Here is a 72,089-nt window from a genome sequence, read left to right as displayed (position 1 = left end):
CAGTCCCTACAATTTTGCCAAGTTTGGTGGAAATCCATTCAGCCGTTCGGGCTAACGGTGAGGTCGACCACCCTATGGAAATTAACATGGGGAAAACACGTTTTGGGACCCCCCTTTTTTCTCGGCCCCCGCTTGAAGAATCCCCCCAAACTTTCAGGGAAGGACCGGAGCTCCGCCGGGCAAATTTGAGGTAATTTTCAGGCAGATTCCTCAGCCGGCGCCAAAGTTATTCACAATAGAATGTTGCGATTTCCCTATTCAAAATAATCCTAACTATAACTGCCTACTGGCGACCGCCAGTTGGTAATATATATATATATATATATATATATATATATATATATATATATATATATATATATATATATATATATATATATATATATTCACAGAAAAAAACATAGGTTTTAGGCCATATATAGTTAGGGATTTGCATTTACAAAACCTTATTTTACTCGCATAAAACCATTGAAATTCGCATATATAGTTAGATGCGCTAACTATATATCGCGCACCCGCAATCCACTGCTGATGATGTCACATATTACATCATTCATGACATGGTCAGTGACATCACTGATGACATCATCCAGTGGCTGGCTGTTTCTGTAAAGTTAAAATATGTCTTACATATTGAAGAATGAGTGGATGTATAAGTGTCTGGATGAAGGATTTAGTAGGTGCATGACTGACTGTATGAGAGAGTGATTAAATGTGTCTCACTGAGTGCATGGGTTAGTGACTAAACTATCTTAATTTGTGCATTATTATATCTGTTGTTCTATGAACTGCTGCATGTGTTGATCAGTAGCTATATGAGTAACTGTATGGGTTATTGATTGGTTGTCCAAGTATTTGTATGGGAGAGTGAGTGTGTGTGTGGGGGTGGCTGGGAGGTGTGTGACTCTGTGCATACATGTGTGAACAGTTTATTCACTAGATCTATGGGTTCAAAACTGCATGTGGAAACAGCTGTATGGGTGGTTGACTGTGTACGAGTGTATTGGTGAGTGAATGGATATCTCAGTGCTACATGTCAAAGTAAGTACATATGTAAAACACAGTACATGTGAGAGTTCACATATATAAATTACTGTGCATAAGAGCCAGTGAATGTGTGAGTGGCTGTATGGATCATTGTGAACTTGTATCAGGGATTGTATAAAAGAGTAAATATGTGTTAGTATATGTTTGAATAAGTAAGGTGTGTATAACTGTATAGTTGAGGATATGGAGGTGTGATTGATTCAGTGCATGACTGACTAGGTGTGTGAGTAACTCCATGGATGAGTGACAGTCTGTGAGTGTCTGTTTACCCTGAGTGTATCTAAGGTTATATTAGAGTCTGAAGAGGTTCATCGTATTATCACATGAATGATGTCATCAGTGATGTCACTGACCATGTCATGAATGATGTAATATGTGACATCATCAGCAGTGGATTGCGGGTGCGCGATATATAGTTAGCACATCTAACTATATATGCGAATTTCAATGGTTTTATGCGAGTAAAATAAGGTTTTGTAAATGCAAATCCCTAACTATATATGGCCTAAAACCTATGGTTTTTTCTGTGAATTTCAATGGTTTTTTAATACCAAATACCAAATGCTGTCAAATGTCAAGTACATGATAGGTAAAAACATTTTCGTGTTTATGCACGCTGATGTGCTTTGAACGCTGCCCCCCCCACTCCCCCCCCTCTTTTCTCTTACCAGTACTCTCTCTTTGCAGATAGTGAAGGGTAGTTAACGCAGGCCTTTGCCCCCGTTGTAATCCGTCGTGCCTGCTTCTCTCTCTATTTGATTGATTGCTATCCAAGCATTTACTGTTTTAGAATTGGTTCTCTTTGGTTCATTCTGTATTTACAAACAAGCACAGAGTCGCAATACTCTGTTTAGTCTTTGCAGATAGTGAAAAATAGTTTAAAAAAACAAAAGGAATCGAGCAAAATCAGTAGGCCACTAATGGGATCTGTTTTTGACCTCGCTAAAATAGAAACATTAAGAACAACCCCTCATGAGAAATACGAAACTAGTAAGATGAAATTAGCTCCACACCATGATGGCTGCAAGAAAGCTCGACTCCGCTGCCCACCACACCCCACCCAAAATAACGACAAACCATATGCAAATATTATAAATATATACAACACAACAAGCAAAGTAACAGGGTAAAACGTTTTATTAAATAACTATATACATGACAGCCTGCTGCAACATCGATCCAAATGCCTTTTAGTGACTCTTCCATTGTCAACATTGTCCCACAATCCGTTTGACCTGAAACGATTACACAAATAAAACATTTGTGAGTTTTAAATTTCCGGAGAAGTATAATTCACCAATAGTTTTCTCGGTAGATCTTTTTCCATTAACAATCCCAGTTCCATCACCCGCCCAGGATATCACTACTGTTAGTTGTCATTGTTGCTTCTCTTTTAATAAAAAATGATTTAAGGTGTTTACTGTTTTTGTTGCGATGTATATATTTATAAGTTATTAAAGTGTTATAATCCTACTATTTTTTTTATCGATTATTGCTGTTTGAGATATTCCCTGTCTACAAACAGAGAAGAATAGAAATATACTGTCTCCTTTTGCAGATAGTGAAGGATAGGTAATGCAGACTTTTGTCCCCCGTTGTAATCCGTCATGCCTGATTGATTGATTGGCTGGAAATTTATTGTTCAAGGAATAGTTCTTTCGAGGAACTCTCTGTTTGCAAATAACGTGGGATAGAAATATTCTGTCTAGTCTTTGCAAGTAGTGAAGGGTGGGTAATGCGGACCTTTGTCCCCCGTTGTAATCTGTCACTCCCCACTGATTGAGAAACTACTTCCACCCGGACCATTTATTAGAGGTACATCATCTGACTCAACCGGAGAGAACCCCTAATAAAGAAGACATATGTAAAATACGAAGTAATCCCTGTATCCTGTTAAACAGAAACTTTAGCATGAAATACACTTGAAAAGGAAAGGAAAGAAATCGAACAAAATCAGTAGGCCTCTGATGAGTTTTTGACTTCGCTAGAAATAAGAAACATGAAAATGGTGAAAGAAGCCAAGCTTGACGTTACGGCAGCCACGAGGTAGCTAGGCTCCGCCACCCCCCCCACTGCTCCAAGCATGTCTGTCCCACCACCCGCCACACCCAATAACGGTAACATGAAATAAATACAAATCAGCAGATACCTACCCCCATTCCGGAAACTCCCGAAGTGCAACAGGTTCGCGGCTACGCCCATCCGGAAGACGAGGCCTTCGGCACGTGTAGGGTGAGTCCTGCTGGCAGCCGTTGGCCGGGGAGGTCATCCCGTAAGGTGGGCCAGGAGAGGAGCCGAAGCCGACGGGATTCTTCTTCTTTCTAAGATAATCACTGCGACAACGGGGGGGATGTCTTGCATATGCCACCGACCCCCCCCTCATATCTCCTGGTCTGGCCCCGGCTTGATATGAACTCCCCGTTCGGGCCTGAAGCGGCACCCTGCAGGCCACAGGGGGGGATGTCTTGCCTCTGCCTCCGACCCCCCCCCCTCTTATCGCCTGGTCCGGACATCACGGATATCAACGCCAGGTGTCGGCGTGGGGTGCGCTGGGAGGGAGAGGCGGCGCGAACGAGCCTCTCCCACCCCCCCAGGTGGGGGCCCCTCAGCTGCACCCCCAACGCTCCACTCACCCAACAAAAGGGTTCGTCCACTCTTGCGATACAGCGACGCTCCACTCGCCCAACAAAAGGGTTCGTCCACTCTTGCGATGCAGCGACGCTGCACTCACCCAACAAAAGGCTTCCTCCACTCTTGCGATGCAGCGACGCTGCACTCACCCAACAGTCTCGGTTACTTTTGCGGTACAACAACGCTTTTCAGTTCAGCCTGAAAATGAGTCCTGCATCCAGAAACGTTCTCCTCAACTTTGAAGATTCTATAAGAACCACGGGGGCCCCCGACCCCGATGGGGAATGACTGCCATGATCACCCACGGAACGACCACGACGTAGCCGCGGGACGTCGGCGCGCTCATGCCGGCGCCGGCCTCAGTCTTGAAATCACCAAAATCTTGCAAGACTACCAACTTGATCAGTTCCGGTGGGACACCAGTATGACCCGGTAGGAGAGATTTTTGCCTCCCACCCCTCTTTGACTGATGGTTCATGTCGCCAGTCCCCTCTACTACCCTTCAACGTAAACTTTTGGACTGCCGAAACAGGTCCCGGTCCAACCACGAGTTGGTGGAGACATTTTTACTATACTTGGACCTTCCAGACCTCACCCAAAATGGCGCCGGTACAAATGAAACTATTGTGCCCCGATTGCTTAGCCTTGATATCATGAGATATGTATGCAGTTTTTAGCACATGAATTGATATGGGATAATACTGATTATATGTTCGGACAATGAATTGATCCGGGATGGGTATTGATTATACGTTCGAACAATAAATTGACATGGGACTTGTACTGATTACACATTCGGACAATGAATTCATATTAAGTTCTAATACATCGTTGATTACTGTATTTATTGAAGGTTAGAATTGTCGACACTTTTGGTACTTGCTCACAATGAATTATCGATATGATTTTGTCGCACTTGTCGCACTTTTTACTGATTATATGTTCGGACAATGAATTGATCCGGGATGGGTATTGATTATACGTTCGAACAATGAATTGACATGGGACAGGTACTGATTACACGTTCGGAAAATGAATTGATATTAAGTTCTAATGCATCATTGATTACTGTATTTATTGAAGTAATACTGATCTCTCCGCATGAAATTAATTTTCCACATGCTACACAAGTCAATCTCATCTGCCCAAAGTTCTTTTGCAGATTTGGGACCGTTTCCCATGCCTCTGACTCACTTATTGCTAAGTCATTGGTGGATGTTTTTGCCGGTCGGGGGTTATCCCCCGAATCTTGAAGTTGTGCTTTAGAATAATTAAGAGGGTGCCACCTCTCCATGTGCCGATGCATGGTATGATTACCATAGCGCTATTTTTTTTCGGTCCCTCTCGAGAGTTTTTTTTTTGCAGATGAGGCAGGTAACGAACCTGGCTTTAACTTTCTTTTCATGAGAAGGAAAAGAAAAAAATTGCCAGATAAGATTCACTTTCACATGGGACGTTCTTGGCATTTCTTTTAATTTTTTAATGTACATGTTCATAAAACGATTACACAAATGAAACATTTGTGAGTTTAAAATTTCCGGAGAAGTATAATTTACCAATAGTTTTTTCTGTAGATGTTTTTCCATTAACGAACCCAGGGGCATATTATCAAGGGGGTTTATCTCCGCTTTTTTGGCTTTAAAAGCCAAGAAAGCGGAGATAAAATTATCTCCCTATTACCAAGCTGTCGCTAACACCAGTTAGAGACAGCTAATAGGAGATAGCGACCATCTTGGGCCCCGCTTTGCATGTCAGTGATATTTATCACTAATGACATGCAAAGTGGGCGTGCCAAGATGTTAGCGACTGGAAACAGTCCCTAACATCGCTATCTCCTATTACCAACTTTTGGAAATATTCGCGCTAAGCACGAATATCTCCAAAAGCTAACACTTGCCCTGAGCAGTTCTTAGCCATGTTATCCAGTGGGAGGTGGATAACATGGCTAAGAGCATTTGCTCGATAATGCATGAATATCGCTGACTTTTCAGCGATATTCATGCATTGCGGCCGTTTTTTATCGCATTTGCGATAAACCTTGCTAATAGCAAGGTTTATCTGCGATAAAAATCGCCGATGTGCGGCGATAATTTTTGTCTCTAAACAAGTTAGAGACAAAAATTATCGCTAGTTGTTGGTAATATGCCCCCCAGTTCCATCACCCGCCCAGGATATCACTACTGTTCCCCATGTCATAAACCATTGTTGCTTCTGTTTTAATAAAAAAAATGTTAAGGTGTTTACTGTTTTTTTTGCGATGTATATATTTATAAGTTATTAAAGTGTTATTTTCCTTCTACTTTGTTGGAGTGCTATATATGTTTAATGTGACACATAATTGTAAAGACTTTGATGTACAAAAAGGCATCCCTGGAATCTTCAGCTTCAGGCTCAGTCCCACACACCCTCACAGTGAGAATCCCCTCTCCAATCACAATACAGGATGGTTATCAGATTGCAGGAACGCGTGTAGTGTGACGGATCTCATCGGGTGGGGGCCTTGATCTACTGTAACTTCTTTGAAGAGGGGTGATTCTTTACAGTTGAGGCCATAAACTACATCTGCAGGGCTAGGTGATAGCCTGGGACGGGCCTGGACAATCGGACACAGAGGAAGAGGAGTGTCAGAGGGTGCAGTAGTGAATAGGGTGAAAGGCAGGTGTCGGGCGGGAACAGGGTGTGATTCTCAGAGAAGAACAGCGCAGATGGGAGGAGGTTTCTGGCCCATGCATGAGAGAGCGGGAGTGACCAGTGCGTGGGGGAGATGCTTGCGTGGGTGCAGACAGTGGGTCTGGTCAAGGCATCTAAAATAGCTGCTGTGCTCGACAAAAGTGTGGCATTGCAAAAAAGGCAAGATGGCACATACTATGTTTATCAATAATGATTTATTTATAACAAATAAAATATTTACTCGCAGTGACAAAATGGCGGTCAACACTTCCTGATTTCCATCGAATCGAACGTTAACAGACGTCACGCAGCAAAAAAAATAAAACCCTCACGCACAGCCGCTGGAAGACATGTATCAACATATATGAGCCTCCTCAGCCACCCTCAGAAAACATAAGGGGTCAGGGTACGTCTCCCGTCCCCCCTTATACCCTGTAATTTAATTAAACCGAAACACAAAATGGCGAATTCCCGTTTCACTACCAGTTTGCGGCCCGGTTCGCGGCCCGGGAAGCGCTTCTACCGTGAAAAATATATTTTCTTTTTTTTCCCCACGGGACCCTTTAATAACCCCAACATCATTCCTAGGGGTCAAGAGAGGTCTACCTTGCCCCCTTTCATTAAATTCCCCCTTCGTTTTTCACCTCTTCTTGTCTCTCGATCCTACCGAGAGACAAGATGGCGGCCGCACCGGACTGTTTAGAATGTTGACAGACACCAAAGAGCCAATCAGCATCGCTTCGCAAAGCTCCGTGACGCGAAAAGTACGCGATCTGGAGCGCTATCTGGGACGCTGTCACAGATATATAAATTTTTTAAAACGTTAATTTCTCAAAATCCACTGGAGCACATATATTGAGACCCAGCAAAGGCACATCGGGCTACCAGCCCCTACAATTTTGCCAAGTTTCGTGTAAATCCATTCAGCCGTTCGAGCTAAAAGTGAGGCCAAACGCCCTATGGAAATTAACATGGGAAAAACGCGTTTTGGGACCCCCCTTTTTTCTCGGCCCCCTGAACGAAACCCCCCCAAATTTACAGGGCTGCTCAGAAACAAAATGTGCCATTTTCCTGAAAATTTCAGCCGATTCCGTCCACAAACGCCAAAGTTATTAGACATAGAATTTATAGAGAAAAAATCCTAACTATATATACCTACTGGCGATAGCCAGTAGGTAATATATATATATATATATATATATATATATATATATATATAGATATATATATAGATATATATATATATACATATATATTACCTACTGGCGGTCGCCAGTAGGTATATATAGTTAGGATTTTTTCTCTATGGGATTTTTGAAAATTCTATGTCTCTAAATCCTTTGCGCAATATTACCCCAGTGTGTGCAGTGTGTACAGTCTCCAATAAATGTATGCAGAAGATTTCACCCATGTGGGCTCCATCTGTGAGGCGACTCTTTTGGTTGGATGTTAGCGGCCTGCCTGGCCGCGATGAGAGCCCCGCTGCTCCTGTGGACCCGAGCGATGCAAATGTTGTGATCGTTGAAAGGGACGAGGTGCTGCTTTTGGTGACTGGAAATATTTGCACAGTGAGCTGCATCGTGCAGTAAGCTACCCACTGGGGGATTCATTTATGCAATGTTATGAACTTTGTTTATGCCACCTCACTTGTTTATTTATTTATTTATTTTACTTATTTAAAAGGTTTTATATAGCGCTGCTGGACCCTAGAGTATCAGAGCGCTTTACATAAACAGGTACATATTTAGTACAATATAAAGTTTTCAAGTGTACATGAACATTAAAATAAAATAAAGTGGAAAAAGAAAGAAAGAAAATAAACGAGTTAGGTAAGTAGAGGGGTCATAAGAGAGGAATAGAGGAGATATTGGGAGAGTTGAGCATAGAGATGGGGGTGTTAGGCAGGATTTAGGCTAGATACAAATTAGGATCCCCAGTATTTATTGAGGAGAAGTAATTTGAGTCTTTTTTTGAAGAGAGGGTAGGAGGGGTTGCATCAAAGGTCTTTGGGAAGAGAGTTCCAGATCGTAGGAGCAATGCCTCAGAATGCACGAGATTGGGTCTTTTTACATTTGATTTTAGGAGGGATAAGGACAACGGAGTTGGTACTTCTCAGGGATGCTTTCTGTAGTTTGTTTGAAAGGTAAGAGGGGGTGTCTTGGTGAAGAACTTTGTGTGTAATTCAGGCTATCTTGTATGTGGATCGACCTTCAAGTGGGAGCCCGTTAAGATTTTTGAGGACAGGGGAGATGTGGTCGAATTTTCTACAGTCCGCGATCAGTCTAGCGGCTAAGTTGAGGACAGATTTAATCGGTGCCAGGTGTGCTTTGGGGGTGCCGGACAGAGTGGCGTTACCGTAGTCAATTCTTGATAGGACAAGAGATTGAACAACGATTTTGAAATCATCAGCAGGAATGAAAGGTTTAATTTTTGTGAGGTGGTGCAGGGTGAAAAGAGCACTTTTCGCTGCATTCTTAATGTGGGGGATGAAAGTAAGGTTCTGATCAATACTGATACCAAGGGATTTGATAGAATTGGAGGTGGAGAGGGGGCAATTAAGAGCATTGATGTCCTTGATCCAGAGTTGAATGGGGAGGGAGTTGTGTTTAGGGGTGAAAAGGATGATTTCATTTTTTTAGGATTAAGTTTAAGATGATTAAGGTGGAACCAGGCTTGGACTTTCAACAAAGTGTCATTGAGGTGAAGGATGTCATTGTTTGATTTAATCGTGTAGTATAGTTGTGTATCGTCGGCATAGAGGTTGTAGCTGATTTTGGCTTGTTTAAGAATGAGAGTGAGGGGTTCCATGAAGAGGTTGAAAAGTGTTGGAGAGAGGATAGACCCTTGGGGGACCCAGAGAGTGATGGGTTGGAGTTTGGATAGGCAGTGACTGAGCTTAATTTGCTGAGATCCATTCTGGAGGAAGGAGGTGAACCATTTGAGTACAATGCCTTCAAAACCAAAGCGATCTTTAAGGGTGTTCAGCAAGGTGGGATGGTGTACCGTATCGAATGCAGCTAAGAGATCAAGGAGGATAAGTATTGAGGATTCGCCTTTGTCAAGAGAGCGATGAATGTCATCAGTTATTTTGAGCATCGCTGTTTCTGTGCTGCATCCCTTTCTAAACCCAGATTGGTAAGTGTCGAGTAGATTGAAAGAGGAGATATGGTTATCTAATTGAGAGAGAACACATTTTTCTAGGGCTTTAGAGAGGAAGGGGAGGTTAGAGATAGGGCGCAGATTGTTCAGGTCATTAGGATCGGCAGTGGGGTTTTTTAGAATGGGGGATATTTGACCAAGCTGAAGGGAGGCAGGAACGCAACCAGAAGAGAGTGAGGAGTTGATGATATCGGACCAAATAGGGGCAATGATATATTTGAGCTCTTTAACTAAATGGGTAGGGAGGGGGTCATTGGAATGAGACGACGGTTTGAGTTTAGAGATGATATTGATGATATTGGTTTCACACATAGGAATAAATGCGCTCCATGAAGCATTGTTTTTAGGCAGGGTATTCGTCAAAGAAGAAGCAGACTGGGTGCTAGTAAGTAGGGGTTGGGCGGGGTCTGATAGCTGGAGGGCGGAGGAAGTAAGAGAACAGGTGCTAGGGAGGGAGAGTTGGTTGGGGAGCGGTAGTTGGTAGGGAGAAGGAGTGGCGGACGAAGAAGGTGACTTAGGGATATTTGGGATGGTAAATTGCGGGGAGGGAGGATGGAGAGATACAGGAGGGAAGGAGAAGGATAGTTCAATGGTGTTGACTTTATTAGAGAAGAAACTAGCAATTTCTTCGCATCTTTCCACTGAGGCTGCAAGTTTAGGAGGGCCCGAGGAAGTTTGTTTTTTAACCAAGTTAAACAGTTCTCTGGGACGGTTCTTAGCCTGGTCAAGTTGAGACCGGAGAAAGGTTGCTTTCTCATTGAAGATATGTTTTCTGTAAAGGGCTCTGTTGGCTCTAAGTAGAGCCAGGTTTTCGGAGGAGGGATGACTTCTCCAGGTGCGTTCTGAATGTCTAAGGGTCGTCTTTCGTTATTGAGGTCGGCGTTGAACCAGGAATTGGAGGGGATGATTTTTTGTTTTTGGAGTTTAATAGGGGCAATAAGGTCGAGGGCGTGGAGAATGGAGGTGCTGTAATGATCAGTGAGATCATTGGTGTTACGAGAGGGGGGGAGGAGTAAGCGAGCTTTAATTGTGGCATCACCAGGTGGGATGAGGTGAAGGATACGAGTGGGTTTAATGGGAATAGTTCTGATAGGTGCGGGGGGAGTAAAGGGGAAGTTCAAGGAAAAGATGATGAGGTGGTGATCAGACCAATCAACCGGAAGTATATTAGAGAGATTCCAAGTCCTTGTTAGTAAGGATAGCATCTAGGGTGGCGCCTTTGCTATGAGCAGGGGCAAGGCAGAGTAGGGTCAGGTCCGTGATGTCTAGGGTTTTGTTGAAAAGGGTGACCGCAGGATCATCCTTCTTATTCCAGTGGATGTTGTAGTCACCCAGGTAGAGATTCTTGGAGATGGAGATCGATGATTGGATAATAAGGTCAGTCATCTCTTCGGAGAAGGGTAGGCAGTTTCCCGGTGGGTGATAGATGGTAGGAGTGGAGGGCAAGCCCAGAAGAGAGTGGTCAGCGCAAAGGTATTCAAAGGATGAAGGGTCTTGGAGCAGGACAGTCGATATGTCAAATTTGTCTTTAAAGATCAAGGCAAGTCCTCCACCTAATTGTTCGTTTCTATCTTTTCTGATGATAGAGAAGCCTGGAGGGACAAGCAGGTCGAGGATAGGGGTGGAGTGGGCGGTGAGCCAGGTTTCTGTCAGGAATGCAATGTCAATATTTTCGCTGAGGATGGTTTCAGCAATCTCAGTAGCGTGGTAGGAGGCAGATCTACAGTTAATCAACATGTTTCGGATGGGAGGATAGACAGGAGGAGTGGTAATGGGACAAGGGGGATAGGTCTAAGTATTTCAGGAAGTTAAGGAGATGTTGGGTGCAGGGGGAGTCTGTTCGTATTTAAGCAAACAGAAGGAGAGGGAATGGTGAGCGAGGATGGAGAGGGGGGATCCGGGGAGTTATTAGAAGAGTTGATTCCTGAGGGTAGGATGCTATTGTCATGTGTGACGGAGAGGATGTGTTATGGTTTTTAGTTGAGGTGCTAATAGATTAGTCATTATGCTTAGCTCGGGCCGTGAATTTAATGGAGGAGGAGAGGGGTGCAGGTGGAGGTCGATAAAATAGGAGGTCCGTTGGTGGTTGTCTTGCTTTGAGTATCGCCTTGTGACAGAGCGGCGCATTCAGATAACGTAGAAGTGTGGTCTGGATTGGACGGATGGACTTTGAGGATGAGAGAGATATCACTTCTGAGAGAAGAGATTTCTAATACAAGGGATGAAAGTAGAAGTTCGACTTTATGGAATGATTGGGAGGGAATTGAAGCGTAGAGTGCGTCAGTTAAATTAAAGAGATTGGGAGAGTGTGGGATATCAAGGTGGGGGATAGCATGGGGTGGAAGGGGGGGAAAGCCTGGAGGAGGGTGTAGGGGGGATTATAGTGCAGGAGGGATCATTCAAAGAGGTAGGGGTTAAATTCAGATTAAGAGGACCGATAGGTGAGTGAGGTGGAAGATTGGTAATGGGTAGGGTACCTGGGGAAAGGTCAGATGCTAGAGGGGACGAAGGAATATGTAAGATGGGTGTCATTGGAAGAGGGGGTGGGGTAGGTGGGGAGGTAAAGGGGACAGTTCGGTGACATCACTGATGACATCTTAAATGAAATCACTAATGACATCCTCCAGTGACTGTGTGTAAGCAGTTGCATGGGTTGGTGAGTAGCTAAATGAGGATCTATATGGGTTATTGATTGGTTGTCTGAGTATCTGTATGGGAGCCTGAGTGTCTGTTTGGGGGGTGACTCTGTGCATAGATGTGTGAGAGGATGATTCACTGGGTGTATGGCTTCAAGAGTGCATCTGTGATGGGCTGTATGGGTGGCTGAGTGTGTGTATGGGTGTTTTGGGTGAATGACTGAATGCCTCAGTGGTACATGTGTGAGGAAGTGAATATGTGAAAGGCAGAGTGTTGGAGTGTATAAATGACTATGTGTGAAACTGAGTGATTGTGAGAGTGGCTGTATGGATCAGTGTGTGCTTGTATTAGTTATTGTATAAGAGTGTAAGAGTGTAAGTATGTGTTAGTATATGTTTGAATACGTGAGGCGGTGTGTGTATAACTGCATAGGTGAGTAAATGGTAGTGTGATTAATTCTTTGCATGACTGACTAGGTGTGTGAGTACCTCTATGGATGAGTGACGGTGTGTGAGTGTCTGTATAGATAGGTGAGTGCGTATGATAATGCTGCATTGATGGTTGACTGCATATATGAGTGACTGTATATGTAAATGACTGGATGTGTGTGTAGACCTAGGAATTAGTGAGTGGGTATGTACTAACTGGTATTGGTGTGTCTATGGTTTCAAAAATGGTAGTCTGTATTTAAGAGTGGCTGTATAAAAGGTTATTATAGGGTATGAGGAGGTGCATCAAATTATCACAAGAATGATGTCATCAGTGATGTCATTTGAGATGTCATCAGTAATGTCATCAGTGATGTCACTGACCATGTCATGACTGATGTAATATGTGACGTCATCAGCAATGTATTGCGTGGGCGCAAGTTATAGTTAGCTGAACTAACTATAACAGAGTGAAATTTCCAACTAACTATAACGTCCCTGAAACTTGTGATTTTTTCAGTGAATGTCTAAGGCTTTTTAATGCTAATTTCTAACTATAACGTCCCTGGAACCAATTTTTTTTAAGTGAATTCCAAAGGTTTTTTCAATGCTAATTTCTAACTATAACGTCCCTGAAACCTGTGGTTTTTTCAGTGAATTTCAAAGGTTTTTTAATAATAATTTCTAATTATAATGACACTGAAACCTATATTTTTTCCAGTGAATTTCTAAGGTTTTTTAAATGATAATTTCTAACTATGCCTACAGAGGTAGGACATGGGAAGAAAGAGGAAGAAAGGTGCAGAAAGAAACAAGAGAAAAGCAAAAGAGGCAACAGAAGTCCAGAAAGACAAAGAAAAGTGCAGAAAGAAGTAAGAGATATGCAGAAGGAACCAACTGAGGTGCAGAAAGAGGCCTTGTTTCAAAGTCATCCTGTGACCCAACTTTTTACTGACTGGTACTGGTGGTAACTGACTCTGACTATCCAGACTTGGAGCCAGTGCTATGCTGAAAGACACTTAGAATACAGTGAAAACACCTACATACACTAGGGTACACTATGGGTTGCTGTTTCCCTGTGATTGGCATGACCTCCCCTGTAAGGCCCTTGTACATAACAGGGCAAAGGGATTATAAGTACCTCTAACTCAGAGGTGCAGAAAGAAGCAAGAGAGGTGCAGGAAGAAGTAAGAACAGTGCAGAAAGAACCAAAAGAGGTGCAAAAAGAGGCAAGAGGGGTGCAGAAATAGGTAGGAGGTATGTATAAAGAGGCAAGAGTGTTACACAAAGAGGCAGGAGGGGTGCTGAAAGAAAGACGAGAAGTGCTGAAAGAGGCAAGTGAGGTGCAGCAAAAAGAAAGAGCAGTACAGAAAGAACCAACAGAGGTGCTGAAACTGGCGTGACGGGTGCAAAAAGAGCAAGAGAAGTGTTTAAAGAGGCAACAGAGGTACAGAAAGAGGCAATAGAGGTACAGAAACAGGCAAGAAAGGTGCAGAAAGAGAAAGGAGGGGTGCAGAAGAGGCAACAGATCTGAAGAAAAAAGCAACAGAGGTGCTGAAAGAGGCAAATGACGTACAGAAAGAGGCAAGAGATATGTTGAACAAAAGCAACAGCGGTGCTCAAAGAGGCAAGTGAGGTGGAGAAACAAGCAACACAGGTACAGAAGGAAGCAAGAGGGGTGCAGAAAGAAGGAACAGAAGTGCATAAATAGGCAACAAAGGTGCTGAATGAGGCACAAAGGGTGCAGCAAGAGGCAAGAGAAGTGCAGAAAGATCCAAGAGAAGTGCAGAAAGAAGCAACAGAGGTACATAATGAGGCACAAGGGATGCAGAAAGAAGGAACAGAGGGGCAGAAATAGCAACAGAGGTACAGAAAGAGACAAGAGAGGTGCAGAAAGAGGCAAGAGAGGTGCAAAAAGAGGCAATATATCTGCAGAAAAAAGCAACAGATGTGCTAAAAGAGGGAAGGGAGGTGCAGCAAAAAGCAAGAGCAGTACAGAAAGAACCAACAGAGGTGCTGAAACAGGGGTGAAGGGTACAGAAAGAATAGGAGAAGTGAAGAAAGAGGCAACAGATGTATAGAAAGAGGCAATAGAGGTACAGAACCAGGCAAGAAAGGTACAGAAACAGGGAACAGGGGTGCAGAAAGAGGCAAGAGAGGTGCAGGAAGAGAAAGGTGGGGTGCAGAAGAGCAAGAGATCTGCACAAAAAAGCAACAGAGGTGCTGAAAGAGGCAAGTGACGTGCAGAAAGAGGCAAGAGATCTGTAGAAAAAAGCAACAGCGGTACTCAAAGAGTCAAGTGTGGTGCAGAAACAAGCAAGAGAGATACAGAAAGAGGTAATAGAAGTGCTGAAAGAAGCAAGTGACGTGCAGAAAGAAGCAGGAGGGGAGCAGAAAGAAGGAACAGAAGTGCAGAACTAAGCAACAGAGGTGCTGAATGAGGCATGAAGGGTGCAGAAAGAGGCAAGAGAAGTGCATAAAGAACCAAGAGAAGTGCAGAAAGAAGCAACAGAGGTACAGAATGAGGCACAAGGGTTGCAGAAAGGAAAAGAGGTGCAGAAAAAGCAACAGAGGTACAGAAAGAGGCAAGAGTGGTGCAGAAAGAGGGACAAGGGGTGTAGAAAGAGGCAAGAGAGTTGGACAAATAGGGAAGAGGGGTGCCGAAAGAGGGAACAGGGATACAGAAAGAAGCAACAGAGGTGCCGAAATAGGCAAGAGAGGTGCAGTAAGAGGCAAGAGAGGTGCAGAAAGAGGCAAGAGAGGTGCAAAAAGAGGCAAGAGATCTGCAGAAAAAAGCAACAGATGTGCTAAAAGAGGCAAGTGAGGTGCAGAAAGAAGCAAGAGAGGTGCGGTAAGAGGCAACAGAGGTGTAGAAAAAAGCAAGAGAAGTGTAGAAAGAGGCACATGAGGTGCAGAATAAAGCAAGAGCAGTGCAGAAAGAACAAACAGAGGTGCTGAAAGAGGCAACAGAGGTGCAGAATGAGGCATGAAAGGTGCAGAAAGAAGGAAGAGGAGTACAGAAAGAAGCAACAGGTGCTTAAAGAGTCATGAGGGGTGTAAAAACAAGGAAGAGAAGTGCAGAAAGAAGCAACGTAGGTGCTGAAAGAGGCACGAAGGGTACCGAAAGAGGCAGAAGGAGTACAGAAAGAAGCAACAGAGGTACGGAAAGAGGTAAGAGTGATGCAGAAAGAGGGAAGAGAGTTGTAGAAAGAGCAAGAGAGTTGCACAAATAGGTAAGAAGGATACAGAAAGAGGCAGGAGGGGTGCAAAAAGAAGCAAGAGAGGTACCGAAAAAGGCAAGAGAGGTACAAAAAAGTAGGTGAAGTGCAGAAAGAGGCAACAGAGGTACAGAAAGAGGCAAGAGAGGAGCAGCAACAAGCAAGAGAAATGCAGGAAAAGCTAAGAGAATTTCTGAAAGAAGCAACAGAGGTTTAGAAAGAAACAACAGAAGCGAAGAAAGAGGCGCAAAGGATGCAGAAAGAGCAAGAGAAGTACATAAAGAGGTAACAGAGGTACAGAAAGAGGCAAGAGAAGTGCAGAAACAGGCAGGACAGGTGCAGAAACAGGGAACAGGGGAGCAGAAAGAGGCAAGAGAGGTGCAGAAAGAGAAAATAGGGGTGCAGAAAGGGGCAAGAGATCCGCTTCAAAAAGCAACAGAGGTGCATAAAGAGGCAAGTGGGGTGCAGAAAGAAGCAAGAGAAATTCAGAAAGAGTCAGTAAAAGTGCAGAAATAAGCAACAAAGGTGCAGAAAGAGGCAAGAGGGGTGCAGAAAGAGGAGAGAGAAGTACGGAAAGAAGCAAAAGAGGTGCTCAAAGAGGCAAGAGGGATGCAGAAAGAGGGAAGAGCAGCAGAAGCAACAGAGGTGTAAAAGGAGCAAGGGGTTGCAGAAAAAGGTAGGAGGGGTGCGCAAAGAGGCAACAGAGGTACAGAAAGAGGCAAGAGGGGTGCAGAAAGAAGTAAGAGAAGTACCTAAAAAAGTAAAGGAGGTGCTAAAAGAGGCATGAAGGGTACAGAAAGAGCACCATCTATGGACAATAAATCCGGAAAGCTACTGAAGGTGCGCTGGTGGTGACTGAGTAAGTAAATAAACCTTTTGAGATGGCAGACAAGCACTCCCAGAGGCACAGCATGTGACAAGTAGGAGACCACTCCAAAGGTGCAGAAAGAAGCAATAGGTGCTTAAAGAGTCATGAGGGGTGTAGAAACAGGGAAGAGAAGTGCAGAAAGAAGCAACAGAGGTGCTGAAAGAGGCACGAAGGGTGCAGAAAGAGGCAAGAGGAGTACAGAATGAAGCAACAGAGGTAAAAAAAGAGGCAAGAGTGGTGCAGAAAGAGGGAAGAGAGGTGTAGAAAGAGGCAAGAGAGTTGCACAAATAGGTAAGAAGGATGCAGAAAGAGGCAGGAGGGGTGCAGAAATAAGCAAGAGAGGTGTCAAAAAAGGCAAGAGAGGTGCAAAGAGGTGCAAAGAGAGGTGCAAAAAAGTAGGTGAAGTGCAGAAAGAGGCAACAGAGGTACAGAAAGACCCAAGAGAGGTGCAGCAACAAGCAAGAGAAATGCAGAAATAGCTAAGAGAATTTCTGAAAGAAGCAACAGAGTTTTAGAAAGAAATAACAGAAGTGCAGAAAGAGGCGCAAAGGATGCAGAAAGAGCAAAAGAAGTACATAAAGAGGTAACAGAGGTACAGATAGAGGCAAGAGTAGTGCAGAAGGAACTAAGAGAAGTGCAAAAAGAAGCAACAGAGGTGTAAAACAAGGCAAGAGGGGTGCAGAAAAAGGTAGGAGGGGTGCACACAGAGGCAACAGAGGTACAGAAAGAGGCAAGAGGGGTGCAGAAAGAAGTAAGAGAAGTACAGAAAGAAGTAACAGAGGTGCTAAAAGAGGCATGAAGGGTGCAGAAAGAGCACGATCTATGGACAATAAATCCAGAAAGCCACTGAAGGTGCGCTGGTGTTGACTGAGTAAGTAAATAAACCTTCTGAGATGGCGGACAAGCACTTCCAGAGGCACAGCATATGACAAGTAGGAGACCACTCCATAGAGCATGTATGGGTGGCAAGGCTGGTGAACAGGCCCCACTCACCCCCAGCAGCACAGAGGACACAGCACAGGACTCTACTTGCTGCAAAACCTTGCCTACACAGACAGAATTTCAGGGCTCTCACCACACCTAGCCTTTTAAGTGCCTCTGGATTGGAGGTAGTAAGTCATCCAAACCAGAGTATGAACGAGGTACATCTTGTGATGCATATGGAGGTTTGAGAAGGAACTGTAGTGTAGTTCCTATTTTCCCATTAGGCCCTGTGCATTGGAATAACATAAACAGTAGTATCGACGTAGAAGTGCGGATCTTCCAGGCCTCTACTGACTATGCTAAACTTAATTGGGTTTGTTACCAACTAGCTCAGAGGTCACTGGAAACTTTCTTGACTGAATAGGAAGTGATCAGCTTCCCTGGCACAGCCAAGAAGGGATTCAGTTTTCCAACAACCGTGCAACATGACAACTTTGCTCCTCTGAAAAGAGTCAATCTCTAGAGTCGTGTTACACAATAGACAGTTATTTTACTCAGTCATTTGTTGTGCAGATTACTTTCACAATATGTAGAGAATAGAGAGACGGGCGTTTTCAATAAAAGGTATTATTTATTGACCAGTCTTTCTTCTCATACAAGAGAAATGAATTGCCACAATTGCAAGACTTGTTATTATAAAAAGTGCGTACAGTAAAATGAGTATTGCGAAATAATACTTTAAAAGCATTGATATGGTTTCTTAGCCATACAATGGTTTAAATGAATAAAACATATATACATTCATATATACATTTAGCTAACGTACTCAACTGGTACTTCTAACTACGCCTACCCCAGTGTACCTGACATAAGCCTAATACTTGGAAGGGAGTAAGTAAGTAGCAGTTTTAGTTAAGTTGGTTTTGCCAAGGTTTGCTTCAAGAATTCTCTCTAAGGGTTTAGTCAACACCATACCTCTGGAATAGAATGTTGGAGGGCTTGTATCTCCTTCAGGACTCGATATCCCAGTCACTCGCAGGAGTAGGCTGGAAACGCTGGAGCTGGATTTTCTCGGCAGGAGAAAAGACAGCGTCTCTCTCAGCGCGTCAAAGAGGAGGAGGAGGGGCAGCGTCCGCGGGCAGCTTGCATCTGCTGGGCTCTTGCAGGGGGACAGCCGTTCAGCTCCTATGTGCACCACACCATCGTTCGCTCGTTAGCAGCGATAGCAGTAGCGATAGTCAGCGATGGTATCATCAGCGAGGCAGCATTTGCTTAAGGCAACGTTGGTAATATTTATACCTGAAAGGTGCCTTGTTTGACGTACGTTTTTGGACATAAGACGTCAATAAAGATGTCACTAGGAAGTGATCGTCTCTCAGTGCTCATTAGAGTTCTATTACTAATCAAAACATAGCAAGCGGGGCATTCCCAGGTTGCTGAGTTTTTATCTTGTTGAAGTACTCGGAGTGTAATCTAGGAATCTTAGATAGTAGCTTCTGCTGTGTCATTTGCACTAAGGATCTGCAAAGGAAGTTGCAGAGGAAGCGATTCGGAAATGTGGCTCTGTTCGTGTGAGGCCAGAGACGAGTTTCTGAATATTGCTTTTGATCGGTTATGCCAATATAGGGGTACAAAGGGATTATAGCCGTATAGGGGCATAAGGTCACAGTATCGATCAGGGTCCTAGATTAGAATGCGACATCCACTCCACGAATTTATGTCCATCAATTTACTAAAACTATAGCAAAAGATGCATGTGTAACATTACCCACCCCAAAATACATATATGCATTTGAAATGCCGTATCTGAAATACGTGGCAATTTTGGTACTGTACGTCTTTAAGCATAGAAATCATTCAAAATTATAGCATATGTAATCAATGAACGATTTTGCGAAAAAATTACACATGAAATATCTCTTAATACAGAAAAGAAAAGGCAAGATAATTACATCACATATAAATGCATTGCCGTAAAATGTGCTAGAGGCTGGTGTAAAGTTATTATGTCTCTAGATTTACCTAAAAATAGAAGTAGAAGCTTCTGTTCTTTATGAATAGGTCTACTTTAAGCAAAGAATTTTCGTGCCAGAAAAAGGTGAATATTTAATAAAAAGTGTTCAATTCAAAAGAATTCTTGTTGAACGGGGGAATAGAGTTCCAACGCTTTTCAGCAGTTTTTGTTGCTCAAAACTGAAGGCCGAATTCAGAGTTCATGGGAACGCTGTGTGTCGGAATGCTTTTCTAAAGTTATTATTTCTGTTCAGGGAAGAACATCATATCAGACAGGCTCTCAAAAAATTGGTCTACAAAATTAGGTGACAGTTCGACCAAGTTCGATAGTGCTGTAACTTGGCAGGTGTGAGAATGATTGCTGTCATCAAAGTCTGGATCAGCAATGCTCACAGAAGGTTGTACCTGGGTGATGTTTCTTTTATTTTTCGCTCCACTGTTACCACCTAGTCGTAGCACAGGAGTCTCAACGAATGCCGTCAGTAGAATTGGTAGCCGCTGGGGACAACACAATGCGTGAGCCGTTTCAGGACTGAGCAAAGTATCGATATCCATTGGTACTGCTGATGGAAGTGCAAGACAGGTGTCCAACACGCATTAATCTCCGCATAGCATACATCGTAGCACAGGTAAGTTGCAGGTTTGCCATATAGGTCTGAATGAAAGAAACCAGGTCATGTTTAGATCTCTCAGCCTGGCCAATCCAAGGACTCTAGTTATTCTGTCCCGGTAGCGTATTGCTAGGATTGTTTATTCCATCCTCGTAGGAGTCATGTCTGAGCTTTGGCTTGCCATATCGGAGCAGGAGGGTCAAAAATAAAATGCCTGCTACAAGTCCCAAAAATAGGGGTATGCCGCCAAAGACTGAATGGACAAAATTAAGAATGATTCCCAGAATTGCTTTGAATGGTGTTAGCAGTCCCACAAAAAATCGTCTTAAATATGCCTGGGATGCCTGTGGCACTAGACATGCTAAGGAGTTGGCTAAGCATTTCTGTGAAATGCACGGGGCAATTTGTTGATAAAAGGTCATGAATCTCTGATGTTGTCCTTGCAACTTGGAGTTCCTACGTCTCTTTTGATGACGTGATGGGCACTGTTGTCTGCAAAAGCACAGACTTCATTTTGCTTAAAGTATCAATTCGTATAGTAGAGAAATTCAAACGAGGCCAGATGGGAGTCTCAATGTCTCCAGGGCCGCTCGGAAAAAATGCTTGCATACAGCATTTGACCATGGAAGTTACGATTACGAGATAGGCTTTTCCTGGCAAAAGGCCACAACAGCTGTGATCCGTTATTAGAATGTAACTCCCATTTGCGAGTTGCATAAAGAAAGGCTCTATCTGCGTTGCAGGTGTGACAAGTTGGTGGCATGAAAGGTTGTTAGAATTTCCTTCACAGGCTCAGTGTAAATTAATACCCTGGCACAAAAGTATACCGCTTAGTGAACGTTTACAGTTTTCACCACTAAGAAATACATTTTTGTTGCTGTCACTATAGCATGTGTGTGTGTATGGTAATTTCCATGCTGACTTAATGTATCCTTTACCCATTCGTTCATACTGGCCAGTAGGTATGTATACAAGGCAATTTTTAAATCGGAAAGTTGTTATCGGAATTGTGATAATCCCGTGTATTATCCATTCAATGAGAGGACTTTCTGACATTGTCAAAGGTAATCTCTCAAGTTTTTCGATGCTCAGGATTGTATATTCTGCTCCTTTCTGTACCAAGCTGATTTGTTTATCAGTAAGTTTAAAGATGGAAAACAATGACGTTGTGTTGATTAAACGCCAAGGCACATAGCCTGAACGAAGATTTTGCAGCGTCCAGCCTAACTGTACAATAGAACGCAATTGTGACTGGCCATGCTGTAACATTAGCAAGTCTCTGTCTATTAAATCTATTTCAGATGATACAATACTGTCCAGTGAATATATTCTGGAGGACAGAGTCATTAACCCATTGTCCACTACAGAAAGTGATTTTTCCAAATTAATACAATCAATTTCTCGTATTTTTTCAGCTGTTTCAATTTGTGTGACATTCCAAGCCTCGTTGTATACCGCATATATACTGGTCGCTATGAAACGCTTCTGACGCTGTTTGCGTGGTCCCATAATAAAATCGCGCAAATCAGCACCATCTTTAAGTAAAGATAAGTGTTGCTTAATTTCTGCCAGTGCGGATGATCCTAGCCATTCGAGGCAGAGTTTCCCTACACTGTATGTTGTTACTATCCCTGGATGTTGTCTCTGGGAGTATCTAGGGTCTTGTCTGGTCATTTTTAACCCCTGTGTTTTATTCAGGAATCTATCTTGACAGTTGTTTGTGTCAGTAGGCCAGATTAACCACTTTTTCCAATCAGGATGTGTTCTGTTTAAATGTAAAGTTTTAGATACGTCTATCTCAATATCTGTTGTTGTATTCTCAGGTATTGGCTTTGGAATAGACGGTTTGTTAAGGTCTTTAATCTTAGCTAGGCCAAGACAGGATGTTTGGTGAATTGTGTCATTTAAAAACATCATTTGTTCTGGGATCATGCAGGTTCTGAATAATGCTTCTAGGCCTTGTACCTGCCACTCTTTTGTACCCCAGATGGTTTTTGTTTCAATGTTATTTTTCCAATAATCAAAACCAAATGTCATCATTTTTTCATAAAATGCTTCTGAATATATCAATTTAGTATTTGTCAGCATTGTTTTCAATCCTGTTTTATCTAACAGTTTGTAATAAAACGTTTCTGCATCACTGGTGTTAAACCCTGAGAAGAACTTGAATTTCTCAAAGAATGTTTTAGAACTGCTTTTAGGTGGTGTAGCACAATGTTCCCATTGGTTATACTTAAAAACATTTCTAGGCTGTGCAGATTTATGCAAGTAATGATCACCATAGTGTGTGAAGCAGAACATCTGTTCATAACTAGACGAACCTTGTAAATAATCATGTTCTGTGAATCTAGCTGACATTACTAAATCAGACATCATATTATTAATACTTTCAAAGCCCCAATCATCAGAGAATGTACTAGGTTTTACAAAGTCACTTAAGGAAACCTTGAATTGATGAGGATACTTCAGGATTTCGACCGGACCATAGATTTCATAGTCAGTTTTCTCCCATACTACCCCACCGGGTATTGGAATGGCTGTGACATTTACTGTTGACAGTTCTCTTTTCTTCACGTGGCATGATCTGTGTGGTTTGAGGACTAAGTTGATGTTCTGACTTGCTGTGTCCATTGTACTATATTTTCCCTCAATGAATTTTCCCAAACAAAGTACCATGATGAGCCAAAGAAGGAGGAAAAATACACCTAGACCGAACCAGAACTCTAACCATGGAGAAATAAGGTAAATTTCCTTCAGTTGATGAAAGAGTTCCGTTGCTTTTTCTTTAAAAGTCTTTTTTGTTTCTGGCATCATTTCGGAGTTGCTTTGATCTTCGGAAAAGTTGTCGAAGTTGATGAAGTAACCAAAGGCAGTTCTGTCAATTGTTGGGATTGTTCTTTCAATTTGTCTTTCGGTAGCACATTCTGATGCCACATCATTGTAGACTGGTGTTTCTTGACGAACTGTTTCAATCTGTGTTTCAAGAGGCACGAGTTCCATGGCATTATTGCAAAGTCCCTCTCTGTGCACTGCAGGCTGATCGAATGTGATTAGTCTTTCAGTTTGAACCTCTTGGATTGTTGCAAGTTTGGGTATTCTGTTGTTTCTTGGGAGTCCACGGGGCCTACTGTTGATTATAGGCCAAATGCTTGTGGTTTTACCAGGTCGATTGATACAACTCTGTTCTCCTTTTTACCAGCAAGGGGCGGTAGTACTGCTGATCTTGTTCCGTTGATTGCTAAGACAGGTACTGCTTTTCTGTAAGAAGGCCCAAATTCCTTCTTCACCGCTATTTTTTCTCTGACTAGATCCCCAATCTTTGGAATCCAGACAGGCCTTGCTGGGGCTGGTGCTGGTGGTGCCTCGTCAATGGTAGCTGGCTGTTGCTTTAACTTTATGTTGCTTAAGGATTTTCTTGTTTCATTCAAGTCCTGTAAAACAGCCAAACGGTCTTTGATGTCAAAGTCTGTTTTCTTATTGTCAACCACTGATACCTGACTATCTAAGTCCTGAATTTGCATTCTAGTTCCGAACAATAGTTCGTATGGGCTGAAACCTTTTAGAGAATTTCTTGGCACGTTGTTAAGACTTAACTGGACACTTATTAAATGTTTGACCCAACCAGCACCCGAACCTAATACCTTCGCTGTTATAGATTGCTTTATGTCCCAGTTTTTTCTTTCTACCACACTGTTCCCTTCGGGGTGTGATGGACAAGAATACCGCTACCCAACTTCCATGCTGGCCATGGCCTCCTTATAAGCTCGAGAGCTGAAAGCAGGACCCTGGTCAGAATGGAACATGGAAATTGCGTATGTGCCGATAAAGACTCGCAGATCTTTTATAACCGTTCTGGCGTCAGCTGAGCGCTGGGGCCTCATTTTTTAAGTGGGTTTAGCCTTAATGATTAATAGGACGCTGGATGGCAGGTAGACAGCATTATGCCTACCATGGCATTAATGTGCTTGACTCATTGCTGCGATGTCTGTCGCAGTCCGGGCAGTTCTTTACATATCTGTAGTGGTGTAGGCTCATTCCTGGCCACCAGTACACTGATTGTAATTCTTTCAGAGATTCCCTCATCCGTATGTGCCTAGGACCTTCACCCATGTGTGCGTCTGCTATTAATAACTTTCTCCGGTTCATGTTTGGAATTACCCTATCCCCCACTCCAGGGATTCGAGCAAAAGGAACGGAGTTTGCATCGATTACGTATGCATAATTGAGTGGATAAATCACGGGTAGTGTTGCACAGTCGCCTTTTATGGACGTTTTGACTGCCAGCATAGTTTCCCCTTCTATGTGTTTTTCTGCACGCTTTTTTGTGGCTACGGAAGCCGGTTCAGTTGCTTCCGCTGTGGCTTTATTAGCCAATGAATTCCCTGCAACGTGAACGCCATCACGTTGATGACTCAGAGTGTGTATCACGTGAGTCTTTTGTAGTTCTTTCTGTAAAAGAGCTACCTGTTTCTAGAGCAATTTATGCTTTATTGTGGCACCTTGGTCATCTTTGTAATCGTTTTCAATCCAGCTCTGCAACTTATTATTGTAAGAGTTGACGCAAAAATGAGAATCGCACACGATTAGTGTCGGGAATTCACGTTCTGCATTTTCAAGCGCCATCTTTAAAGATCTGATTTCAGCTCTCTGAGCCGAACAGTACTTCACTGATTCAGTTTTTGTTATTTTCGGTCTGAATTTACCGCACAGCCAACGACCTTTAACAATCGCACAGGCTGCATCGTAGGATTTGTTCTCTATGTTGAAATGCTGTACAAATCTATCTGTATAGATAATACAGGCGTACTGTGGGAGAGGCAGAAGTTCGATTGGCAGAGGATATTCTTCTTCATATTCTAAATCATTCAGTTTTTTAAATTGCGGGGCAAAATAGTATTTCACATCTTCTGCTCCTAGAGAATCTACATACTGTATCCATTTCGGATCCAGTGACACTGTAGGCAGGTTTACTGGGCTGAATAGCGCCTCAAAGGCGGATTCCGCTGTGAGGATATTAATCCTTTTACCATGTGCTAGTTCTCATTCATTCGCTAATGCAGTTTCTACTGCTTTCACAGTATTTACTGTGAGACTGAATGTTTTTTCTGCTTGTGTGTACAAGTGAGATTTAATTGAAATTGGTACATTTTCTCCCTCATTAGAGGTCAGGTACGTGAATCCGCATCTTCCTGGGATGACTCGGATTACAAGATTGCGTGTGTTGTCACATGTATCTAATTTTGTTTTTGCTAACATGTCTGTTTGCAGTGATTTCAACATTTCTGTGTGTTTTTGAGTCCAGGTGATTGGTTTAAAATCAGGTTTAATTAGTTCGTAGAGAGGTTTAACCCTCTCCGCGTAATTTAGAATGTAAGTTCTACCGAAATTCAGGAAGCCTAGAATCGATTGTAAGTTCTTCAGCGTTTTTGGAGCTTGGAGTACAGCACACTTCTCTAAGAAGTTGTCCGCTAGGCTTTTTCCTTCACTTGATAATTCGTATCCTAAAAATAATACTGTCTGATGGGCAATTCGGGACTTTTTAAAGTTGAATTTGTAACCTTCTGCAGCGAACCCAAGTATTATGGTGTTCACTCTTTTCAAGTGAGTATCCAAGTCGTCGTCTGTGAGATAGATATCATCTACGTAAGATGATGCCTCATCATCATATATTTGTAGTAACTCTGTTACTCTAGCTGAGAATAGTCCTGGGCTGTTCTTGAATGCCTGTGGGAGCCTACAGAAATTTTTCTGAGACCCCATTACTGAGAAAACGGTCAAGTATCTGCTTTCTGGTGCAATGTTTTGACAAAAGAAACCATTAGATATGTCTAATGTCGTTTTATATTTTTTCCTAACTATGTTATTCATTAGTGCAGCACTATGCGAATTTTGTACTGCAAATGTTTTGCAACATGCATTAAGGTGTCTGTAGTCCAAAACTAGACGATATGAATTGTCTGGTTTGGAGACAGGAAACAAAGGATTGTTCATTTGAGAGGTGCATGTTTCAATCACCCCCTGGTATTCAAGTTGTTCTAAAATCTCCCTGACTTGTTTTTTAGCTTCTTGCTTAACGGGATACTGCCTTTGTGCAGTTTGTTGACTTTTTAACTGGATTTTGTGAGGAGGTGAGTCCTCATCCCATCCTACATGATTTTTATATAATGCCGGTGCCTGGGCCACTGCCCATTTCCTTGCATAAGTATATTTTTTGTGAATCGGAATATGATTCGAGAAGGCAGGCATAATCATTTCTTCGCCACGAGGGCACTCCCTGACAAACTCTGGGGGCCAATCTTTTTCAGCTAACAGAATATCATAGCCTTTTGAGAGTTTATCCCAAAACAGACCCTTTATTTTCCTAGTCTTATCACCCTCTATACGCAATGTTATTTCGTATATCTTATGGGGCTTGCTAACTCTGGTGTTGGCAGTTTCTACTTGAATGTATTCATTCGTGTCCACTGTCTCCAGATGACTCATCAGGATCTTGCGAGCTATACTGATTTCTGCTGCACTGTCTAACATTGTCTGTGCCCACTCCCCGGTTTTCAACTGTGTCCTCAGTATTCTCTGCATGTTCGATTACTCTAATACTGGCTACCTTCTTTCTTGGAAATTGAGATTTTTTACTCTGAGCAGGTTCCTTGTCTTTGAACTTGGTGTGCTCTCCTGGGTCTGACTGTCCTCTTCTTTCCGATTTCTGCGAAAAAGATCGAGAGGGACGTGTATCAATACTTTGATATCTATCAGGCTTCTTCAAATGATCCCTATTTCTAAGGTTATATCTTTTCTCAGAGGGCTCCCTCTGGGGAGACTGGTGTTCTCGAGTTGGAGTTCTTTCCCTCCATCGAGGAGACCTTCCTCTGGACTGGAAAACTTTTTCCTTGGGAGTGGATTGTTTATTTCCATCCCAGCTCTTTTTAGGAGTGTTTGAATTAGTTTTAATAAATATTTTTTCAGGATTTTCGAGCAGTTGGGGCTTTACTGGTTTTCCACCCAAGCTGTCTCTACCTAGTTCTTCATAGCATTTTTCCATAATTCTGGCAAGCTCAATTGGTTGATCTGTTATATCTGTCTCCTTCAACTTCTGGCGGATCGCCACAGATGCTGCTTCTCCTTTTATGTTGGCTAATAATATAGCAGAGACCTGCTTGAAGTCTTTCAGTAATTTCATACCAAGAGTTAAAGCAGGTTCTGGACCGTATTCATTTTGAATCTGTTTTAGCACTTCTGGTATTACCGCCATGGATGGGACACCATGTGTTTTTGTGTAAATGGAAGCAAAGACTGTACCGCAAGTGTCACAGTCCTCCACGTGTGGTGCGACCCCCATTGGAAGTCAGATGGTCAAGATTCTGTGTTTCTCAATAGGGGTAGTATTCGGAAATACTGCCTCTATTTGAGTAATTTTCTGCGCTAACCAGAAAGGAATTTGTTCCCGTTTTATGGATGTTTTACCAAGACATGACTGTATGTTCTGTGGTGTAATTTTATTAGTGTTCCCCTGATGAGGGGTCAGCTGTGGTACATTAACAGCTGATTGGACTGTAGCAGTCACATTACATATTGGACTAATTGCCTATGTATTTTAATTAATGTTTTTAGCTGTGCTAAAAGTTCTTCTCTAGACATTTTATCAATGTCCGGATGTGGTATGTAGCTGGCTAGAACCGGCCACGTTGCTCCTGGTCGACCTAGTGGACCGAGCCTGGTAATATGATCATTGTGTTTTAGGGTGCCATTAAACCAGAGCAGGTGCTCTTGGAATTTTAATGGGATTTCAATCTCCTCAAAAGGAGCGTACTCTCCCGGTGGATCCTCTATTTTATAAAAGTGGAACTCATGTGTTGCGAAATTTTATCCATGAATAGAATACCTCTGTGTGCCGATATTCGTGTGCCTCTATCACGAAGACGACTGTGCCACCTTGTGTGGTCAGTCCATTTTCTATAAGTTTTGACGTTATAGATTTTCTTAAATGTGCCAGGATGATTATTGCACCAGGTTCAGTAGTCCCGTCGGGACCCTGCTGAGTCGCATTTACTGCGGCATCAACTCCGTTGTTTTCTACTGACATTTTATAAATGCAGGTTTTGCAGAGCAGGTCTCCAAGGAGACAAAGATTAGGTGCACAATATTTTGGAACACTGTATCCTTCAACGTTGAATAAACCAGAGCGTTACATAGGAATCTCTTCCTACTAAGGTTGGGCGGATTTTAACCTTTCACCCACTCCAGACGTCTATTGGAGTATTTACGGGAGAAAGGGGTCTGTGTGAAAAATGCACGACTGAGTTACTCTAACGTCTTGCGTTAGTTTATCGCCTTACCAAACGTTGGGCGCCATGTAGTGTAGTTCCTATTTACCCAATAGGCCCTGCGCATTGCAATAACATAAACAGTAGTATCGACGTAGAAGTGCGGATCTTCCAGGCCTCTACTGACTATGCTAAACTTAATTGGGTTTGTTACCAACTAGCTCAGAGGTCACTGGAAACTTTCTTGACTGAATAGGAAGTGATCAGCTTCCCTGGTACAGCCAAGAAGGGATTCAGGTTTCCAACAACCGTGCAACATGACAACTTTGCTCCTCAGATAAGAGTCAATCTCTAGAGTCGTGTGAAACAATAGACAGTTATTTTACTCAGTCAGTTGTTGTGCAGATTACTTTCACAATATGTAGAGAATAGAGAGACAGGCGTTTTCAATAAAAGGTATTATTTATTGAACAGTCTTTCTTCTCATACAAGAGAAATAAATTGCCACAATTGCAAGACTTGTTATTATAAAAAGTGCGTACAGTAACATGAGTATTGCAAAATAATACTGTAAAAGCATTGATATGGTTTCTTAGCCATTCAATGGTTTAAAATGAATAAAACATATATACATTCATATATACATTTAGCTAACGTACTCAACTGGTGCTTCTAACTACGCCTACCCCAGTGTACCTGACCTAAGCCTAATACTTGGAAGGGAGTAAGTAAGTAGCAGTTTTAGTTAAGTTGGTTTTGCCAAGGTTTGCTTCAAGAATTCTCTATAAGGGTTTAGTCAACACCATACCTCTGGAATAGAATGTTGGAAGGCTTGTATCTCCTTCAGGACTCGATATCCCAGTCACTCGCAAGAGTAGGCTGGAAACGCCGGAGCTGGATTTTCTCGGCAGGAGAAAAGACAGCGTCTCTCTCAGCGCGTCAAAGAGGAGGAGGAGGGGCAGCATCCGCGGGCAGCTTGCATCTGCTGGGCTCTTGCAGGGGGACAGCCATTCAGCTCCTATGTGCACCACACCATCGTTCGCTCGTTAGCAGCGATAGCAGTAGCGATAGTCAGCGATGGTATCATCAGCGAGGCAGCGTTTGCTTAAGGCAACGTTGGTAATATTTATACCTGAAAGGTGCCTTGTTTGACGTAAGTTTTTGGACATAAGACGTCAATAAAGATGTCACTAGGAAGTGATCGTATCTCAGTGCTTATTAGAGTTCTATTACTAATCAAAACATAGCAAGCGGGGCTTTCCCAGGTTGCTGAGTTTTTATCTTGTTGAAGAACTCGGAGTGTAATCTAGGAATCTTAGATAGTAGCTTCTGCTGTGTCATTTGCACTAATGAGCTGCAAAGGAAGTTGCAGAGGAAGCGATTCTGAAATGTGGCTCTGTTCGATGTGGCTCTGTTCGTGTGAGGCCAGAGACGAGTTTCTGAATATTGCATTTCATTGGTTATGCCAATATAGGGGTACAAAGGGATTATAGCCGTATAGGGGCATAAGGTCACAGTATCGATCAGGGTCCTAGATTAGAACGCGACAGAGCGCTGCCTTGTGCTTGTGTATCTCCGTACAGGATTGGTAAAGTGATTAACTAAAAGAGCACCATATGCTCTGCACCCTCTATTTCAGATGCTGAGTGGGATTCGGACTTCCTTCCTTTTCTTGGTCAGATTTTGCGATCAGAAAATCCAGTTGAGTAGGAGTCCACAGAAGATCATATACCTTCTTCGAAAATCAGCCTGGCTTCTGTAGCAGCTGGGCAACAAAGGTATGAGGGACCGACCATGCTCAAGCCCATTTAAGGAGAAAGTTCTGTGCAACAAAACGCAGAAGACTGGCTCCTCTTCATCAGTTGGAGACCACTCTACAACTTCCAGCCGTGTTGTGCTAATGCCTGCTGCAGTTTCAAACTTTTATCTGGCAACTACAGTAATGCCACGACTAAAGGATTTACAATGAGCTAGCGCTATTGTGGCATGGTACAATCTGGAGTGAAACAACCATTGGTAACTGCAAGGCATTTTTAGCACTGAACACTTGATATATTGACCGTGGCTTCCCAGTTAGCGGAAATGTAGCAGTCACTGTTACTTGACAAATGTATAAATAGCCTTGTTGCACACCACCAAGTCTGAGAAGTTGCCGGCTGGATCGTACATGCATGCATGGATCAAAGTGTGCAAGGATGCAGTGTGCCCTATGTGCGAAGAATTTGGACACATGTATAAGGTTCTCGGATTAAAAGCTATTTTTCTTTTGAATGTTTTACCCCAGCCCCGCAAGTCTCCCCTCTGACATTGAAATTATTTCATGTTTCAGTGAGCTAGAGATCCAAGGGAGGTCACTTATCCTACAAGAACCAATGTTGCTCTACTCATCTAGCAACATCCAGGTACCGAGTTAAATCATTTCTGTGGTTGTCCGGGGACCGGTGTTGCTGAGATCGCCAGAATGCACCTCTACAACACTCCTAGTTGATGAAATACATCCTTAAAAAAAAATTTTCATGTTGTTTCATTACATTTAGAGAGCAGGATGTAGTGTTCTTAAAAAATAAAAAGCCATTTAAGCGCTTTAGCTGTCTCTTCTAACCCCCCCCCCCCCAGCTCGACTACTCTCTGCAAAAAGCCATTGATATGATAAAAATGTGGGAAACCAAAGTACACTCCGGCCCAACTGCCCTTCCCAGGCCAGTATGAACAGCACGCGCAAGTCTGCCAGAATTTGGGGGGTTAGCCTTTCATTTTGCCAAAAGCAGGTATTCCTTAGATAACGCTGCACTCTGCGCCCACAGGCCAATAAACCCTTTCTCACTGCACAGGCATTTCGACTCGAGGGACTCAGTCGTGGCCTCAAGAGACTCTCCCTTTTACACAGTGACAAAATACACCCCACAGTGTTTCGTTGACCCCACTCAGTTGTCCTTTGACCTCCCCAATTGTTAGCAGATAACGTCAGAAGCCACTGAATTTGGCCCGACCATAGTGCCTAATTTGGCTTCCTTCCTTGCTTTGTTGAAACCAAATGCAACAGTTTCTTACAGTCCCCTCCTCCCTCGACACCCCCTTCCCTCCCACCCGCCACCTCACTTCTGCTCCAGATGTTACGATTAAAACGTTGCTGACTGGGGGCGTGCAGGGAGATCTCACATCTGTGGAGCAACAGCCAAAACACAGAGAAACAGAGCCAGAGGCTGTGACAAGGACCCAGCACTTCCCCCGGTGCCCCGGCGTTGCCCCCAGGATACAACCGGCCATAAACCAGCAATATATCTGAAGCCAAGTGACAGCGCCAAGCCCCTTGGAACTGGCACACAATGAGGGGAGTGGAACTCCAAGACAGAATACACAGAAAAACAAGCATTTGTTATGCAACAGGTCTCGCATTTACGCGCGTTTGAGCTATCAACATTGTAAATGACAATGGCTTTTATTTATCTTTTGGTTTTTGAAGCATAAATAAAACGCATTGTCATTTACAATGTAAATAGCTCAAACTTGCATTAATGCGGGACCTATTGCATTGCAAATGCTTGTTATATACTTTTTAATTAAACAGAAGGTGTGAGCAGATCATATAGCCAGCACAAAATATGATGAGACTACGATGAATGGGGATTAAATTGACATGTACCTAAGTCTGATGAGTGTTGCACACCAAAAACAAACACGCCTTTCAGCTAAATGAAAACTTTGAAACCGATTTACCGACACCACCAAGATGTTAAGCTACAAAAAGCAAGTGTTTCCAAAATTCCCCAAAATGTAGTTGTCATTTTAAAAACGTAGAGACGTATAGCACTATGATTGTTTTGTGAACTAAACACACGGCGAGATGTCTGAGTGAGAGTCAGCGCATGCTATTTAGACACAAGAGAGGCATGGGTCGGTCGTCTTTATCGTTATCAAAAGGAAAACGCAGTGCTTAATTTGTGCCGGTGCTTGCCGGTGCTTAGCACCGGCACTTAATTATCAGGGCCGGGGCTATACGCATTTAGTGCACGTCAGTAATTGATTTATAATTAGTGGCACAGCACAGAGTGTGTGCTGTGCTGCTCGGCTGTAGGAAGTGCTGCTGCTGTGTTACGTACTGGTTGTGTTCTTGATGAAAGACTGGTGATTTTGAAGAACTGTTCTTCAAGAGTTAACTTCTTTTCAGTCAGGCACTGGTGACCCAGCGGCCGCGGATCAGTGGGCGGGACACTGAGTTAGACAGGGCGCCTGGTCTTCTGCGGGGGTTGGGCCGTTGGGGCTGTGTGAGGCAGCAGGCGTAGATTTTTTCCAGATGGCATGCAATGCGCGCGCTTTCGCTGCTTTTGGCACGCCCCAGCATACTCGCAGGGTCGCACCTCACCAGCTAGAATCGTGGTTCAAGGGCCGCCGCTCAAAAGTAGACAGTAGCACGATCGGATGACTTTGGCCGCGTTGCGGTGGCCTCGGAGACTAGAGCTAAGCACCAGGTGAGAGTAGCAGGCCTAATCATTTCTTGAGTTAACAAAAAAAGCTTCGCAGCAGCACCAGGCGAGGCAGGGCCTGCGCTGCAGCCTAATTAGTTAATGTCAAGCTCCGCTGCAGCCTAATAATGGCCACCTCGCGCCCCCCAACCCCCCAGTGCGTCACAGTTGCCACCGTCCCACCCCCACAGTCCCGCTCATTAACTACTTACTGCTCCGGGTGACGGTCCCATAGTCAAAAAGACTGTTTTGCAGGCTGTGTGGGGCACGCCTGTGTAAGCCAAGAGAGCAGTATTGTGATTCACGAAGAATGAATGAATTTCAAATATCTCTATTTGATTATAATTTGATATTACTCATTAGTGAATATATATGTTTTATATTGATGTCTTATGATGATGGCAAGGCCGGGTCGGGATATATCGTTTATGTTGTAATCACTGATGTCTAATGATGATGTTGCGCAGGCCGGCCCGGGCTGCCTGGATTCAGTTTTACTTTTGATTCAAGCAGCGTGCGCAGATTTTTTTCCCATTGTAATGCGCACGAATTCACCACTGTCCGAGTCATAGTTGTCTTTCACGTTTTCAGGGGTGAACGGATGGAGTAGCCGTGCACGGGCCATTAGTTGGAAGAGTTGCCTTAATATAATGAATCGCCTAGTCTAAGTGGCCTGTCCTGTTCGCTGTTTAACAGTGAGCTAGGATATTGTTATGCGCTCCTGCTGTGATGGCTAATCTCGCTGATTCTTGGAGAACTGAGACCCGTGTTTGAAGTGTCTGCTGCACTTTGGCTTTCCCTAGGGCAAGAGTTTCTGGTCTATATTTTGAAATTGTTAATACATTCTGTTTGCCAGAATGTTAGGTTGTTGACTTAATACACCCATTACATACAGCTGTAGATAACACCCATTACATACAGCTGCAGATAAGTGGACATATTTTTTTTTAATAGTCTGCGTGGGTAAGCGTTTTCAACACCTAAGCTAAAAACCTGTGCTTCCCTGGTATTTTGATTCTTCTGTCCTTGCATCCAGATATATGATACAGCAAGTAATATTAAACCTACAACAAGCCAGCGCTAATGGCTTCGTTAATGATTGTTAGTTGCACAAGATAAATAATCAACAACCATGGCTTTGTTGGAATATTGAAAATGCTTCCGTTATGAAATGAGGAGACTGAGTACTATAGCGAGACTTTGAAATTGCATCAAAGGCAGTGAAGGGTGGGACCGCTGCAGAGTTAAGGTTTAATTTTTCACCCTGAGGGTGAGAGAAACAATGGCGAGCCTGATAGAGAACTGTCTCGGCACCTGCTATTTAGAACTGCCGGTGCTGAGCACCGGCGGAACCCGCCTCACTTAAATCCCTGGTGCTTGGATAACGCAAGCATCCAAGTGCTCAGTTTAGAGAGAGTTATTGTTAAAAAGTGGGACCCCTGCAAACTCCTCTGCTTTGCCCCTGAAAAGCGTCGCTGTGTACATCTTAACAGCAGAAACCCATCCTTTGGTCCCTCAGAACCTTCACTGGTGACCCCCCTGAATGGCAGAATCCCCATCTTTGGTTCTTAAGAGTATTCACTGGTACCCCCTGAACAGCAGAAGCCGTGAACCAACGAACGTTCAGCAGCGTCAGTTGGGTTTACTAAAAAGAGTCTAATAGAATAGTGAAAGTTAGTTAGAGTCTAAGTGAAGTCAGCCAGCACCAGCAGCAAGCAAAAACGGGCGCCAGGCCGGACGAATTTGTTGTGGTGCGACGTGATTGGCGATTTGTTGGAGTTGAGGAGTAGCCCGGGCCCGGCGTAGCCGCTACCAGCAGTGAGTATTACATACTACAGTACTCACTAAATCTGATTCTGGGCAGTGAGTGCCGCGAGTAACAGCTCCAGCCACCAGGAGGCAGGGCCTGGCAGCAGGCCCAAGGTACAGTAAAAACAACAGATGTTACTGTTGCACAATTCCATCATAGTCGTTTAACAAAAAATTTAAGGAAAAGTTGTCAGCACCAAGGAGTTTAGAAATTATACACTCCACGGTCACACCCATGTTTTTTTCCAATGTGCACATTGTGCAGCAAAGCATGCAATATCAATACCTAAAATGACATAAAGCTGGTAACTAGTTTGGTAACGTGGTAAATGGATACCCCACCATTTTCATTAAGGCTCAAGCCCCCACCTCCAGATATTTGTTTTTTTACATGTTTTAATAATTATTTTAACTTAACTTAATTTTAATTATTTAAAGGTGGGTCTCTTTGGAAATCACCCAGTGGCACAATCTGGAAAGTTGTAGGCATAGTGAGGCAGGAAACGGGATGTGAGATATTACTGACACGTCTCATGTCAGGAAGGTGGGGAAATGGCAGAGCCTTCTGGTGACCATGCGTTCATGAAAGAAGATTACAGTGACTGTGACCAGGACATGGACCAGCGGCTGCAGATCCAAAGTAATGAAGGAGGAGGGAGAAGGATGGGGGTTGCAGATTTTCCAATTAATTTGGCTGAGAATCCATGCAGCTCTATCCAAACAGATTGATAGTTTAACCCCTAACTTACTGTACAGTTATCAGAAGGCGTTGGCTATTACATCTGACTTTTAGCCGTGCCAGTTGAGGATGTGGGTGTAATCAATAAAGTGGGTGGAGCCAGTGGAGGAAGTGGGTGGAGTCTGGGGAAAGTAGGTGTGGCCTCGGACAAACATTTGAGCACCTGGACTTCATATTTTACAAATTAAGCACTGGGAAAACGTCCTGTTTATTCACAGTCTTGTGAAGGCCTGGTGTGTTCTCAAACAATAAGATATTTCTTACAGGCAGGTATTTATGCCACTGAGGTGTGACAAGATCATACAGTACACATAAAGGGGGTTTTAAAACAAAAAAGCAACTGGGATTGGGGGTGACACCCCTGTGCAGACAACTCATTGGGGTCCGCAGCCAGGCTTTTAAGCACTGTGAAAAGGATCAGACGGGAGCACAAAAGGACAGAAGCCAGAATCCACCTGGTGAGTGATGACACGCTGCTGTTCTGCCTTCTGATTGGTGGGTTCCGTGTCAGCCTTGAAGGTCTGGGACGGGATGGGTTCAGATCTCATTTAGTTCTCATCAGAGCAGTTTTATTTAACTTGATACCGATCCGAAGGAGCGCTTCACACGAGCACCAGTTACATAACACAGGGACGCATTCTTGTTTTGAACAAGAGAAGGTGACGCAATTTGCATGGAAACACAGGGTGCTGAGCTGACGTCGGTATTCAAGTCTGATTGCCTAGTTCCAAAGTCAGCAGCTCCGTAATGACCCATCCTCTCCCAGCCAATAACATTGAGGGCGTCTAGGCACTGAGTCTGAGCACAGGCAGCACTCTCCACAGCAGGAGAAAACAAACCTGAGGGAGCGATTTACATGAGCACCAGTTACAAAACACAGGGACGCATTCATATTGTTAACAAGGGAAGGTGAAGCAATTTGCCTGGAATCACAGGGTGCTGAGCAGGAGCTGGGACTCAAGTCTGATTGCCTAATTCCAAAGTCAGCAGCTCTGTAAGGACCCATCCTCTCCCAGCCAATAACATCGAGGGCTTCTAGGCACTGAGTCTGAGCACAGGCAGTGCTCACCACAGCAAGAGAAACAAACCCGAGGGAGCACTTTACACGATCACCAGTTACATAACACAGGGACGCATTCATATTGTGAAAAAGGGAAGGTGAAGCGATTTGCCTGGAATCACTGGGTGCTGAGCAGGAGCTGGGACTCGAGTCTGATTGCCTAGTTCCAAAGTCAGCAGCTCTGTAATGACCCATTACCCCCTCATGGGTCCTCCCCGTCCCAGTCCTTACCACGTGAGGCAGTCCTGCCTCCACCCAGCCAATCAAAATGCCAGAAATCCAAAGGTCGAAGGTGACATAAGCCCCTCCCACCCACCGGCATGCCTGTTTTTTTTCTGCTCCGACGGCTGTCGGAACGCTGGTGCTTCCGGTTCCTGCCTCTGTTCCTGTTTGCTTCTGGGTGTTTTGGCGGTGCCGTGAGTGTTTCTTTTGCATTTTTAAATGCTTCTGTTTATGGTCTTTTCATGTTTTTACCGGCGCGGCCGCTCCGGTCCTCCGGCCGGCCACGCTCCTGTTCTGGGGTCAGGATGCTCCCCGTTCATGTGCTGGGCTGGGGCGGGGAGCCCTCCTGGTGTTCTGGCCCCAGGTCGTTCCGGCGCTGGTGCTTTAGTGCAGTGGCCGGCCCCTGCGGCCATGTTCTTAATATTTGGCTGTGGGTGGAGACTGCAGGGCTGCCCTTTTTTGTTTATTTTCTGTTCTCACATGTGAGATTACTGTTTGGGGCAGTGTTTCCTGGAGGTCGCTGGGCACTTCCTTTCAATACCACCACCAATGTGTGTTGGGTGTTTTCCTGGTGCTCGCTTCGGCAGCACATATACTATGCTTGGAACGATACAGAGTAGATTAGCATGGTCCCTGCACAGGGATGACATGCATATTCGTGAAGCGTTCCATATATGGGGTTTACTCCTTTACTCGCCATGTTTGAGGGGACTTCCTCTCCGGTGCATCCACGGAGCTGTTGCTCTTTGGTATGTCATATGCCTCTGGTGTCACAGGCTATCATGTGCTGAGGGTTCAAGTCCTGCCTATGCTGTCAATGTGACTTGGGATGTTCATTTTCATGCTGTGCTTTGGAAATTTGCATTCTCTTTGTCCACGTAGCATCTTTTGCAGTTTTTCTTGGACTGTTTTGCGCTGTCTGCGCTGCTGGTGCATGCGGCTATGCCATCATCTCTTGTTGGTGGGATCGTGGACGTTTTTTCTCTGTTGGGGTATACATTCGGGGATGGTCCATGAGATTTCTGGCGTTTTGTTGCTGGGTCTTTCTCCCTGATTCATTTGCTCCGGCGGGGTTTATTCCCATTTTTTACCGGCCATTTCGTGCTGTCCTGTTGGCTGTACTGGCTGCGGTGTGGCTTGGCATTGCCATGCGGGGTGTTCCTCTCTTTCTGGGGACACGATTTCGCCTGGCGGTCTTTGTCACCTGGTATCCTCCATTTTTCTTCTTTTTTGCACCTTCTCCCTCGGTCTTCGGAGGCTTCTTCCCTGGAGGTCCGGGTTGGGCGGTTGGAGGATTCCGCTCTCAAGAGTTCGTATGCTGCTTCTCCTTTTTGGGGTGTGTGCTTGCTCTTTTTCGGTCTGTGCTTTCTTGGGGTCCCTCCTTCCGGTCCCGGATGGTTGGGCCTTGTCCTCGGCTACCGGGGCGGCGGGGGCTTGTGAGATTTCTCACTGGCCTGCGTTTTGGTGCTTTGCCATTCCCCTAGTGCCTTGGTCCTATGCCTGCATTTTTTGCACTACGTTTGGTTCCCTGCCTCTGCGGCGCCTGCTGCTGCCCCTGAATGTCAGTCCGATATGTTGTGCCCGGGTGGAGTCTCTGTGGCCTGGTGGTTGCATCTCTTCCTCTTCAGGTTATGTGTTCCACTCCTGGTGTTGACCTGTTTGTGGGTCGCCTATCTCCTTTGGTGTCATTGGTCCGGTCTGCTTTGAGAATGGTGATTCCTGTTGGTCGTCATTCTTGGTTGCCGATTTCCATTCTGGGCTGTCCCCCTTTTAGGCCATTCTTCTTTGGCGTCGGCCAATTTTTTGTCGCTACGCTCTGTGGTGCTGGTTTCGGTGATGGAGTGGGGCCGGGGGTCCTCTTTCTCTCTGTTCCAGGTCCTGGCTCCCGTTGGTCTTTCTGTTCGGTTCTGCCTCCCGGGGCTTTGGTCGGGTTGGTGCGGCTGTGTCCCTTTCGGTTGAGCCCCTTGCAGCCTGGTTTTCCCCTCTTCTTGGTGGGTAATTTTGGCTTCCCTAGGTGTGGGAGTCGCCTGTTTTTCTCGTTCCCCTCCATCCGGCTGCTCAGAGGTTTGCGGTGGTTGAGTTCCGTTTCCTGTTTTCAGGTGTTTCCTTTCGGTCTCTCTCATGCTCCTCTGTTTTTTTCCACAGTGCTGGCTCCTGCTGTGGGGGTTTGCTGGCCTGGTTCCGGTTTCTGGGGTCGTTTTGGGTCTGGCCGTTCCTCGTCTGGTTCCTGTTCGGGGGCTTCAGTTCCTCGGGACCGGTTTGACGCTTTGCTGGGGGCTGTTTCTCAGTGCTCGCTTCAGCGGCTCGTATGCTTTCTGCTGAGCGTTGCTGGAGGGGGTTGACATGGCCCCTGCGCTGGGATGACACGCATTTCGTGAGGCGTTCCATATATCCGGATCTGTTCTCTGTCCTGTTGGATCTTCTGCGGGTCCTACTGGGTCTCCCTCCTGCCCCGGCTCGGGGTTGGTTTTGTGTCCGGCAGATGGTGGTTGCCTCCTCGGCTGTGGTTCCTTGGGCTCTTGTGCACCTCGTGTCCTTGGTGTTTCTTCTGATGTCTTGTTGGGTCCTTTGTCTTGCTGATTACGAGGCTCTGGTTCCTCTCTCCCCTGGTCTGGTGGCTTTGCTCTCCTGACCTGGTGTGGGGGGTGCATTTCTGCTTTCCTCTCTCCTCTTGTTGTCCTTGGATGCCAGACCTTGGGTTGGGGGCCCCGTTGGGGTCCTTGGTGGCCGGCTTGTCTATTGTTCGGGCTGGCGCTCTGGGGGCTCGTTGTTGTTTGGGCCTTCTTGGGGGGTCCCGGTACGTGTCTCTGTTCCTGCGGGCTTCCCTGTCTTGTTTCTGGGCGGCGACTTCTCTGTTGTCTTTCAGAGGGTCTTGAGAGGCATCCCTGTTACGGCGGTTGGTTTCTTTACTGGAATGGTACTCTGGTTGTGCCTTCTTTTGGTGGCTTAGGCCGCTTCCTGCCGTCCTCTGTTTGGTGCTGTCTGGTGCTTGTTTCGACGGGACATGTCCTTTTGTTGGGATTTTGCGTGGGTGCTTGGGACTGTGCGCTGGTGCTTGGAATGGCCCTGCGCTGGGTTGTCTTGCTACTTCGTGTAGCATTCCCTCTGTCTGTTCCTCTGTTCCAGGTCCTTTTGTCTTTGGTTTGGGTCTCTTGGTTTGGTCATTTTTGCTTCCCCTCCGGTTGCTCTTCTCCCCCGGTTTTTGTTCCGGGGTGGTCTGTCCTCGGGGGTTGCTCTCTCGTTTCCTTGGCCTTCGGGTTTTCTATATACCTTCCCTCCCGTTTTTCTCCTCCCGGGCGCTTTGCGGAGGTTTGGGGGGTGTCGGTGTTGTTGGGTTGGCCTTGCTGTTTTTGGTTTCCGCTCCTGCTGTTGCTGTTGGGAGTCGGATTTGGCCAGCCTCCCTTGCCTCCGGCTCTGCTTCTGGGTCCGCAGCTGTCTTTGCCCTGTCTTTGGCGCTTGCTTCTGACTGCCTGTCTCTTGAGCGGCTGTCTTTGGCGTCTTTGGGCTGTTCTTCTGTGGTGGCCTGTGGCATGTGTTGGTCGCGTTGGCCTTCCGCTCTTTGGAGCTGTGATGCACTTTGGGGCTCTTTTGTTTCCTGGTGCTCTTCTCTTGGTCGGAATCCATGGTGGGGTTCCTGTTTCTGTGCTGGTTTCTCCAGCTTGGGTTTGTTGTTGGGATTTTTCCCCTTCCGCTTTGTCTGCTCGTTGACGGCGGTTTGTGCTTGTCGGGGCCTTGGGGCTTCCTCGTGGTTGTTGGCCTTTGATGGGTCGGCTTCTTCGGAGCTTTTGCTTCATTGTCCGGGCTCTCCTGTTCTCATTTCTTCTTTGGGCCTTGCCTGCTGTTTTGCATGGTCTGCGGTTGCCCCTTTCATGTCCTTGTTAGTGGTGGACGTGTTGTGGTTGTCCACTGCGGTGTTTTTTTTTGCTGGCCTTCTCTTCCACTTGTCGGTTGGGTGGGTTGGGTGCCTTACTCGTTTTGTTTCCTTCTTTGCAGTTTCTGCAGGTTTGAGTAGTTTTGCGGCTTAGATCGGGCTTTTCTGCCTGTTTCTTCGTGTTTCCTTTTGCGGCTGGAGGTGTTGCTTCCTGTTTTGCCTGCTGTGGGGGTTTCTCCTTTTCCCCTTCTTTGGGTGTTCGCGGGGCTCTTCTGTTTTGCCTCCGATGTTCACTACAGTCTCGGGTTTCTCCTAACCTGTTTGTCTCCTGTGGGTTCTGTGTCTGCTTCCTGTGCTGATGGGGCGGGGTCTCTATCCTAGTGCTTTGTGGGGCGGCCTTTTGGCGGTCCCGTTACACTTGTGTGCGACATTCTCGGCTTGATGTTTTTCTTGCCTCTTCTGACGATTTCTGTTGGCGTCTTGTACGCTGCTGTTCGTCGATGCTTTATTGTTTGAAGTTTTGTACTTTTGCATGGATCCCTGGTGTCCTGCATTTTTTCTTCTTGTTTTTCTGCTTGTGAGTTCCTCACGTGGTAAGGACTGGGACGGGGAGGACCCATGAGGGGGTAATGTCTTATTACTTACCGGTGATCTTCATTACCCCGATTAGGGTCCTCCCCGTCCCAGTCCTCTTCCCTCCCTCCCTCCCGCTGTGTTTGTGTCTGAGTCTTGTTGATAACAGGCATGGCGGTGGGTGGGAGGGGCTTATGTCACCTTCGACCTTTGGATTTCTGGCGTTTTGATTGGCTGGGTGGAGGCAGGACTGCCTCACGTGGTAAGGACTGGGACGGGGAGGACCCTAATCGGGGTAATGAAGATTACCGGTAAGTAATAAGACATTCTCTCCCAGCCAATAATATCAAGGGCTTCTAGGCACTGAGTCTGAGCATAGGCAGAACTCACCACAGCAAGAGAAAACAAACCCAAGGGAATACTTTACAGGATCACCAGTTACATAACACAGGGACGCCTTAATATTATGAACAAGGGAAGGTGAAGCGAGTTGCCTGGAATCACAGGGTGCGGAGTCGACGCCGGGACTTGAGTCTGATTGCTTAGTTCCAAAGTCAGAATCTCTTTAATAACCTATCCTTGTATTATTTGCAGATTTCTTGTAATTGTGTTGGGTGCCCCTAGATAGAGGGAGTTTTTGCGGTCCAGGCGGGAAAGAACCAGAGTCTAGAACATCAGTCTCCTAGCGGAGAAGGGAAGCAAAGGAAGAATTTTACGAGGTATTCTGAGCATTCCATTACATGTGGCTACTAGTTTCACCACTTGATGCTCAAATGTATAAGATTTTTCAAGCCACATGCCAAGGCTTTTGATCATCGCCTTAGGGGCAGGGGCAGAACAAGTAAAATTTGGCCACGCCATTCCTAGCTCTGGAGAACGGGTATTGCCCAGGAGCATTAGCTCTGTTTCGTCTCCATTAAATTTAGGCCAGGAATATCCCATCATTTCTGCCACTTTTTCTAAGCATACATCCATGGAGGATAATGTGTTCTGAGAGTGATTCAAAGAGAGAAACAGTTGGGTGTCATCCGCATAGGTGGCTATATTGCTCCCATGAGGTGGAACAATAGCTGCAAGAGGCCTTATGTATACATTAAACAATGTAGGGCTCAGTGAAGAAACCTGCAGCACTCCGCATTTAAGTGGCAGGCTATCAGAGATATTAGCTCCATCAAAAACCTGGAAGGTTCTATCAGCTAAAAAGGACTGTATCCAGATGATAGCGCTTTCTGCAATTCCAACATTCCTTAGTCTACTTAAGAGAATGTAGTGGTTTACTGTATCAATTGCAAAACTTAGAACAAGAAGAATAATAGCTACTGACCCAATTTGATCCAGAAGTCTTTTGGATTCCTTAACCACAGTAAGAAGAGCGGTTTCCATGCCATGTAGAGGGCAAAATCCCTTTTCGGTGGAATGAACTAAATTGTGGGTTTCTTAAAATTCCCATTGTTTGTCAGATTATCATATTTTTCTAGAATTGGAATCATCCCAAGGAGAAGGGAAATCGGACGATAATTACCAAATACATCTGGATCAAAATTCTGCTTTTCTTAAAGTGCTTTCCCCATGGCACATTTCCAAAGTAAAGGTACTTGACCTGTGGAAATAGTGAGATTTATCCGTTTGAGTAAACTTGGGAGCACTATTTCCGCAGCCTTAATTAAAAAACAAAGCACTACCGGATCAGAGGGGGAGCCTGATTTTACTTGGGATAAAATTTCTAAGAGCTGGTCCAGGTTGAGGACAGGAAAAACCTCCAACAAATGCTCGACAGAAGGTGGAAGATTGTCATTGATCAAAGGACTGCCTGGGGGTGAAGCACAGAAAAAAGTATCATAAATATCTTGTATTTATTTTTTTATAGAGAAATCCTGCAAGTTTGTTACATCAAGCTGAAGTGGAATCTGACAAAGTATCTGGAGATGGTGGCTCAAGTAAACTTTTCGTAATTTAAAAGATTTCCAAAGGGGAGTTAGCTGCAAGATTATTTTTTTTGTTCGAAATAAAGCGCTTGTGCCTTTTTTACTTCAGCCTGATATAGTTTTATGATGTCCCTATATTCCATGTACTTGATTCATTATAATCTCTTCTCCATTTCCTTTCAGCTCTTTTACAGTTTTGTTTGAGCTTCCAAAGCTTAGGGGACTACCAGGGAGTGACTTTCTCTATCGCACTCGTGTTGGCAATTTTCTTAGGACTGACTTGTTCCAAGGAAGACTGGATCAAGTCATTACATTTATCATTATCTAAAGTAAAATTCGAATTTAGAATAGGCTTAGTGTCTTTAAGAGCAAGGATTCTTTGTTCAAGTGGTAGTCTGGACCAAGTACGTACGTACGTAAGCTTGTAGTGGTTCTGAGATGGGAGAGTTGAGTCCCCCTATCCCAGATAACTGAAATCAAATAATGCTTGGACCAGGATGCTGGAATAGGGTAAAAAACTCTTAGTTTATTCTCATTAGAAAAAACAGGATCAAGTAGGTGTCCTTTACCATGTGTAGAGACTAGTACTTTTTGTATTAGCTGACCAGCTGAAAGATCGCCAAGGAGCTCAGAGGCTTGGGGGTAGGCGTGGGCGGAAAATCCGTTCCGCTCGCGGATTTTGCGGATTTTCGGGAAATCCGCAATCCGCGAGATTTGCGAATTTCCCGCAAAATCCCCAAATCCGCGAGCAGCGGATTTTGCTCGCACTGCTCGCACTGTTCGCGTGAGTTCGCGCCCCGCGAATAAGTGCAAAATTGCAGAAATACGATCTTGGCAAAACTGAAAGTAACTACTTACCAGGTTCAAAAGTTCAGGCACATCATTAGTAGCCATTTCCTGTAGTGCTTCCTGAGGGGCCCCTCCAGAGTTCAGTTGCCAGTTGAAACTATTATGTGACCCTGCTCTGAACCTCAGAATAGTTACACATATGCCACAAAGGTCCTGAATTACAGCTAAGGGAGACAAGCAGGAGCCAGGCTGGAAGTTAAAATCCATTAATCAGCCCCTAATTCATTATTGTCAGTTGGGGCAGGGCAGGTGTTGTAACTAATTTTGCAACAATGAAAGCACTTAGCAAGTGCAAAAGATCACTAATCAGGGCGCACTAAGGAAGCAGGTGCCAGCTAAAAAAATATTCTGTGACACATTAATCAGCCCCAAATTAATTCAGGTCACTTGAGGCAGGGAAGGTGTGCTTTGCTTTGCCGAAAATAATGTACACTGGACAACCAGAGGGTGTAGTGATGAAACAGAGGGTGGCATGGGTGGGCCAGAGGGTGGCATGAGTAGTCAGAGAGTGGCAGTGGTGACAGAGAGTGGCAGTGATGAAGAAGAGTGTCCCAAACAGGCTGGACACGTAGAAACAACAAGTTCGCAAAACTTGCGACCCGACAGGTAAGTTCGCAAATTGCGAAATTGTAAAAACCCTCGCGAACTGGCAGAAACACGGGCGAACACAAAAAAAAAAAAATCCGCAAATTCGCGGGAATTCGCGGATTTTGCGGATTGCGAATCCGCAAATCCGCAAAATTCGCGGATTGCCAATCCGCAAAATCCGCTCATGCTTACTTGGGGGCTCAGTGGATCGTCAACATGCAAAATAAAATCCCCTAATAAAGAGAACTTAGAGGAAGTTACTAGCTAAATTGGCCGCCATACCAGGGTGAAAATTAAGAAAATGTCTGTAGGTTGGTGATGGTCTATATATAAATATCTCTGAGAAGGTGCAAGGAGGAGAAAAAGTGATTGCGAAGGTCAAACTTTCGCAATCAGGAACTATATCAGGTTTAATAAAGTATTTGAAGGTGTCTTTAACAATGATAGCAATACCACCACCCTTCTTAATTCCAGGATCTCTTCGCTGAATATAGTAGTCAGATGGAAGGTACTGTACGATATTGGGTTCAGAGTTCCATTAGGAATATAGCAGCGGATTGTTCTTCTTCTATAAGAATAGAAAGTTCAGAGGAGTGTTTTGACAGTGACGTACAGGTGATTAAAAACATTTTATAGGAGTGATAGGTCTGAGGTTTAAATTGAATCCTTAGGGTGGGGAGAGTGCTAAAAGAGCTTTCCAACCCCAACGCAGGAAACAACGACATCACCCCATCGCAAGACCTCTGCAACTCCCTCGCCTCCTACTTCCACAACAAGATCACAGACATACACAGCAGCTTCAACAACCAACCAACGCACACCACGACCGACCAGCCACCCCCCCCCACCACCACCCTCCACGCCTGGACCCCGATCAGCACCGAAGACACCATCCGCACGATGAACTCAATCCACTCCGGATCACCAACCGACCCCTGCCCTCACCACATCTTCAACAAGGCCGACGCTGTCATCACACCCCACCTGCGAGACATCATCAACACTTCCTTCGACACCGCCATCTTCCCCGAGAGCTGGAAACACGCCGAACTCAGCGCTCTACTCAAGAAACCAACAGCGGACCCCACCGACCTCAAGAATTACCGCCCCATCTCGCTTCTCCCGTTTCCAGCCAAAGTCATCGAGAAGACCGTCAACAAGCAGATGGCCGCCTTCCTCGAGACGAACGGATCCCTCGACCCCTCACAGTCCGGCTTCCGAGCCAAACACAGCACCGAGACCGCCCTCATCGCCGCCACCGATGACATCCGAGCCCTGATGGACAATGGAGAAACAGCGGCCCTCATCCTCCTAGACCTCTCCGCGGCATTCGACACGGTCTGCCACCGCACCCTAGTACGGCGCCTCAGCAACATCGGCATCCAGGACAAGGCGCTGGAATGGATCATCTCCTTCCTCGACGGAAGAACACAGCGAGTCCGCCTACCACCGTACAAGTCAGAGGCCTCCGAAGTCATCTGCGGCGTCCCCCAAGGATCATCCCTGAGCCCCACCCTCTTCAACGTCTACATGAGCCCCCTCGCGGCCATCGTACGCAAACACCACCTCAGCATCATCTCCTACGCCGACGACACCCAGCTGATCCTCTCCCTGACCAACAACCCCGCCGCCGCCAGAGCCAACCTACACGAAGGGATGAAAGAGGTAGCCGAGTGGATGACGACCAGCCGCCTGAAACTGAACTCGGACAAGACGGAGGTCCTCATCCTGGGCTCCTCTCCCTCCGCCTGGGACGACTCCTGGTGGCCTCCCGCCCTGGGCACCGCACCCAAACCGACAGACCATGCACGAAACCTGGGCTTCATCCTGGACTCCTCCCTCTCCATGACCAGGCAAGTCAGCAGCGTCTCCTCGGCGTGCTTCAACATCCTACGCATGCTACGGAAGATCTTCTGGTGGATCCCCACAGAGACCAGGAAGACCGTCACCCAGGCCCTCGTCACCAGCCGACTGGACTACGGCAACGCCCTCTACGCCGGGACCACCGCCAAGCTCCAGAAGAGACTCCAGCGGATCCAAAACGCCTCAGCCAGACTCATCCTCGACATCCCACGATCCAGCCACATCTCCGGACATCTGAGAGACCTTCACTGGCTCCCCATCAACAAGAGAATCACCTTCCGCCTCCTCACCCACGCACACAAAGCCCTACACGACCAAGGCCCGAGCTACCTCAACAGCCGAGTCAACTTCTACGCTCCCAAACGCCACCTCCGATCAGCCAACCACGCCCTCGCCGCCGTCCCCCGCATCCGAAGAGCGACTACAGGAGGAAGGTCCTTCTCCTACCTGGCCGCCAAGACCTGGAACTGCCTCCCGTCCGACCTGCGCCTGACCCAAGACCACCTCTCCTTCAGGAAGAAGCTGAAGACCTGGCTGTTCGAGCAGTAGCGGCACCCCCCCCCCCCCCAGCGCCTTGAGACCCTATGGGTATGTAGCGCGCTTTATAAGTGCCACTGATTGATTGATTGATTGAAAGAACAGTGTTTACAAGACAAATCAACCTTGTATACCCAAACTGAGTGTAAGGATTTCTCATTACACGATCTGCGCAATGCCCAAAGTTGGATAGAAAAGTGCAAGATTTCACTTACAAGTGAAGAGCCAAGGTTCCTGGCCGCTGGCCCTGGTTGGACACAGATGGACGTAGATGGGCACAGACGGGCTTGCCTTTGGAGTGCCTTAGGCACATGAGCGGCGCACCAGCTACGCCTCCGCACAGCGGGTCTCATTAAAAAAAGGAGACCCAGAAACATTGGAGGGCTAACTAAAAAGGCGCCTCCAGATGTCCCGAGTGTTAAAAAGTGCATAAAGCAATCTTAAAGGTCAGTGTTAAAATTAAATTCTTGGTATTTTGCATCACAGATTCCGCAACAAGTAACAATTGATTCTAGTTCCCATTCCCAGCTAAAAATTGTCCAGTGCAACACTAATTGCGCGCCTGCACAGAGGGTCTCATTACATAGATGAGACCCAGAAACACTGGAGCACTAAACAAAACGGCCCCTCCAGATGTCCCAAGTGGTACATACGTACAAGCACCTTGAGACCCTTGCGGGTGAGAAGTGCGCTATACAAGTATCAATTTACATTTCACTGGCTATCGCCAGTAGGTAGTTATAGTATTTCCTAGTTTCCATAGGAAAAGCGTTTTTTGCTTTGCCAATCACTTAGACGAATCTTCACAAAATTTTCATAAGTAATGGGCCACTCACTTCAGCTGCTGCGTTGAAAATTTCGGAGTGATCCACCAAGCGGGGGCAGAGAAAAAGGGGAGTCCCTAAACACTTTTTCTCCATGTTAATTTCTATTGGAAACTTTGGACACTGTTACAGCCCAAACTTTTAAACTAAATGACACCAAATTTACCAAAAAGGTAGTTCTTGGTCGAGAAAGCATTCTTTTTGTTAAATGGCGTAAATCAGTTCAGCAGTTCCTGAGAAAATTTAAGATTTCTTAGATATACAAATATGGCCGCAGAGGGTCTACAAACCCTCCTGATCTCATGCCCGAGATCTGATTGGCTGCCAACACTTCAAACCAGGTGCTGGAAGCCATCTTGTGACTCCGTTGAACCAAGTCAAAAGAAAAAACATGAAAAAACAACAAAAAAGTGGGCAAGGGTGAAACACCCTGCCCCACAGGGGCCTCCATGGCTCAAGAAAGCATTTTTTTAAATGTTGGCTGGAATCAAGGTAGATACATGAATCCTGCCAAAACATTTTTTTAAATAAAGCACGGTCTCTGGCGCTTTGTTTAATTAGGCCCCGGGTGGGCAAGGTCCCAGGGCAATCTGAAGTAATAATGTGGGGGCTGCACAGGCCCCCAAAGCCCCAGGGACAGCAACCTCCCCTGGGCTAATTGTATAATAAAAAGCTTGGGTGGTCCTGCCCCTGGTGCAGACCTGGGGACCGCTACCTCCTTGGGGCTTGTGTAATGAAATGCAGAGAAATGTACCCCCACTGCCCGGGGATCACCACTTCCGCAGGGCTACTTACAACATGCATGGGGGGGCTCCTGCTCCCCCACGCTGCCCCAGGGACTACCACCTCCCCAGTGCTAATTTATTGTAATGTGGGAGCCACATAGCACACCCACTTGACCGGGGACTGCCACCTCCCTGGGGTATAAATTAAGTAAAGACGGGATCTGTTGCAGACCCCCGGGAACACCGCCTCACTGGGGCTGAAAAGTGGATGGGAGGGGGTCGCCCTCCTTGACCAACCCCCAGTGCACCTCCAGCAATGTCCTGAGGTGCCCACCCCAGGACATTGCAGTTTGCAGTAGCTTATAAACACTGCTCTGCTTCACGGAAGTGAGAGCATGAAAAATGCTTTTGCTTCCAGTAAATGGAGCAGAATTGCTTTTGTATAGAGGGAGCTGCATGTTTGGATGTGGTCCCCAGGGCCAAAGATGGCCTGGGAGGGCGGCCGCTCTGCACCCCTCCGTTGAGTTTGATTTTTTTTAAATGGCTAGGCTCCAGGGGATGGGGTCCCGAGGCCGAAATCAGCCTTGAGAGGAGAGCCTCTCACCCCCCCCTCCACTTTACATAAAAAATATAAAGATAGGCCTAGCCCCGGGGGTTCTGGTCCCCGTGGCCAAAATCGGCCTGTAGAGGGGGGCTGCATGGCCCCCTCCCTTTTTATAATTATTTTGTTTTTATGGGTCAGGCCCTGGGGGATGGTGTCCCTGGGGCCCAAAAGGGTCAAGGCCCATCATATGCAACCGCAGACCTGGGTCAAAATTTTAGTAATCTTCACTCCAAGCCCTCGATAACTCAGTTGCTTGCTAGCCCTGATTTGCATCCGCAAGTTATCGAAGCTTTAACGATGCTTGATAATATTACCTTCTCCCTAGAGGATACTAAGGAAGCGATTCTACCCCTCTGAGATCGAGACCTGGGCCCCGTACATCAATGTCCAGTCTAATTCAATAATGTCATTGGCCTCCCTGACTTATGGAGAGGAGCAGTGATCATCTCAATCCTTTAAAAGAGTACCAGATCTGACCCATGTAATTAAAGGCCTATTTAGATACTGTCAGGTTTTGGCTTAACTCGAGGTGTGGGGCACCACTTTTAATGTTCTCTCACCATTCCAGGCTGGGTTTAGATCCAAGGTAGGAACTGTGGATAAAATATTTAGATTCTCGTTGGTACTTGGCAAGTATATCAAGATTTCAAAAGACCACCTTTCTGTCGCATTATTTGATCTTGGCGCAGCATTTGATCTGGTTCCCAGAGCTATGCTTTAGGATTTTCAGGTCAATGGGGGCACCTCCAATCCTGACAAGCATCTTAGAGAGGTTACATAAGAACAATGTTGCCCATGTGCATTGGGGTAAGGACAGGGCACTAACGGGGAGGGTTAGCATGACACAGGGGTTGGGTCAGGGTTGTGTATTTGCAACTATGCTGTTTTCCCCCACAATAACAACACATTTAAACACCTCTCAATTGTATTCATGACACTCAGAAACTGGGAGGAGCCGCCGTCCCTGGCCTGTTGTTTGCTTATGATACCCTTCTTATCTTTGAACAGCTGTAGGGAACCAGATCTTGTTAAACAAATTCCATGAGTAATTGGGGGCTTGAGATCAATATAAAGAAAACTAAGTTTATGACTCTAAGTCTGCTTAGGACCTTTCACAGAAACCTTACATTAGGTACTGAGGCACTCTAGGAAGTCAAATATTTCAATTACCTTGGCATAGGGTTTAGAAGGTCTGTGACATGGTCATCCCACATCGAGAAGTCTAGGATTATCTACTTACACAAATCAGCTGCCATTGGAAAGATGCACAGGGATTCCAGTCAGAGAGTAGTGTCTCCAATAGTTAAGGTCAAATGGATTGCAGTCTAGTCGGCCGCACTTCGTGGGGCTGATGTTTGGCCTTTGGATAATCCCATAGTTATAGAAAATAATTCCGTATGGTCCCACCCCAATCCTAGCCCCCTTGTCCCTCTGTATTTTGACTTGGCTTTAAAGCGAATCAGCAATCAATCTGCTCTCAGACCTTTGGTATTCTGGGTCAGACTACGGTTATGCCCCAAGCTCGAAGAGTACAGGCAAGGCCTTTGTGAACTTATCCTTTTGGATAAGCATATGAATGTTCTCTAGCTAGCTCATGTTGAAAATTGGCACCTTGGTCTGGGTTTGGAAGCCCTGTGGACCGATCCCTCTGCCATTAACCCCTCAAAAAAGGCTCTTGTGAAAAAAGTATTTTCGGCGCACTTAAAAAGGGAGTGCTCACAGAAAGCCTATAATGACAGCATTAATGGGATGTTTTTGTCCATAATGTTGTCCCTTCAATTTGAACCGTATCTCGATGAGGTTGTTCCGCTGTGGGAGAAGATGCTCTTTATGAAATTTAGTGTTGGTACTTCAGCAATGAACAGTTATACACAGACAGCAGAAGACGAGCACCGAGGTGAGTGACAAGCGATCATGTTCCATATGTCGGAGTAGGGAAAGACACTAAAATATATCTTGTTTTGTCATCCACTGTATTCTTCAGCGCAGTCAAAATGGCTAAAGCTCAATTGTCCTAAGCCCTAAAGCCCCTTCCCATTTTCAGCAGCGCCTTGAGACCCATTCTGGGTGAGCAGCTTGCAAACTATAAACCCCTGATTGATTGATTGATTGATTGATTGATTGATTGATTGATTGATTGATTGTCAGAGTCTGGGGTTCTGGTGCTATTTAGTAGCTTTTTTAATCCTGAGCTGTGACACGAGTAGACTAACTGTCTTCTATGTAAACAAATTCCTACTAGCAGTGGATGTTGCCAGGAAATGACTTGGCCTTCTGCTATAACACTGGAAACACTGGAGTCTTGCACTTTTTATATCCTGTCAGTGGGAGGGATCTCAATGCAATTCGGCCTCTTGTCTGTGCAACAGAGCACACGCACGTTATCAATTATGGTTACCCTGTGGGACCTTGCATGGCTTCCATGTGCACCAGTGCTGTGATAGGATCACCATAACCACCAACTAGCACTTAGTTTAAGTTACTTTTCAGATGATGATATGCATGAACCTTACCTTTAGGCAAGGCAGACCATCAGGTTTTTGTCTATAGTTTGCACTTGTGAATTATCTTTTGTGTACCAAGGTCAACAGTGAACCCTTTTATGCAATATTTTAATCTAATTGCTGTATTGCTTTCTGGAATTAATGAATAGTGCTTATAATTGTTTTAGCATGCTACTTTAAAGGCTTATGGCTGAATAAAGTATTTGTTGACACTCTACTACCTCCTGTGCTCCCACGGGCTGGTCCTCATCCAATAGGATCCTGGGGTTGGCTGGATGCCTATCCATTGGGCTAGATTAGAGGTAAACTAGAATATGATTGGCTGTGGTCGGAAGTGCACAGGTGCCGAATTGATCATTCCATGTCTTCTCAGCATTAAATTCCTGCCTTTTTTCTCTGTAGTGATTTTTTCATTCAAGTTAGCATACCATGGTGGTATTGAAGAGTCTCCTTGCCTTGCTAGCTGCTGCCTTGATGAATCCAACCTGGTGTGGTAATCGATGAGGTAAAGGAGGTTAGATGTGAGATAATAAGTTGTTGAGATGGGTGGTGTCCATGGGCTCCAAATGGCATCCGGGAGAATTATTTTTGCCAAAGTATCTTCCCTTTATTACAGGAGGGCAGGCAGAGGGTGCTCTGGGAGGATAAGGCTGATCCAGCAACAGAGGTCCTGATGGTCTGAGGAGGCCAATGTTGTCTCCTTCCTCATGCCTGGGCAGCTCCTCACAGACGTTACTGTCTGGATTATTGTGGTCATAGTGGCCATTGGATAAGGGAAATGGGTGTTGTACAAAGTGATTCCGGGCAAGGTTGCTCACCTTTGTGTACTGCTCCTCTTTCAAGAGCCTGCTTGACAGCCCTATTGGTTTCTGTGCATCTGATCTAAATCCTTTGTTCCTCAATAGTGTTGTGCGGTCCAGAGTAATGGTGCGCATTCCACAGAGGCAACATCTTGATTATGTGTGAAGGATGTGGTGTGAGTGAAAAGTTGAGTGTCAGAAGAGATGTGAGAGTGGAAAGAGTGAGAGGTTAGTTAGTGAAAAAGGAGATGTGAGTGGAAAGAGTGAGAAAAGTGAAGATTGTGCAGACAGTTGACAGCGAGTGGAGAGTTGAACCAGTGATGAGTGAAAAGAAAATGAGATTAGAATGAAGATTGGGGAATTAGAAGAGATTAGAGATTTATAGGAAATCAGAGAAAGTGATTTGTGAATAAAGTGTCCATGTATATTGTAAAGTAGAGTGAATGGACTCCTATATGAATTGGAGCTGGACCTTGGGAAACACTTCGGTGAGTGAGGTAAAAAAGAAACCAGTGCCAGGTAAACATTCCAGCGGAGGCAGTTCAAGTAATATCTACGCCTGGGTGAAATATTTGTGCTGAAGCTTTTGTAATTTCTGGCATTTTGCTTTGTGCTTGATACACAAAATACGTAAACTTTTGCCAAGTCTGCACAGACAAAGATCCGATGTCGGGATCATGTGAACAATGCAACCAAGGGGAATCCAAGAAGCTGTTGTTTCCAGCAATTGTGTTGTTTGCACAAACTGTTTCATGAAGATGCATTTCATGTAAAACTATAGCTCTAAATGCTAGTTTTGCATTTCTCGTAATTTTGTTAAATGTTTCCAAAATTTCACGTATTTACACAAACAGGAATATTAATGCAAATTTCACACTCCCGTAGTAATATTATGATGTAGATGATTATAGGACTCTAGTAAATATTCCCGATTTCATGCCCTTATGTGGTTATATCAAATCATATCCTTATATAGGCATAAGAATAATACCCATATTAAGACATAGCCAATGCACTCCAAATACGGCAAGGCTACTCCCATAGACTCCTAGAAAGCACAACGCGTTCTTACACAAACCAAGCCTCCAGCAGCTCGGGAATTCTCCCTGCTTCTGTATTGATTTGTGCTAGAACTCCTAGAGTCCTGAAAGAACTGCGAGTTCTTAGTGACGTCTTATGTCCAACCTTACGTCAAACTCGGCACCTTCCAGGTATAAATATACCAGCATCTGCCTTAAGCAACACACAGTGGTTTGGAGCAGATCGGCTATCTACTTGCCCGACGCCCTGCTGATGTGAGTGCCGAAGGAAGCCGACCCTCCCTGCTGACGAACTGAGAGAGACGCTGTCTTTTCTCCTGCCGAGAAATCCAGTTCCAGTGTTTCCCTGTCACCCTTGCGGGTTGCTGGGAGATCGAGTCCTGAGAAAGAGATACAAGACCTCCTTCATTCTATAACCAAGGTACGGAGCTGATTAGACCCATAGAGAATTCTTGATTCAGATTCTTGGCAAAAACAATAACTCATCTACTCCTTCCCTGTACTAGGCTTAGGTTAGGTACACCGGGGTAGGCATATCTTAGAAACACCAGTTGAGTACGTTTAGTCATTATTTTATCAATGTATGTATTTTATCCATTTTAAGTATTTATGGCTTAGAAACCATATAAATGCTTTTACAGTATTATTTCATAATACTCATTTTACTGTACGCACTTTACTTTATGACAAGTATTGCAATTGTGGCAATTCACTTCTCTTGCATGAGAAAGTAGACTGCTCAATAAATAACCTTTTTATTGAAAACGCCCGTCTCTCTATTTTTCTGCATTCCTGGTGAAACTAAGCATGCACGATTGACTGAGTGAAATAGCTATCGATTGTTTCAGCGACTCCGGAGATATACTCCTTATTCTGGGGGAGCAAAGTTGTCATGTTTATGCGGTTGTCAGAAACTAATCCCTTCTTGTCTATTCAGGAAAATTAACACCTTCTTGTTTACTCAAGAAAGTTTCTAGTGACCTCTGAGCTAGCTGGCATTTCATAATTAAGTCTAACATATTCAATAGAGACCTATTTGACCTCAGTCCTACGTCTACACTGTCGTTTATGTTATTCCAATGCGCAGAGCCTATTGGGAATATAGAAACTACACTACAATCATTTCCAATGAAAATATAGGCAAATTGATGAAAATGCCAGATCTGTGCTCAGATGAAGAACAACTACACAAGAACTGACATTACAGCTCCATCACCAGCCCAATCAGCCGCCAACACATAGTAAAGACAGTAACCTTGTCAATTCAGAATGGGGTCCGGTGAAACCTCATTCAATACTTCTACAGCTGAAAAGGGATACGTTGAGAGTCAAACGATGCAGCCTCACCCCTCTGGTAAACATTAAAAAGTCCACACATTATTAACTTAGCACTGACACGAGCAGCAGGGTGCAACACTCATCTCCCTACATACCCTATCCACAGATAAAACGAGATGCATTCTCACTACTCTTCTTATTGGGCTAGATAATGTTTACAATGTAGGTTAGTCACCACTTTTGGCAAACCCACAACTGCTGACAAACGCTACACCTTTGCACTAAGGGACCACAAATTGTGAATTTGCACTATATAAATACCTTTTACATTACAATAGAGTCTGCAAAGAGTACTGTGCCTGTTGCTGTATATTTAATGCTAACTAACCAGACCAATCAACACCTCTGCCTATTTTGAAGGGAGACTCTTCTTTTTAAATTCCTAAAAGTTAACTTTTTTCTTTTATTTCTCCCCTCATTCAAACAACCTCACATTAGTGAAAGCCAATAGGGAAAGACTGCTCCCATCATTCTGTTTTACAATTTCTTTAGTGCCCATCAATTGTTGGCATTTATGAATACTTGCTGACTATCTTGGGAAATATTTCATGGCAGGCACATTTCAGCACAGATCACCCAGACTGCATTCTGACGTTCTAGTCCTCAAACAGAGAACAGGAAACAGATAAGCAGCCACACCTGTAGGTTTTCCATCTCCGCACTGGCAGAGCGAGTGGTAGGTTGGCAGCCTGAACCACACCCCGACTATAGACTGTTGAAACGCTCAATTGTGTCAGCCCAGCCCGGTCCGATTGGGGCCTAACGTTTAACCATTTTGGGTCTATTCCCAGGAGATATACTACATATCTCTGTAATGTATACAGGTCATGGTTTGCACATACCATAACTGTCCATCCTTTTTGAGCAGAAAGGGGTTGATTTGTCCTGATGAAATGCCATGATCCTACTGGACAGTAACAGGCATGAAAAATCTTGACCCTTGACTCACACCAACTGTAACTAGGATAGACCATTATATCTATCACTTGCTCATTTCACCTTTTTAACTATGACAAAGGCACCTAGTGATTAAAATAGCCTTCAGATCCCTTTAGTCATTTTTAATACAGACCCTTTTTCCCGATCTACTCACACCCAGTAATCAACCTCACACTTCACATCGATGAAAAGGAAAAGAACTCTGGCAAAGAGCCCCCTTGCGGGACCCGTTGGGCATTGCAGCAGTGGCCCAACGAGGAGCTGCCCAATGATGAAGCATGAAGCATGAAACCCCCCCCCCCCCCCGGGGATGTGATGGCCCTTGCTCCTAAAATGAGCACTCTCTTCGACTTATCGTTCTGGGAGACATAGATCACCACTTAGGAATTGCACACTCCTTGTTCTCATGGGTTTTTAATTTACCATACTTGATAATCATTGTATGTGATGGTATTTCAGAGGCTTCTTTGCACACAGTGCCTGGTCGTTTCTCATAGTACAGTATCTGAAGATCATTTCATGAAAAAACCAGTATAAGAAATGTTGTGGCACCATGTCTGAATGTCAACACATGTGATGCTATTTAATGATGCCTCATGTAAGGTAAATGAGTGGCATTTAATGACAGCCCAGCCACTAGCATGATGGTTATCCTATTATGAAAAGCACCCTTATTTTGACTGTGGGAGACAGGAAACTCTGCCACAAATGTGGCAGAGAACCCTGTCCTTTAAACTCTTGGTTCACCTTCTCTTTTCAGTGTTGTGCTAACCCTCATGTTTCTGCTTAATAAGGCCCCTTCTGGCTACACTGATAGAAACCTGCACCAATGGCACTAAGAACATCAGATAATCAATGTAATTACCTCAGCGCAATCAGTCAATGTAAGGTAAATGTTCTGAAATACCCTTTTCCTGTTGGGACCACTAGGGAAAGGTGTGCACTATCAAACAGAAAGTGAATGAAGCAACACTCTGGGAGAAAACTCCCAGAGTTTCACGGCCATTACTTTTTGATTTTCAAAAGCAAAGTCCCTCTTTGAGAGTTTGTTTTTGAAAAACAAATCAGATGGTGATAGCTCAGCAAAGCTACAGCGCCCTCACAGCCGCCGGTGAAGTGAAAGCTCCTAAGGAACAGAGATCTTCACTAGGAAGACAGGGATCATATGCCCCCTACAGGGTAGTTGGATTATCAGTATACCATGAATAAAGATCAAACTATTTAATGATCATGTAAAGCAGAATGCAGGAAACATGTAAACAGGAGATAACTAGGAACAATTAAGAAATTTCTCCTTGTTACACCATCTTCAGGTAGGTGCAATATTTTGGCGCAAAGCCATATTTACATGTCTCTGTAAATATGGGTATGAGTCAAAATGCAAAGGAGGATGCATATGAACACAAGAAAACTCAAGGCACCGGAATACAGCCCGGGACGCATTCAAAGCCGCTCTAAGAGGGGAAACAATTAGTTTTACTGCCAGGTTAAGGAAAGAGGCTCAGATGGAAAATGATAGATTGCTAAGAGAGCTAATGATGGCAGTGCAACAACATATGCTAGATATAGGGCAGGGAAAAGAGGTCCTAGAGGCACAGCAGAAGATCCTGACCATAAAATCTGAGCTGCTTAAATGGCTAGCTCAGAAAGCAGCAGATGATTATCAAACTCATAGGGGAAAGTTTTATGAGACTGGAGAACAGGCAGGTAAACTTTTAGCACTCTGAATTAGACAGGAAAGTACTAGAAATATAATTACAGACATACGGAAGGGGGATCAGATGTATACTGAGCCGAAAGATATACCGAAGGTATTTAGGGACTACTATCAAAAACTATATAAGCAAGAGACTCTCATGGAAGTCCCCAATATGGAAGATCTGGGATTGGGCCTCCAGCTAGACAGTGAGACAAGAGAAGAACTAGAGAAAGATTTCTCGATAAAGGAGATCACTGAAGATCTTCAAGAAATGTCACCAGGAAAGGCAGCCGGCCCAAGAGTATTCCCCTAGAAGTTTATAAATGTATCTAGAAGATGATCGCCCCTATTATGTTGGATTTACTTAATGGTACATTATATACTGGTAAGATCCCAGAATCCTGGAATGAAACTAATATAGTAGTGTTTCATAAAAAAGGAAAATCAAAGGATAACCCAGCATCTTATCGTCTAATATCCTTCATAAATGCAGATTCTAAAGTATACTCAAAGGTGTTGGCGAAGAGGCTGGGAAGGGTCATTGGCGGTTTGGTATTCCCATGGCAGCATGGGTTTATCCCAGGGTGCGGAACGACTGACCATATAAGGTGGACTATCACACTTTTTGATGAACAGGCTGCCAGGGGGGACGAATGGCCATGATCCTTCTTGATGTAGAAAAAGCCTTTGATCGAGTAACGTGGACGTATTTGTGGGGGATATTGGAACAAATGGGGTTTGGCCAAAGAATATCGAAGGCCATTAAGGCAATGTATTCTGAGTCAAAGGCCAGAATACAACTAATGGTGGGCAGCTCGGATAATATCCTTATCTCTAGAGGGACAAGACAGGGCTGTCCCTGCTCACCAATACGGTTCGCCCTATATATTGATCCATTTATAGAAAGACTATTGAGGTGTCAAGACATTAAGCCTAAAGTTACCAATGGCTTCGAGACCAAGATTTTGGCCTACGCAGACAACCTGGCTGTACTGACTCAGGATCCCGTCAGAGCTATTAGTGCAATTACTAAGATTGCAAGGGAGTTTGGGCAGAGGTCGGGTTATTTGCTGAATGAAAGCAAGACCCAGATAGTATGCACTGATAATATCAAAATGAACGATTCAAGATGTATAGAAAGTGCAATTTTTTTAGGGGTCAGAATCAGTCCAGCAATTGATACAATAATAAAGGTTAATTTTGATTCTCTGGTCAGGTCAATTTCAGCGGACCTAAAAAAAATAGAGTGTATGCACCTGTCTGTAATCGGGAGGGGCAATGTATTAAAAATGACTATGCTCTCCAAAATTTTATATTTGTTTCAAACCATTCCTCTCATGATCGACGAATCAATTATGAAATCAATAGAGTCAGCATTTATGAACTTCATGTGGCAATATGGGAAAGTCTGAAGTGCCATGAAATATCTGTCTCTCCAGAAGGGAAAGGGGAGGGCTGCCGATCCTGAATGTTAGATTGTATCAGTGGGCCTGCCTCCTGAGTCAGATGGCAAAATTACGGAAAGGAGTTAAATGGTTATGGCATTAAGTAGTAACATCCCCCCAACAATATTTGAGCAGATGCTAGGCAGAGGCCATAGGGCTTTTGCTCTGTAAAACAGACCGGCAATATTACAAAATAATGCTGTTCAAGGTAATGGTAAGTGCCTGGGAGGTTTGGAAGGAAATACAAAGAACTTAGGCAATCCCAGAAATAAATTATTACACTCCTCTTTGGAAACCAAATCTATTCTCGCAAATGATATATGACAGTTTGGGAGGGATCTGGGATCAACAAGGTATAAGAAAAATAGGAGATATATTTGAAGGACATCAAATGTTGGGTTTCGGCACCATACAGCAGAAATTTGGGCTCCATGCAAGTCAAGGCTTCAAATTTGTGCAAATTCATAAAGGCCACGGGTTTCTCTGGGGGGCAGAATTAACTTAATGGAGCATTTAGTAGGGGGTGGAACCAAAATAAAGATGATATATAGCTCTGTACTACTGTGTGTACAAGATGATATGCAAAAAATTGAGACCACTTGGGTAATTAAATTAAACGATCCTGATATAGATTTGTATAAGGTGCTGCATTTAGCAGAAAAGCTATTCAGCTCTACTAATTTAAGAGCCCAACATTATAAAACCCTCGTCAATCTCTATTATACTCCAGCTAAATTATATGACTGGGGGAAGAGAGAGGATGATAAATGTCCAAGGTGTAGAGAAGGACCGGCCGACCTGATAAACATGTTTTATCAATGTGGAAAACTAAGCATAATTCAAGGAGAGATAGGAGTCTTTTGGGAGGGGCTGCTAGGTTTTAAGATCAATCTATCCTCTACCCTAATGTTAATGGGCATGATAGCAGACTGGTCCTCAGTAAGGATGAGGAAGCCCTTGTTTTTATATGCGTGGCAATCCTCGGGATACTTTTAGCTGAAGAATGGAAGGACCCCATGGCCCCACCTTCCAAATGTGACTGGAACGCCTTCTAGGGATACATAATCTGGAATCCTCCCTATATACAAGTAGAAGTAGGAAAATGAGGGAGCTGGGGTTGAATATCTGGGCCCCCATTAAGAGATAGAGGGATAACGTTCAGCGCCCTCCCACTACTGAAAATGAGGGAGTGGGGTAGGAGGCCGGTCAGTAATGACATGATTTGCTCCCAGGTAATAGTGACTAGCGGAAGTCATATAAATATTGAATGTCGGATTGTGTACATGTCTCTGTCTGAAAAAAGCTTCCCTATGTTATCAGGCTGTCGTTATCATTGATTTAATTGCAAGATTAATCATCTTTATCTATGCTCTCTCTTCATGTTTTACTTCTCATTAACCATTTTAACTGTGTCAAGAACTTTTCTGTGTTTTTCTACTCGTTGGATCTTATATTTTATATTGTTTGTTTATTTGATTTGTTTTTGTTTTTATATAGAATGAGTTGTAAATGTATCCATAATTGTTATGCCGGGTATTCAATAACACTTTTTTTTTTAAATAAAAGTGAATTGCAGTTAAAAAAAAGGATACTAAAGGCACAGAGGCACAGATATGCTCTGCCTTGCCTTTCTTTTTATTTTAAATCCACTCAAATCAACCCAACTCTAGATTTGCATAGCTATGTAAATCCCAGATTAGATTTTGCATTGAGCTGTGCCAAAAAAGTGATGCAACCTCAATGCAAACTTTTAGTAAATCTGGGCCAAATTTCACTTTGCGCTCACAGAAAAATGATTGAATGAGTTATGGAGGAATGGAGAGCTTGCAGTAGTAAACCTTGAACACAGGCCTGATCCTGAAAGCTGACTGCACAGGCAGCAACAGATAGTTACAAAATGTATAACAATTAACACACTTTAATAGCACACTCTGCTACTTTTCTGGTCTGTAGGAGCTGAAAGCAATCTCAATATTAGTATAATTCTAGCCCCTTGTTACACCTCTATAACATAAAATCATTGTCCAGAGATTTTCATGTTTGATTTGTGTTTTTCTATCATTAGAGAAGTAATTTACCTCGGGTGCACATTGCTAATTTGGGCCAACTTATTTTAGATGACATTTTTAAAATTGGTAGATGTGTTGGAGTCATGATGTAATATTTCAGGGACCATGAGATCTATATACTTCATTTTGCTATCAAAACATTGGTTTTGGGGGTTAAGTAGTCTTATAAAGACAGAAAATAAGTCCACAGAGCAGCCCTTCCACTATTTTCCAAAATGACGGCTCTATAATGAAGTGTTTAACCATCAGACTGGCAATTAATTTTAATATTGTTTTGTTTCAGGTTTTCAGTTGATGCAAATTTGCAAACATGACCGAAACAGGTGGTAGTAGAGGATCTTTACCTCCTGACAGAGTGTTGCTAACTACAGAATCTGAGGGCTCCTTCATCAAAGAAAAATGTGCCATATGTCAAACTAATCAGAAATAAAAGCGACCATCAACAGTGACGGGACAGAAGAGAGTTTGAGATGCTGCAGAAATATGGCAAGATGAAGTTCACAAAAGATTGAAACTGATGGGTTAAGATGAGGATCAAATATATTATCATTGAAACGAAAAGTGCTACCAGTCATATATGTTGTGAAAAAAAGTGAAGTTGGGCCTATATCAACACCCAGACTAGGCATCAACAACAATAATAAACAAATAGACGTTTGGGTGTGTAAATTAAATGTGTAATATTTGAGTAAAAACCATTTTAAAAACTAGGGTGATTTTAGTATTATTTAATACACCTTCATTATTAAGAATAATAAAGTTGTTAAAGTGGTTTTTACTTAAATGTTACTGATTTGATTTACACACCAAAACATCTATTTGTTTAATACACATGATATATAAGCATAAAAAACATAGAAAAATTCCATTAAAAAATAAATGAAAACAGTGAATCGCATCAAGAATCTGAGTCTTCTGAGAAACCAATGACAACCAATCCGAATGCCCATCCACTTAGAAGAATGGTGGCTACCCCTAATTCACCTCCAACAACTGATCGTAAGCAGAGGATCTTCAATGTGCTATCTGTGATTTAGTTAGATCAAGGGCCAAAGGGATTGACTAAAGAACAAAGTGCAGAGTATGCAAGTCTCAAAGGCCAAATATGTTTTTATCTGCAGCTACTTTTTCCAAGACAATGTTTTCAGCTGAGTAGCCGATCTAAACAGAGAGGTGAATGCTTTTGCAGCTGGTTAGTATGCTTACCCGAACTGCATACGTGCATACATTCCAAAGATGAATGTAAAATTAGTTCCCAGCTGCAACGTAAAAGTCAGCCTTCAGTTATGTTTGCACTCTTTGAAAAAGCAAATTAAGTTTTAGAGCCACTGTTGAGTGCTGGCTACAGGTTTACATTCTGTGAGATCAGATAATTAATAGTCAACATTCATGAAACTGTATTGATCCATAATAATTGAATCAAGGTTTTTATGGTGAGAATGTACAATGACAGCATTCATTTTTGTCAGTCTAACAAAAAGAATGAGCCACTTATGGTGTTCTCACCTGATTTGACTGCTGAAGATCTTGCTGTCAAAATAAGATCTCATGATGCAGTAAAAATCAGCAGGAACCATATTAGGAAATGTTCTGAAAGATTACAATTTTAGACATAATGACAAATTGTGTTATGCACCACTGCTCTGCAAGTCATGGGCATCAACAAGAATGCGGGATGTTGTCTTAACATTTTTTTACATCACTGCTTAGTATCCGTAAAGCAAAAAATATACAAACTAAAGTTATTGGGTTTGGAACAGAAGCTGACAACATTGATAAAGGCTTTGAAGATGTAATCAAGGAAGTGGAAGACAGTCCCATAAACAGACGGACTTATGCTGTGGGTTAATGTACTGTCTTTTTCCAAATCATGTTTTTATAATTAAATCACAAGAAAAATAAAACTCAGCTACACATGATGACTGCCCATGCAATCTATGACAAGTACAAAAGTAGAGAGCTAATCACTTCAATATATAGTATTTGTGTAGCAACAAGGTATGACGAATAAGGAGCAGGAACTTGTTAGCAGCTCATGCTATAAAATCTTGTGAATTCGACAGTACACCACTTCCAAGTCACTTTACCAGGAAAGGATTTACAATGGATACTGTTGATAATTTTGATTTTTAAGATAGCTCTTCTTTGTCTGAAACATCAATTACACATAATAATGCCATGGTGTTTTTTCAAGACTGCACCAATGACAAACAAAGCTTCAAACTTATAACCCAACTGCCTTTGCCAACGTATGCAAAATCACTACAAACCATCAACATGACCCAGTCCACCAAAAAGTTTCAAAGTTACTGAGGACATGGATATTCTTCTACCTGATGCTGTGGTCTGCCAAGCTGATTTAACTAAATTTATAATATTGCTTATTTAGTAAAGACTGAAGGATGAAGAAAAGCCAGTTCCTCAGTGGGCTGGAATTTGTGCTTTGATCTCCCGGAATACTGTTTCACTGAAAAAGGGTTGTTACCAGTAATACCATCTCCAGTCACAAACTACACAACAGCATACACAGCTTTAAATAAATTCCAAAATGTGCATGCTCAGCTTGAAGTGTAGCCTATCCTGACAAATTTCTGCAATTAATGTGTTTTCCGTATTGTAGCTGGCATGTTTATGAGCAAACCAGTAGAATTTGATGATCTTGCCCAATTAAGTGTATTCTACACATGACAAAGGTTACCTCGTGGTGTGCAGGAAGCTATCTCAGTGGATGTGACATAGACAATGCATTTACAAGTCTGAAATCTTTGGAAGTAAAGCTGTCCAGTCAGTATTGAGCAGAACTCATTATGTTTGTGCATTACAAGGTATACTCATCATATCTGAGGCTATTGAAACATAGAATTGGAATGCTTCCTGGTAAAAGAATATTGAATTAGGTTTTGCATATGTTATCTCAGAAGTGAACAAGGCACAGGGTGCACCTCATTCAAAAGACACAATTCAAAGCCAGACAATGTTCAATACACTCAGTTCAAAATCATAAAACCTGAATACCAAGTTTTAGGAGTCTGTCAAAGAATGTGAAGAAAAATTAGAATGTTGTAAGTACTGGGGAAATGTTTTACATATGATAGCTCTAATGAAAAGCTTGGTACATGCTGATCGGGAAGATGATTGGGAGCTGCATGTGAAGACTGTGGAGTGACTAATAACTGTGTTTTGCAAATTTGATTTAATTAACTGCCTGAGATTTTGGTCCTGATGTTTAGAAAGAGTAAGGTACCTAGAGGTGGAAAACCCATACCTCTACAGAAAATTCATCAAAAGACATTTTGTGGTGAAAGACAGAAAGAGAAGGTTCAATGATGTGACTCCAGATATGAAAATTGAACACATGATCCAGAGATCACAGAAGAACTTTAAGGGAATTATTGGTCGGACAGGCAAATTGAATATGTTGCTCAATGGCAGCCAGCGTTCCATGAAGTTCTTTCTATATGCAATGTTTTGAGAGAGATGACAAATTCAAAATTAATGGACCATTGTGAAACTGTTCTTCACCACAAACTTGTGGGAAAGAGAGGGGGAAATTTTAATAAACATGTAGGCAGCCTTCTTCATTTCATGCAGCAGCAAGGAAACCCCTTTGAAATGCCCGAGCGACTACACAACTTTGTGACCAAACAATATGTGGATAACAATATAAAGACATGTCAACAAGATATCCTGGAACATGGATGGAAACTATATGCTGAACTGAAGCAGGAGAGATTTGTACTGAAAGAGAAAAAGCTTTCTTGACATAATCAATAAAACTAAACTTCCATGCTTTAATTGTCATAGTGAGAGTTTAGTCAAACCATTCACTAAAAAACAGGCAACAAGAAAACAATGTTTGCAAGCACATAGAGAGAATAATTTAGCAAAAGAAAGTGAATTTATCAAGGACATTATGTTATATGATCTTTTTCTAACAAATGCATTATTTGATGGAGAAGCTGCAACCAAAAACATGAAGCACCAATTCATACATGAGCTAAAAAAAGTTTTACCTGAAGAAATTCCATTTGAGAAGGTTTCATCATTGAAAACTGATGTTGGTGTGGACTTTATGTCATAACTGCAAAGGGTCAAGATTTCATCCATGCAAAACCTCTGAGAGGTTGTTGAGGCTGTTCTACAGATATCAAAGTCAGTGTGCACCTTGCAAGAACTGCACATTGTTTTTGACAGTTATCTTGAACTATCTGTTAACTAATGTGGGAAAATCAGATAAATGTCTACAAGTGGAACAACCTGTGCAACTTGATAAATGTTGGTCATCAACATCAAGCACTAAAAACTTGAAGATGTTAACTCGCCAAAACATTGCTGATGCATCAGTGAACACTGAATTTCCAATTATTGCAAGTGGAATGATTGTCAAAGAGGAGCTGGTGCCTGCAGAGATATATTAAAAAGGTAAAAGACATATTGCTGAAAAACAGCAAATTGGAGGAAGCTGACCTTCGTATTGTGCCAAATGTTGAGTGGGCCATTCAAAATGATTTCCATCGAGTCATTGTACTGTCAAATGACACAGTGTTTATTATTGTTCTATGTAGATTTTCAGCAATGTTCATAAGTCAAAGATTATCTGAGTTATGTATATATTATGGAACAGGTGAGAAAAGACACTTAATCCTGCTTCATATTCTGTACAAGAAACTTGACCCAGAGATGCCCAGTGTTCTTAGCAATGCACATATTCTTACGGGTGATGACACTATGAGCAAAACTAAAGCAAAGCTTGGAGTTTTAACTGCTGAACCTGGAAGGGTCCAAAAGCAGTTACTGAGGCATAAGAAGAATGTGACTTTAAAGACGTACAAAGTTACCTTGTGCATGTGCAGAAAACAAGTTCTGACTGTTGCACATGTGAAGATCTTCAGTACAGTGAGTTAAAGAAATCAGTCCCTCTAAGTGTCCTTCCACCGGTGTCATTTGCTGTGCGTGGACACATTAAAGGAGTGTTCTACTTGTTCAAAAGACGTGTAAATGTTTTGGATCATGCATATGTAGAGAAATTGCTGTGTGAATTTGGTTGGGAAGACATTGATGGGGTGCTAAAACTTAAAAAATACCTAAAGCCTCTACCAACAGAAATGACACATGCATGTTCTTGCAAAACCTGTGCTACAAAAAGATGTCCCTGTCGATATGCTCTTCTTAAATGTTCAACATTCTGTAAATGTACCAAATGTGATTGCCGAAACAGATAAAAAGTGAACTATGAAAATGTGTCTAAAACAGAAGTGATTTTTTTTCATATTCAGATCATAAACATTGTTTGGTATATACATAAAATAATTGAAAATCATGATTATTTTTTTCACTTCATTATATGTCTCTTCTATCTCTATTGTAACTGCCATTTTGGAAAATGGCATAAGGGTTGCTCTGAATAGTTATTTTCTGTCTCTATAGGATTTCTGAGCCCAAGACCTATGTTTTGACACCAAAATGAGGTATACAGGTCTCATGGTCCTGAAATATCACAGCATCACTGCAACACATCCGTCATTTTTAAAAATGTCGTCCCCAAAAATTTGGCCCAGATCAGCAATGTCCACCCAAGTTAAATTACTTCTCTAAAGATCCAAAAACACAAATCAAAAATGAAAATCTCTGTACAGCAATTTTATTTACGGAGGTATATCAGGGGGTCCAGATTAGTTATCCTGATTTTCTTGTTTGAAAGGAAATAGCGTTAAGGCAAATCACACCAACAGCAAGCTTTTTAGGTGTTTGAAAAATTTCATATGGCAACATTTTGTTGTATTGAGATGGAGGAAAAAAGGTATGAGGAAGAGTCTTTTTTTTAGAATTGAGAAGTCACACATCAGATAGGAGTTTTCATGCACGTCACATCATAAGTGTGCAAATATTTTTTTAGTTCCCTTTTCGGTTTTAACATATCTATAGGCACAAATTTGAAGTTGATTAATAGACATGGGAATGCTGCTTTGACATTCGCTGATTTTCTGCTAGTGTTCTATGTTGAAATGTCAGTCTTTAACAATAATGATTGCTTTGAGAACTTCATTTTATCGGTAGTGTGGACTCAAGAGAGGATGTACGCCAAAGATATTAATTATAGGCTTTACCATTGCTTGAGTGCGATTCACATGCTCAGTGAGGACTTCTACTCTTTGCATCCAGTAATATATGCAGTTGTTGACTTTTGACCACATGCTGGAGCCATTTTTAAAACATTTTTTTTTTCATTTATAGCATTTAAAGAGCACAACTGTCACCTTACATGTATCCTGGCGCTGAGGGCTTTCATCTGAATATGGCAGCTATTAAATTAAGCTATGGTAACAATGAATGTTTATCTGCATAGGAAAGCATATTTACATCGGTTTTCATGGTGGGTGGGGCTAGTATTCATAACCACCTCAAGTAATGTTAAAAGCCTTGCAATTGAGAACCATGGATGTGTTTGGCTCATTTTTATTAGACAACTAATGCTGGTCGATGAGCTGGCACAAACATGGCAGACAACTGTGCACCTTATTACAAGAGCATTATGTCCTATGGCACGTGTAATAAGGTGAATGGGATATCAATAACATTTGTAGGAATGCAACTCATATACTAAACTCAAAAGCAACCTAATCACCTTGCCTCAAAATTCAAATAAGAATGATAATTTTGCAGCAGTTAGGAGCACACAAAAAGGATTGTCCAAAGGATTAGAGCAATTTAAAAGAAATCAGCATGTATTGAATCTTTGGACAGGGTGCTAGTTCTTAGAATCATCTTATATTATGGTGGGCTATATTTCATGTTAGACCTGGAAGGAAGCAACGTAGGCAACTGGCTGCTGTATATAAGAGGAACCACACTTTTAAACACACAGAAAGAATCATTATTCTCGCAGTTCGAGAGTATCACAGGCTATCTAGATAATCTATAAATACGTGTCCTATCTCCCTTTCCTCATGACCCTTATACATGTCTTAGTTGGCTGAAGCTGCAATTTTAGCTTTATAGATAATATGGTAAATCATAGGATCGGTATAAGTAACAGAGGAACATATTTACGAGCCCCTATCACGACAGGAATGTCACTTTTTTTAACGTTCCAGTGGCAATATGGGCTTAGCCTTATTTACAAGGCACTGTTAAACCACTTAACGTGGCTTAACACTGCTTTGTAAAAAAGGCACCCTTTCACCCTACACTTAGCGTGAAAGGGAAGGGCAATGTGTGTAGCATTGGGCGAGCCGCTGCAATACTCATTGATTTTGAGGCTGAGCCATATTTACAAGGGTGGCGTAAACATGGGACAGCGCCAAAATTAAGACCAAAGAAAACCTGTTCTTAACATGTTGCGATGAGGAGAAATGCTTTATTTCTCCTTGTGTTTGCTGTTTCTATGTGTGCTGCATTGTGTTGCACATATAGAAATAGCAAAACACCATGCATGATTGTTTATGTGCAGGAAGATGTCCCTTACTGCTCATAAACATTCATTTTAAAAAGTGATGAGTTGCAACTTCTATGCGTGCTGCACAAAGCAGCACACATTGAAGTTACAAATCAATGTTTAAGATTGTTTTATATGCAGGAAGGGACACCTTCTTGCACATAACAATCATTTCCATAGCGCAGACACACTTGCACTATGGTGCATGGGGCCTGCTTTGGCGCTATGCAGCTGAAATTAGCGCTAGCACAGGGGGAATCTCAGGGCTGCACCGTATTGTTGAAAATACAGTGCAGTCCGGAGTTTCCAAAGTAGCTGAGCGCTGCATTAAGCCAAGAAGGCTAACACCGTACTCCGCCACTTCCCTTGTAAATATACCCCATAGTTCCACCGTAAAAGATCATCAGATCCCTCGTTATAGTGACATGCTGCTGTTGCAAAGTCATCTTGTGGTCTGTCCTGATTGGTCAGAGTTAAGTGGATTAGCCAGGCTGCCTTGAAGAGGTGATAAAGAGCCCCTGGGGTTAACCAGCTCTGCTGGGAGGGCAGGGTGCTGCTACACAGGAATGCAAGAGCAGGGGGAGGAGTCGTAAACCATGGTCTTCAATGGGAAAAGGGGGCCTTAGTGTCATTTAAAACTCTTAACTTTTCACCTCAGCCAGAGCTAGGCTTATGGAATTAATGCACAGATGCAAGGGGGAGAGTTTAATAAAATTAGCCATCCTAGGGGTGTGTTTAGCCAGCTCTTGCCTCCCTGGTGGAAAATCAGCCATTATGAATTTGGAGGATTTGGTGCACTCTGGGACAAAATAATGCCACACTCTACATGATGTGGTCATATTCTTGGAGAATTGGCATGCTCCCATTGGTCAGAAGTGACCTCCTGCTTGACCCAGAGAACTGGGAATAAGTATCTGAGAGGGGCAGAGCCTCTCAGATCTGCTGCTTGAAACTTAAGGAAGTAAGACGTTGTTATGCTGAGAAGTTGGGGTGAAAAGTTCTAAGTCCTGTCCTCTGAAGACTGCACCAGCTGAAACTACAGCGCTGTGGATTACCTTGCTGCAAAAGAACTAAAGAGTGGGCTCCCTGCAAGCTATAGTTTAACAGAGCTCACCTGGACCATCACCACCAAGGATCCTCAATCTGGAGAGCTCTAGTGGATTTGTAAGGGTTTTGTCCAAGTGGAATGTGGGAGATGAAGTCTTCAACTTTCATGGACCATCTAGGAGCTTGCAGACCCTTGGAGTGAGTTTGAGACACTTTGGGACCCCTTGAGGAACTTCAGGACGAAGTTCAAGAAGTGTGGAGAACTTTAGAGCAACTTTGAGAAAAAGCTTCATAGAGGGACTGACTCAACCTGGCTAGCCAAGCCGCCTGCCTTCACCGCGAGCCGGCCAAGTCATCCAGGTTTGTCCAGCTAAACGCTCCATAGGTCCAACTTCAAGAGTTTGACCGGGAGTAGAAGAAATCCAAGGCGGGCGAACCCTCACCAAATCCAGCATTCTGAAGAGCATCGAGAGACTCCGCAAGAAAAAGCTATGTAAAAGTTTCTAAGTCCAAACGAAGAAAAGGTGACCTGGAGCAACCGCGAAAGCCAAGCTGCCTGCCTTCAACCACGTGTTGGCCTGGATGCTGGGTTTACCCCGCTGAAAAGCTCCAGTGGTCAGACTTCCATAAGTTTGCCCAGGAGCTCCTCGCAAGGCTATCTGGCGAACCCTCACTAAATCCATACTGGCTGAGAGCTTCGAGAGACCCCGGGAAGAAAAGCTCCAGAAACATTTCAAAGTCGGAAGCTAAAAACTGTGACCAGGACCTACAGCAAGTGGTAGCTTCTCAGGGCTCCATCGTGGTCGGTCTGAAACTTTGACTTTGAGCCGGTCTATTACAACCAGATATCCAGTTACCTACATTGGATTTTTGCCGTTTTGGTGTCATTTTAAAGATAAAAATAGGGGCATATTACCAAGCATGAGCGAAAAATATCGCTCAGCTTGGTTAGCGGACAAAATTATATCGCCGAGCATCGCTGATTTTTATCGCTTAGGAGCCTTCATATTATAAAGGTTTATCTCCTAAGCGATAAAAATCGACCGAAATGCATGAATATCCCTGTAAAGTCAGCGATATTCATGCATTATCGAGCAAATGCTCTTAGCCATGTTATCCACCTACCATTGGATACCATGGCTAAGAACTGCTCTGGGGCAGGTGTTAGCTTTTGGAGATATTCGCGCTTAGCGCGAATATCTCCAAAAGTTGGTAATAGGAGATAGCGATGTTAGCGACTGTTTCCAGTCGCTAACATCTTGGCACGCCCACTTTGCATATCATTAGTGATAAATATCACTGACATGCAAAGCGGGGCCCAAGATAGTCACTATCTCCCACTAGCTGTCGCTAACTGGTGTTAGCGACAGCAAGGTAATAGGGAGATACAATTATCTCCGCTTTCTTGGCTTTTAAACCCCCTTGATAATATGCCCCATAGTTCCTATTATTATAAATTGGTGTTGGATTTTTATTATGTGTTTTGTCTTAATTATTTACAGAATTTGTGTTTTTGAATGGTTTACATACCTGTCTTTGAAGTTAAGTGTGCCTGCTAGCAGCCAAGCTACCAAGGTTTGAGCATAGGAATAATTTTCTAAGACTTATGCTGAGTCCTATCATGTGTTAGTGGCTTTATTGCCAGTGGAAGACCTACATTTGCCCCTACCAATAATCCACTTTCCAACTTCTGCCTAAAGCTACAGGACACTACTTATTTTGAAATACAATAGGGTAATGAGAAATCAGTACCAATAGTTAGTCGAAGGATCTACGGTACTTGTTAATAGGGTCTCTCTTAAATTAGGGCTATTGATAGGATTAGTCCCTCCATTCCACAATCCTTGGCTGGTCAATCTGTTGATTTGGGTGACAACACCTTTGATGCCAGGACTAACCCAATACTGTTCCTCTCATGAGCTTTGTGCACATATAAAAGCTGTAAAACAAGCATTCAAAAAGACTTCACACTGAGCGTCTCTCTCCCAAACAACAATTCAATGTTTTACGTATAAAAATGCACAGTAACATCTTACCAATGATATCGGACGGCAATATTCAATTCAATTCAATTCAGAAATTTATATAGCGCGCTACATACCCAGAGGGTCTCAAGGCGCTTAGGGAGGGGTGGGGAATTATTTGTCGAATATCCAGGTTTTAAGTTGCTTTCTGAATGCTAGATGGTTTTGAGTGAGGCGAAGGTGGATGGGAAGTGAGTTCCAGGTTTTAGCCGCCAGGTAGGAGAAGGATCTTCCTCCCATGGTGGTTTTGTTGATGCGAGGTACAGCAGCCAGGGCTTGGTTGGAGGAGCGTAGCTGGCGAGAGGGGGTGTAGAAGGAAAGTCGTGTGTTGAGGCATTTAGGTCCAAGTTCATAAAGTGCTTTGTGTGCGTGGGATAGGAGGTGGAATGTTATCCTCTTCTTATCTGAAATCGATTTGTTGCTTACAAATGGTGACTACTTCTAAGAATTCAGAACTGATTTTACCAGTGACCCACAATCTCTTATTCGGAATAAGGAATTTCCAAGTGATACATTTCAGAATTTTTATTTGAATAATTGTGTATTCTGATTATCTTGTGGTGGATTATCTGTTGCACCTGGGGCAAATTTAAATTAGTCCGTAATTCCAAATAGATCGCTGAGGGAATC

At 43.8% G+C, this 72,089-nt stretch overlaps 1 non-coding gene across 1 annotated transcript; it reads left to right on the top strand.

The window, feature by feature from the left end:
• The first annotated feature begins 37,331 nt into the window (after positions 1-37,331).
• On the top strand, positions 37,332-37,438 carry LOC147698171 (U6 spliceosomal RNA). Its single transcript, XR_015299483.1, has one exon. It is a non-coding gene; the product is annotated as a U6 spliceosomal RNA (small nuclear RNA).
• The last annotated feature ends 34,651 nt before the right edge of the window (positions 37,439-72,089 follow it).

The sequence above is a fragment of the Lissotriton vulgaris genome, chromosome 8 (assembly GCF_964263255.1).
Source record: "Lissotriton vulgaris chromosome 8, aLisVul1.2, whole genome shotgun sequence".
NCBI lineage: Eukaryota > Metazoa > Chordata > Amphibia > Caudata > Salamandridae > Lissotriton > Lissotriton vulgaris.
The sequence above is the reverse complement of the archived record's forward strand: the minus strand, read 5'-3'. Positions and strand labels throughout refer to the sequence as shown.